This window comes from Cervus elaphus, chromosome 18 (genome assembly GCF_910594005.1).
Source record: "Cervus elaphus chromosome 18, mCerEla1.1, whole genome shotgun sequence".
NCBI lineage: Eukaryota > Metazoa > Chordata > Mammalia > Artiodactyla > Cervidae > Cervus > Cervus elaphus.
The window spans coordinates 112,320,064-112,389,975 of NC_057832.1; the positions used below are offsets into that span (position 1 = coordinate 112,320,064).

At 49.5% G+C, this 69,912-nt stretch overlaps 2 protein-coding genes across 4 annotated transcripts; one reads left to right on the top strand and one right to left on the bottom strand.

The window, feature by feature from the left end:
• Positions 1 to 17,615: 17,615 nt before the first annotated feature.
• On the top strand, positions 17,616 to 27,265 carry ZYX (zyxin). Of its 3 annotated transcripts, none has more exons than XM_043872055.1 (10): positions 17,616 to 17,658; positions 18,549 to 18,762; positions 19,245 to 19,444; positions 19,601 to 19,693; positions 19,805 to 20,287; positions 24,466 to 24,586; positions 24,748 to 24,917; positions 25,029 to 25,207; positions 26,022 to 26,142; positions 26,666 to 27,265. In XM_043872055.1, the coding sequence occupies exons 2-10, from the start codon at positions 18,561 to 18,563 to the stop codon at positions 26,762 to 26,764; spliced, it is 1,668 nt and encodes a 555-aa protein (XP_043727990.1). In that variant the 5' UTR covers positions 17,616 to 17,658; positions 18,549 to 18,560; the 3' UTR covers positions 26,765 to 27,265. The 3 variants fall into 3 exon arrangements, with proteins under 3 accessions (XP_043727990.1, XP_043727991.1, XP_043727989.1); XM_043872056.1 differs by lacking the exon at positions 17,616 to 17,658 and adding an exon at positions 17,959 to 17,975; XM_043872054.1 differs by lacking the exon at positions 17,616 to 17,658 and adding an exon at positions 18,167 to 18,398.
• Positions 27,266 to 27,742: 477 nt separating this feature from the next.
• EPHA1 (EPH receptor A1) lies at positions 27,743 to 43,263 on the bottom strand. The gene is made up of 18 exons (XM_043873104.1): positions 43,103 to 43,263; positions 42,042 to 42,109; positions 37,332 to 37,613; positions 35,958 to 36,363; positions 35,565 to 35,720; positions 34,898 to 35,242; positions 34,639 to 34,766; positions 34,241 to 34,391; positions 33,717 to 33,813; positions 33,430 to 33,497; positions 32,517 to 32,642; positions 31,465 to 31,650; positions 31,235 to 31,296; positions 30,904 to 31,110; positions 30,601 to 30,750; positions 30,151 to 30,344; positions 28,165 to 28,320; positions 27,743 to 28,081 (listed from the first exon to the last, which is right to left on the bottom strand). Exons 1-18 carry the CDS (start codon positions 43,188 to 43,190, stop codon positions 28,003 to 28,005), a joined length of 2,949 nt encoding a protein of 982 aa, XP_043729039.1. The 5' UTR covers positions 43,191 to 43,263; the 3' UTR covers positions 27,743 to 28,002.
• Between the last annotated feature and the right edge of the window lie 26,649 nt (positions 43,264 to 69,912).

The window sequence follows — 69,912 nt, forward strand, 5'->3', positions numbered from 1 at the left end:
TGGAAACATTTATCTTTTTTCTCTATCTTATCTGTCCAGAGATTGGAAACTGTTAGGTTTCCAGTAGCTTTAAGTTAGGATATCTATAAGTTAGGAAGGCCATCTCACTAACAGGTACAGAAATCTCAAGGAATTTTGGAGAACTTGAGAAGGGAGGAGTTCACCTAGATCTGTTAGACAAAAGCCCTTGGCATTACTTTCCTAGCTCTGAGAGTTTTGTTTTAAAGTTTAGTCTGACCTTCTTTATAAAAGTTTCAGCAAAGCAAAAAAAAAAAAAAAAAGCCTATGATCAATTATGGTTATGTAAATCATCAGGTTGAGTTTATTGAAACCAGACATTTAGCAAGCAAACTAGTCTTAATTTGGTTATATTTGGTAAAAACAAAGGTAATTTTAGGGAGAAAAGATGTTTCAAAGAACGTTGAATCCCAGTTTGTTAATGGAGGTGTGTATCTACTAAGACTCATTTCCTGGATAGTTCTTTGCTCTTATGGTATGTGTGTGCTCAGTCACATTAGTCATATCCGACTCTGTGACCCTAGGAACTGTAGACAGCCAGCCTCCTCTGTCCATGGGATTCTTCAGACAAGAATACTGAAGTGGGTTGCCATGCCCTACTCCAAAGGATCTTCCCGACCCAGGGATCAACCTGGGTCTCCTGCATTGTAGGCAGATTTTTAAACTGCTGAGCCACTGTGGAAGCCCTGTTATTGTATATTAATGTAAATTTTTGATTGAGTTATTAAAGGACACTCTAAGTTTGTTTCTGAACTTTATCTCAGTAATCTTTGGATGAAGATCAGATGCCTCACAACCTGCAACCAAGACTCCAACCAGGATGGAAAGACCTTTTTATCAGATACTCTTAACTAGCTCATGCGCAGTGAAATTGAAGGGAATTTGACTGTTGGATTAATTCTCACTTCTAACGGCCCCTGCACTGGACTGGTCTGTAGAGTGGACTGCTGACCTCAAACTCGCCTTAAAATGACACTCAAACAGAAGAAACTGCACTATATTTGGAAGAGAAGAAGATGACATCAGAAGTAGGACAGTTTAGCCAAGATGCTAGACTTGATTTTTATGATCATTTATAATGCTTTCTTGACTTTTTTGACCTTTGCGTACAAATAAAGTGTTTTCTATCATGGACAGGATCCTATGTTAGTTTTAAAAATCAACCCAATTGTTGGGTTTGTGGCCAATTACCCGTGTCTAGTACTTCTGGGTTGCCTTGATGGCTTTTTTCCTCTCAGCCTCTTATTGGATAGCCCATAGGAAATTTATTTTAGAAGAAAGACTGTTTGGTCTTGTTTTGTCTATTCATGATATCATTAAATGGGATCCTCCCACCTGGCCAATTAATAATACTTGCTCTGACCCTGGCCATAGATTTATATTTTCTTTTAGGGTCACTCAAACTCAATCAGAACAATGACCTAAGTCTCAATCAAAGACTGTAACCTTTCATCTATTTAAAGGAAAACTCTCATACTAATGGGATGGATTTATATGGTTTACACCAGGCTGTGGTTGTTTAAATTTTAGGACCCTCCCTTTATCTTGGGAACAGTTAAATTATACTAAGGATAATCAGCCTAATAACACTAGGAAATTAAACTGAGTGTCTTATGAACAATGCCAATGTATAATTTTCCTAAAAACAATAAAGATTGGTACAGAATATAGTAAGTAAAATGGGTGTACTGGGTATACCTGGGTATGCTTGAAGTAAGCAACCCCGAAGTAAAATGGTATACTGGGCTACACCTAATGGAAGTTCTTGGCTAAATTCTCACTTATGACTTTAATAATACTGTCAGTTATGTTACCTTTTTTTTTTTTTTTTTGCCAGTTTTACAAGATTGTTGTTTATTTCAATTACCAAATATGTAATGGAGACTCCAGTGAAAATAATGATGACTAGGTGACTTGCAGCAGTTGATGAAATATATCGTTCTGTATACAATCAATGGCTGTAATAGTGTAACTCTAGATATGGGAAGATGCAATGATAGAGAATGTTTTCCTGACCCATAACTAGAAGATAGATGCCCAGAGATCTTTGGTTATTAAAACATAGTCCAGTAATAGCACATTGAATGACCTATCAGCAAAATCTTCTCCAGAACTAGGAAGGAGCCTTCCTAGCAGTGTGGGACAAAATGGTCATGAAATGCCTTCCAGCGTATGGTCAAATTTATAACCCTGAGGGGGCCCTGTCCACTACAAATTGGCACTTGCCAATGGCATTTGGGGCTTCCCTGGTGGCTCAGTGGTAAAGAATCCACCTGCAGTGCAGGAGATGCAGGTTCAGTTCTGGGTGGGGAAGATCCCACCCAATCCAGTATTCTTGCCAGAAATATCCCATGGACAGTGGAGCCTGGCGGTGTGCAGTCCATGGGGTCACACAGAGTCAGACAATGACTGAAGCCACTGAGCAGGCAAGCCTGCAAGGGCATTTGAGTCTGCCTCTGCGGAGATGGAGCCCTGTGCTGCTGCAGCTGTTGACCTTCGACCTGCTCTGAAGGGAGTTCAGGGTGGAGAATGAGGCACTTTGTGCTCCAGGGAAACTGGTGGAACAGGTCCTTAGTTCAGTCAGTCGGTTCAGTCGCTCAGTCGTGTCCAACTCTTTGCGACCCCATGAATCACAGCACACCAGGCTTCCTGTCCATCACCAACTCCCGGAGTTTACTCAAACTCATATCCATCGAGTTGGTGATGCCATCCAGCCATCTCATCCTCTGTCGTCCCCTTCTCCTCCTGCCCCCAATCCCTCCTAGCATCAGGGTCTTTTCAAACGAGTCAGCTCTTCGCATCAGGTGGCCAAAGTATTGGAGTTTCAGCTTCAGCATCTGTCCTTCCAATGAACACCCAGGACTTATGTCCTTCAGGATGGACTGGTTGGGTCTCCTTGCAGTCCAAGGGACTCTCAAGAGTCTTCTCCAACACCACAGTTCAAAAGCATCAATTTTTCGACGCTCAGCTTTCTTCATAGTCCAACTCTCACATCCATACATGACCACTGGAAAAACCAGAGCCTTGACCAGATGGACCTTTGTTGGCAAAGTAATGTCTCTGCTTTTTAATATGCTATCTAGGTTGGTCATAACTTTCCTTCCAAGGAGTAAGCGTCTTTTAATTTCATGGCTGCAGTCACCATCTGCAGTGATTTTGGAGCCCAAAAAAATAAAGTCTGACACTGTTTCTACTGTCTCCCCATCTATTTCCCATGAGGTGATGGGACTAGATGCCATGGTCTTAGTTTTCTGAATGTTGAGCTTTAAGTCAACTTTTTCACTCTCCTCTTTCACTTTCATCAAGAGGCTTTTTAGTTCCTCTTCACTTTCTGCCACAAGGGTGGTGTCATCTGCATATCTGAGGTTATTGATATTTCTCCTGGCAATCTTGATTCCAGCTTGTGCTTCTTCCAGCCCAGCGTTTCTCATGATGTACTCTGCATATAAGTGAAATAAGCAGGGTGACAGTATACAGCCTTGATGTACTCCTTTTGCTATTTGGAACGAGTCTGTTGTTCCATGTCCAGTTCTAACTGTTGCTTCCTGACCTGCATACAGGTTTCTCAAGAGGCAGGTCAGGTGGTCTGGTATTCCCATCTCCTTCAGAATTTTCCACAGTTTATTGTGATCCACACAGTCGAAGGCTTTGGCGTAGTCAATAAAGCAGAAATAGATGTTTTTCTGGAACTCTCTTGCTTTTTTGATGATCCAGCGGATATTGGCAATTTGATCTCTGGTTCCTCTGCCTTTTCTAAAACCAGCTAGAACATCTGGAAGTTCTCGGTTCACATATTGCTGAAGCCTGGCTTGGAGAATTTTGAGCATTACTTTACTACCGTGTGAGATGAGTGCAATTGTGTGGTAGTTTGAGCATTCTTTGGGATTGCCTTTCTTAGGGATTGCAATGAGAACTGACCTTTTCCAGTCCTCTGGCCACTGCTGAGTTTTCCAAATTTGCTGGCATATTGAGTGCAGCACTTTCACAGCATCACCTTTCAGGATTTGAAATAGCTCAACTGGAATTCCATCACCTCCAGTAGCTTTGTTCGTAGTGATGCTTTCTAAGGCCCACTTGACTTCACATTCCAGGATGTCTGGCTCTAGGTGAGTGATCACACCATCGTGATTATCTGGGTCATGAAGGTCTTTTTTGTACAGTTCTTCTGTGTATTCTTGCCACCTCTTCTTAATATCTTCTGCTTCTGTTAGGTCCATACCATTTCTGTCCTTTATTGAGCCCATTTTTGCATGAAATGTTCCCTTGGTATCTCTAATTTTCTTGAAGAGATCTCTAGTTAGATATTTTAAGAACTGATTTCATGATCCCAATCCTTGCATCTCCTCATATCTAGAAAAGCACTAAATCCCTTCATGGTGACATCAGCTCCTCATGATTAGCAGAAAACCTTCTGTAAGATATATACTTGATTATGGGAACTCCCCCTTCCTCAAAATCAAATACATTGATTTTGAAATATATTTTGAGACCATTATACCTACCGGGTATAATTACCTTTTGAAACAGTTTCTCAGAGCAATCTGAGGTGGTCTCCTGGGCTGCAGTCCTCATTTTGCCCCAAATAAACTTAACTTGAAACTCTCACATTGTGCATCTTTTTTAGTTGACACTATAATACAATGGTTGTTGCAGATTTTTTTTTCAATATCCTTTACATTCATCACTACTTTGAAATTATAGTAGTATTGAACCTGCCTCTATGTTTTTTTATTTAATACTTTTATAAATAAGAAGATACACTATATCACAATTTTATCATAACTATGTTTTATATAACTGGTTCCCTTAGTAATCTATATTTTGTTTTATGCATTTAATATTATTCTGAGACTGAAACCATGTCTTTTCCAGATTTCCAAGGGATCCAGGGCACAAAAATGTTTAAGAACTCCTGGCCTCTAAATACATGGTTGGTGGTGATGAAAGTGAAAGTCACTTAGTCATGTCCAGCTCTTTGCAACCCTATGGGCAGTAGCCTACCAGGCTCCTCTGTCCATGGAATTCTCCAGGCAAGAATACTGGAGTGGGTGGCCATTCCCTTTTCCAGGGGATATTCCCAACCCAGGGATCCAGCTCAGGTCTCCTGCACTGCAAGAAGATTCTTTTATAATTTTATTTATTTATTTAGTTTTGGCTGTGCTGGGTCTTTGTTGCTGTGCGGACTCTTCTCTAGTTTTGGCCAGCCGAGGCTGCTCTCTAGATGTGGAATGTGGGCTTCTCATTGTGGCAGCTACTCTTTTTGCAGAGCACAGGCTCTAGGGCACTCGGGCTTCAGTAGTCGTGGCAGGTGGATTCAGTGGTTGTGGTTCCCGAGCTCTAGAGGACAGACTCAGTAGTTGTTGCACAAAGGCTTAGTTCTCCAAGGCATGTGGGATCTTCTTGGACCAGGAATCTAACCAGAGTCTCCTGCATTGGCAGGTGGATTCTTTACCACTGAGCCTCCAGGGAAGTCCACAAGCAGATTCTTTAGAGACTGGACCTCAGACAAGTGGTGGTGATAGTGGTGGTGAAAGTAACAGTGAAAGTGTTAGTCACTCAGTTGTGTCCTGCTCTTTGTGACCTCATGGGCTGTAGCCCACCAGGCTCTTCTCTCCGTGGAATTCTCCAGGCAAGAATACTGGAGTGGGTAGCCATCCTCTTCTCCGGGATCCTCCCAAGCCAGGGATCAAACCTGGGTCTCCTGCATTGCAGGCGGACTCTTTACCATCTGAGCCACCAGGGAAGCCCAATAGTGGTGGTGGGGGTCTCTAATCCTACAGAGCTAAACAGTCCTGTTAATAGTAAAAAACTAAAACTTAAAGGACCAAGCAAGACACTTAAAGATCCCATTTTGAAGACCATGTCCTCAAGACAAAGATATGTCCCTTTTATCTGCAGGACTGAGACACATCAAAGACATGCTTGCCCCCAACAAATGCAGAGAAAGGCAGCTCTAAAACTCGACAGCTTAATAAAGTGCTGCTTTTGTTTTAATGGGAGACATTAGATCGTAATTAAGGGTCTGAAGAGGTCTGAGCAAGAGGAAGAGGGTCAGCGTATCAGAGAGGAAGATCAGTTGATACTGAGCACAAATTCCTAAGGCAGCCACAGGGATATGAGCAAAGTTCAGGGAGAAAGATTAGGCTTAGATGGAGGTGTCCTGCCCTTCTTTTCTGGAAAGAAGGTTGGAGCAGATGCTGGTAGGTTGTGTGTTTGATGTTGGGAAATGAGGGGTCTCTGTCTGATGGCGTCTGTTTACTCTGAGAAATAGAGAGTAGGACCTAGGGATGGAGGAGACACAGAATAAAATAATAATCAATAATATACAAATATCACTTTACAGTTGACAAGGAGTTTTCAGTTTCTTATGACAACAGTCTAACAAGGAAGCCACTATCTTTGCCTTGCAGTTCAGAAAACTGGGGTTAGAGACCAATTCACTTTCTTTCCCCCGGGATTACCCAGCTGGAAAGAGAAGGATCTAGAACTTAAACTCAGCCCCTTGAATGGAAAATTCATCTTGGAGGCCATAGGAAAAAGGTTTATTTATGTGTTTACTCATTTTTTAAAAAATAGATAGTGTGACTTGATTCTGGAAATTTTATTTGATATACATTTTTTTCACTCATCTTTCTTTTTTAAGGTGGGGCCATTAGCTAAAGAGAGGGATACATTTATCTACATTCCTAAGGTGCAAAATGCAATGAGTGTTCCTCAGGGTGACTTGCAGCCCTTGTTACAGGTCTTGGTACTGTCACAAAGTACTGGTGACAGGAGCAACTTGGTTCCTATTACCACTGTGTATCACATCTGAGTCTGTATCTGGAGGCAACAAGGTGGTGATTCAAACTGCCATCGAATTTACTCAACTTGAGGGCAGCCCTTCGTGTCTCACAGGAGGCCCTATTTGCTTAAGGGACCAGATGTAGGCATGCTGGTACTGGGAAAGCTCTGTCAAAGGCCTGGGGTGGATTGTTTGGCAGAGCTTACCTGTAATAGCAAGGGGTATGGGTGGAAATCTAAAGACTCTGAAGCAGGTGATGGAAGTCTCCGTCAGTTCAGTTGCTCAGTTGTATCCGACTCTTTGCCACCCCATGGACTGCAGCACGCCAGGCCTCCCTGTCCATCACCAGCTCCCAGAGCTTGCTCAAACTCATGTCCATCGAGTTGGTGATGCCATCCAACCATCTCATCCTCTGTTGTCCCCTTCTCCTCCTGCCTTCAGTCTTTCCCAGCATCAGGGTCTTTTCCAATGAGTCAGTTCTTCTCATCAGGTGGCCAAAGTATTGAAGTTTCAGCTTCAGCATCAGTCCTTCCAGTGAATATTCAGGACTGATTTCCTTTAGGCTGGACTGGTTGGATCTCCTCGAAGTCCAAGGGACTCTCAAGAGTCTTCTCCAACATCGCAGTTCAAAAGCATCAATTCTTCAGTGCTCAGTTTTCTTTATAGTCCAACTCTCACATCCATGGAAGTCTGGATTCATTTAAAAGGGGTTAATTTCCTCAAGACCCAGTGAACAGGAAGACACAGAATGGGACTTGGGGGTTGGGTTGCTGACACATGGAGGCAGACTCAGAGCTCAGTCTTGGATGTGTCTGTGGTGGGAGTGTTGGAAGTGTGTCAGTTGTGTTTCCACACAGTAGGAAGTGGCCACAGAATCTGTGCTGGTGGCCAGTGGCATTCTCTTTCCCATGCCCCTATCCCTGGACCGCTGGTATCATCAGTAGATGAGGTTCCTGGCTGTTGTGCTGGGGCAGGGTTTTCCTGGACAGAGTAAGTTTGCTGAGGAAGGAAGGACTTCTCAGGGCAGCTAGTTATATATAATGACATAGTCCATAGCAGAAATGCTGTACTTTCAAATGAGCCCAAAGACCTCATTTGACCAATCTCCACTTTGTTGGACACTGAGGAAGATAAAACCTTTAACACCAGCACAGGCCATTGTGAGTTTTACTTCTAGGTGAGGTTTGAAACCTTTGCAAAGTATTAGGGATTTAAGGTGAGCTCATTCCGGCATGGAGGATGATAAAGAAGCTTAGTAGCATGGGCGATGATGGCAAGCTCCCCACTCACTCCTGCCCACCTTGGTGCTGTCCCCAGACACATACCTCCGTGCATGAGCCAAAGTTTCCACGGGCAGGTCAGCATGACTGCATCCACGTTACACAGGAAGGATCCTGTGGTTCCCATTCAGCAGAAAAGAATGCTTGAACAAATGTTTCCCTGGTGACTCTCATAGTCTACTTTTTAGATTATCAAGGGAATGCGTTTGCCTTGTCTTTCCTTGGAGAAACAGGACTGTGGGAAAGTCTCTGAAGTGAACAGAATCACTTCAGATTCGGGGTACTATCCAAACATCTTGATGAGAAAAGCCAGGCCAGGGTTCTGTACTGATGCGCCCAAGGGCATCAGGCTGAGCAGATAAGCTGGAGTCGAGCAAAGAGACTGAGATATATGGACCAAGGAGATTGAGGAAAAAGTATATGACATGCAGAAAGTCAGGCAGCAAATGTTTCACAAAGGAGAGAGCGAATCAAATATAGCTGATATGTCAAGAAAAGTGAGAACTGAGAGTTTTCCACTGAGTTTAGCAATATGGAGGTCATTGCTGACCTTGAGAAGAGTAATTCTGGTAAAGTAGTAGGGGTAAAAGATGACCACAGCAAGTTAAGAGAAAATAGAAGATAAATTAGAGATAGCAAGTATAGAACACTCAAGAAGTTTTGCTGCAAAATTGAGCAGAGAAATGGAGTGGTAGCTGGAGAGGAAGATTTTTTTTTTTTATGGTGGGGCAAACAATAGTATTAAATTAAAAGAAACTTTTAAAATAAAAGAATATTAAAAGACAAAATTAAAAGATGCTTGCTCCTTGGAAGGAAAGCTATGACAAACCTAGACAGTGTATTAAAAAGCAGAGACATCACTTTGCCAACAAAAGTCTGTACAGTCAAAACTGTGGTTTTTCTACTAGTCATGTGCGGATGTGAGAGCTGGACCATAAAGAAGGCTGAGTGCTGAAGAATTGATGTTTTCAAAGTGTGGTGCTGGAGAAGACTCTTGAGAGTCCCAGGGACTGCAAGGAGATCCAACCAGTCCATCCTAAAGGAAATCAATCCTGAATATTCATTGGAAAGACTGACGCTGAAGCTGAAGCTGCAATACTTTGGCCACCTGATATGAAGAGCTGACTCTTTGGAAAAGACCCTGATGCTGGGAAAGATTGAAGGCAGGAGAAGGGGATGACAGAAGATGAGATGGTTGGATGGTATCACTGACTCAATGGACATGAGTTTGAGACAATTCCGGGAGATAGTGAAGGACAGGGAGGCCTGGTGTGCTTCAGTTCCTTGGGTCGCAAAGAGTTGGACACAACTTAGCGACTGAACAACAACAAAATGATAGCTCATCAGTATACTGATGAGAAGGATCCAGTAAAGAGGGAAGACTGAAATTCAAAGCAGTGCACTAATTGCTGGAGCAACCTTCTAAAATAGATGAGAAGGAACAGAATCTAATACAAGGGTGGCAGGGAAGGCTTTAAATAAGAATATAGGTAGTTCCTTATACTGCAATAAGAGGAAGAAAGACAAAGGGCAGGTGGGAGGGGGGATGTCAGGGGAGCCCAGGCCGTCTTTTCAATTCCTTCAGTTTTTCCAGTGTGACAGGAGGCAAGATCGGTGGCTGTGTGTGAGGATGAGGAAGGAGAAGTTGAAAAGAGAGAAGTCTTTCAAAAGAGTGCGAAATGAGTGGACAGGAGAAATTGGTATGTTTACCGGAAGTAGATTTTCTGGGTGGCACCTGAAACTCATCATGAATTTCAAATGAGACTGGTTGGGAGGTCTGTGTGTTTTCCTTCAGCTCCACTGAGCTGCCTGGGTGCAGGTGTGGGATTGGTAGACTGGAGTTGAACCCAGGTTTGGCTTTGGTCCAGTAAGTACCAAAGAGTGAGAGAGAGGCACCAAGGAGCTTAGAAGAGATGCAAGGGAGGCGGGGGTAGGGGGGTGAGTCTCCTGACTGCCGAAGGAATTTCAACTGGGGAAGGAGGACATGATGGGGAAGGGAGAGAGAGAGAAGGTCATGTGAAGTGTCGGTCTCACTGGATCCAAAGGATATTAGGGTTAAGGTAAAGGAAGGGAGTGAACTGGAAAGAGAAGGAGTTGGTTGGGGAGAAGGTTACTTAAAGTTTAGATTGTGAAGGAGTGGTGCAAGATCTGTCTAAAACTGGGACCAGTGCGGTACCCACTAGCAATATGTGACTTATCCAAACTGAGATGCACTTATGGTAAAGTTCATACCGAATTCCCAAGACTTAGTGCCAAAAACAGTGACGTATTTTATAATTTAAGGATACTGATTATATATTAAAATGATAATATTTTGGATATATTGAGTTCAGTTCAGTTCAGTCACTCAGTTGTGTCCGACTCTTTGCGATCCCATGGGCTGCAGCATGCCAGGCTTCCCTGTCCATCACCAACTCCCCAAGCTTGCTCAAACTCATATCCATCAAGTCGGTGATGCCATCCAACCATCTCATCCTCTGTCATCCCCTTCTCCTCCCGCCTTCAATCTTTCCCAGCATCAGGGTCTTTTCCAAAGAGTCGGCTCTTCGCATCAGGTGGTCAAAGTATTGGAGTTTCAGCTTCAGCATCAGTCCTTCCAGTGAATGTTCTGTGTTGATTTCCTTTAGAATTGACTGGTTTGATCTCCTTGCAGTCCAAGGGACTCTCAAGAGTCTTCTCCAACACCACAGTTCAAAAGCATCAATTCTTCGCGCTCAGCTTTTTTTATAGTCCAACTCTCACATCCATACATTGACTTAAACTATTCTATTAAAATTCATAGTTTCTTTTAAAATTACATATGGAGCTTCCTCGTAAAGAATCTGCCTACAATGCAGGAGACCCAGGTTCAATCCCTGGGTCAGGAAGATCCCCTGGAAGAGGGCATGGCAACCCACTCCAGTATTCTGGCCTGGAGAATTCCACGGATAGAGGAGCCTGGCAGGCTACAGTCCATGGGGTGGCAAAGAGTCAGACACGACTGAGTGCCTTTCATTTCACTTCACATGGGGCTCACACCATATTTCTACTGGTCATCGTTGGTTGAGGTGATGATTTCATGTCCTAAATAGCCCTCCAATCTATCCACCTTGTCCATCTCCACAAACCTTCCCACTGCACCTGGAGCTCTACCGTAGCCGCCGAACTGGCCTGTCCACATCTGCACTGGACCTTCCTGTTATTTTCCACACTGTCCCAAGATATCCAGCCTTGGGAGGTTTTCAAAGCTCTCAAACCTTTTCATGCCGTTCTTTTTAACCTGAAGCTCTGCAGCAGCGCCTCACTCTTCTCAGAACAAAGACAAAATCCTTCAGCATGACCTGTTTCTCTGCAGAGCCAGCCACCCCTCCGGCTCTGTGTCAGCCCGTGCTTGTACATCATTCTCAGACACCCAGGTCACACTTGCCTCCCTCGGTGTAAGCACGGGGCAGGCTGTGCTCACAGCCATCACAGGGCTCTCAAATGCTGCCCCTCCCCCTCTGTCTGGTCAGCTCCTCCTTATCTTTCAGATCTCAGCTTGGACATCCCTTCCTTGAGCTCCCCAACCATGACACATCTCCCAGTTATGTGCTCTATCACTTGCATCATCTATCTTTCCCCTGAGGGCCTTGGCAGTTTTACATTTTGCTTGTGATTATTTGGTTCATATCTCCCCTGGTCAGCTCCCCAAGGGCATGGACCCTTCATGAGAGCTTACGATCATATTCTGGTTTTGCTCAGTATTCTATCTCCAGCACCTAACAAAGTGTCCCGCACATAGTAGATCCTCAATAAATACTTTTGAGTAAACAAGTGAACGATCCAAGATGTTCTAAAAAGCCTTTAAAGAAAGTGAAGTCACTCAGTCATGTCTGACTCTTTGCGACACCATGGACTGTAGCCTACGAGGTTCCTCTGTCCATGGGATATTCCAGGCAAGGGTACTGGAGTGGGTTGGCATTTCCTTCTCCAAAAAAGCCTTTAAACTTTACCAAATGCAGGGTCTCCCTTGATCTAATATGAGATTTCAATGGTTCTGGAACTCTGTTTCAGTCAGAAAATGTATATGAGGTCCTGGCTTGGTGGTAGGCACTCTGCCAGACCTCCTAAGCTGCTGGGACTGAGTAGGCTGCTCCGTGTCATGAATGCCTTCTGGAAGCATCTCACACTTGGGTGACAAAGGCCTGTGTCCAGCTTTCTCAAGCATGTTGGGGAGCTTTGGTAGGAAGCCATCTCCTGCTCTAGGTGGATCCCCCCCCCCCCTTTTTTTTTTTTCTGAAACTGAGGGTTCATTTGGCACACTCACCACATGCCTGGATGACAAGGGCAGTAACAGCTAAATGGATGGCAAAAAGGTGCCCGAGGAAGCTCTCGCAAGCTCTGAGGGTTGACTCAAGGGCACTCACGTCCTGTGTCAGGCCGGCCTGGTGGGTTTCTTTCCATTAGGACCACCGTGTTAAAGGGAGTGTGGCCAGGTGGCGGAGCCACTGGAGAAAGCTAAGGACGTCTCATCTCAAGCCGCTAGGTTGTCTGTCTATATTTAACCTTCCCACTGGCTGACATGTTTACTTCCTGTAGTGGCTTTGTTGGCTATTTTCAGTGATGAACAATCGAGCTTCTCGCCCTGGCTCTCTCTCTGAATGTTGTCTCTCCCTGGGTTCTTGGTGCCAGCAACCTACCTGTGCTGCTGTGGGTGCCCTGGGTCTCTTTTCCTGTCCGCCCTTCCCAGCTCCCTCAGCTGCTGACTCTTCGCCATCTGACCATCTGCTTTGCTCTGCCCCCCACAACCAGCACATATTTCTGGCTGGCTGATGCTTGCAGAGTCTCTGGGTGCCCATCTGGCTCAGACCTGGCGATGTATGGAGACTTCCGTGCCTCCTCTGACCTCTGTTCCCTCAATACCCTATGCAGGCTTGGCTCCCCTGGTCCTAGAATCCTCCCTGCTGCTCAGACCTGGTGGGATAATAGTAACAGTGAGGTTTAAACAGTGAGGAGGCCTTGCAGCTTTTGCAATTGGTTTAGCCACGTGAAGCCTGCGTGAATGGGTGGGTGAAAACTTTGTAATCTAATCTTAACACTTTATTATGCTAAAATATCTACTTAAGTGTTTCTACTCTAAATGAAGAATGCCTTAAAGGAAGGGACTGGGCTTATTTATCTTTATACCCTGTGTCCTAGAAAGTGAAGTCCGTCGTGTCCAACTCTTTGTGACCCCATGGACTGGGCCTACCAGGTTCCTCCATCCATGGGATTTTCCAGGCAAGAATACTGGAGTGGGTTGCCATTTCCTTCTCCAGTAATAAAGATGTTATTGGTAAATGTTGGTTGAACTGAGGTTGAGGAATGGAAGAGAAAAGTGCATAGAGGCTGATGTTCTGATGTCCAGAAGAAAGGAGGAAAAGTGGGGTATTTGTGGTTTTAAGTTCATCCCCTCCATGGCGGAGGTGGGGGTAGGGTAGGGGATGTGGGGTGTGGGTGCCCCTGGGCTCAGCAGGAAGCTGCTCTTCCTTGACTTTGCCACAAAGATCCTGGGGTGTTTCTGGGGGCTTCACCCTCCCCCATCCTCACTCCCACCCTACCCTCCAACATGCCTGAAGCCCCACTGATGATGGATTCTTTTGTCCTGACAAGCAAATGCGAGTGGGACCAAGAGAGGAGTAAGTTTGGGAGGAAGTGGGAAAGCTGCTGACCACAGTACCCAGTATTCAGTGGGAGGAAACGCTATGACATAAGCAAAAAGAGACGATGACTCTGTCATTTCTCTTCTTTCTTTTCCTTTTTTAAAATGATGAAAGTAATACTTGTTCATGGAAAAAAGGACAGTTATAAAAGCCTTCGTTGTTGTTGTTTAGTCACTCAGTTGTGTCCAACTCTTTTGAGATCCCATGGACTGTAGCCCACCACTTCCTCTGTCCATGGGATTCTCCAGGCAAGAGTGCTGGAGTGGGTTGCCACTTCCTTCTCCAGGGGATCTTCCCGACCCAGGGATTGAACCCTAGTCTCCTGCTTGGCAGGGGCTTCCCTGGTGGCTCAGGTGGTAAAGAATCTGCCTGCAATGCAGGAGACCTGGGTTTAATCCCTGTGTCGGGAAGATCCCCTGGAGAAGGGAATGGCAACCCACTCCAATATCTTGCCTGGAGAATCCCATGGACAGAGGGGCCTTGCAGGCTACAGTCTGTGGGGTTGCAAAGAGTTGGACAGGGCTGAGTAACTAACACTTTCACTTTCACCTGGGAAGCCCAAAACCTTCTGCCTTCCTCCACTTCTATATCCTAACACCAACTACTGTTAACAACTCTTTGAGAAGGAGCTGGAAATGTTCTATTATACAAATATATATTTGTATGATATATAAATATAAATATATCATACAAATATATATGTATATATATCATACAAATATATACATATCTCACATATACATAACATGTGTGTGTAAACACATGCAGATGGACAGATTGACAGACAGATACAATTTCATGGAAGAAGAAAATGGTGGCTCAGGGAACTGAAATGGAGGATGGAGTTGGAGGTTGACCTGAAGAGGCTACCCACGTACCAGGCTGGTGGGCTCCCCAGGGAGCAACTGATGCACCGCAAGGGTATAAGTAGGGTGCAGGGGTGTATTCAAATAATTATATACTTGCATTGCAAAAAAAATGTTTGCAGTTTAGGAGGTGGGAAATCTAACATCCAGCTGGCCTCAGTTTCCTTAACTAAAAAATGGGATAATAAGGTACTCCCTCACAGGTTTATTGTGAAGATTAGGTGGGGTAACAGGTATTGTGCCCAGCACCCCTCCTCAACTTAATCTCAGAGTGTGCCATTGTTGCTGTTACGATGGTTGCTGTACCTGCAGGCCTAGCACAGTGCTCGGCACACGCTTGATCCTCTGTCCATCTGTGGTCCATATACAGTAAGAACCTTGTGATTGCATTCCTCTTTTCTTTTTTTTTGCATTCCTCTTTTCATTTAGGAATTTCTTTTGTTTTTTTCCCCCATTGTCTTTATTCCTTTTTTTTTTTTTTCTTTACTGCTTATAAACTTCTTACTTTATGTTGTGAGACCTTGAAGAAAACTTTCTGGCACCTGATGGATATAAATCCTTGGAGGTATGTGGAGATATTTTAGATAGCAAAGGTACCTGCCCATTTTCTTACTTCCTCTCTCTTGCCTGGCTCCAAGCTGTTAGAAATGATTAGGTGGGAACATCTACTTACTTGCCAAAGGAAGGACTGTTGTTGAAGCTGAAGCTCCAATACTTTGGCCATCTGATGCAAAGACCCGACTCTGGAAAAGACTCTGATGCTGGGAAGGATTGAGGGCAGGAGGAGGAGGGGATGGCAGAGGATGAGATGGTTGGATAGCATCACCGACTCAATGGACATGAATTTGAGCAAACTCCAGGAGACAGTGAAGGGCAGAGGAGCCTGGCGTCTTGCAGTCCATGGGGCTGCCAAGAGTTGATACAACTTAAGACTGGATAACAACAACATCTACTCACTACACTTTTACACATGCTACCAGAGATCAATTAGAATTGCTTAAGAAAAATACCTAAAACACATTAGTGCTGCTCCTACTCATTGTGTACATTTTATTTATTTAGGTTGTACATATTTTAAAAGCATTGACCTTGCAGCTCCATTTGAGACATCCTGACCTAGTGAGTCTGTCCTCCTGAGAAACTCTGTGTACTCCTTGTTTTAGAATGCCTGGCTTAAAACTCTTAGCTTTAATATTCTGCATCCCGAATGCTCTTAGTTGTCAGTAAAACTGAGCCTGCCTACGCACTCTTCTATTCTTGATTTATAAATAGGTTCAGCTGCCTAACAATTAAATAGACTATATTTTGCAACATGCACATTCCTTAAGGAGATAGAGGGCAGATGGCTTTTACTCTTATGATGCTATCTGGAAACCATCCTCCTAACTTTCCTAAGTGCATATGTTTTGAAGGATTGGCAAGGAGACTTTTGTCTCACAGGAAGTCTAGTATCAAATTTCTAGCAAATCTTCACAGGGACAGGCCAGGACCAGCTTATGCTGGTCAGAGAAGGTCTGCGCTGCATGCTTATATTATACATGGCTGCACATGCCTGTGGCTGTGAGGAATACCAGTGACAAAGGCTATAATACCCCAGAGAAAAGAACGATCGGTGGGATCCGAGGAGACAAAGATGTAGTCCTTAGGTAGAATCAAATATTTGATAAGACTGAAGGAAGGTGAAGGCATGCACATACCAAGGCCCATGAGAGATGTACCTGGCAACCTGGAAGGGGACCTAGGGGGGAAATGGTGTTAAAGTAACTTGTCAGAACTGGGACTTGCATAAAAATACTGGGTATTATACAGCACTTTCAGATATGATATTTATTTTCCCATATAACGGGCTCCCCCGGTTGGTTAAGACAGTAAAGAATCTGCCTGCAGTGCAGGAGACCCCGGTTTGATCCCTGGGTCAGGTAGATCCCCTGGAGAAGGGAATGGCTACCCACTCCAGTATTCTTGCCTGGAGAATTCCATGGACAGAGACTGGCGGCCCACACTACATAGGGTCTCAGTGGGACATGACAGAGCAACTAACACCTTCGCTTTCACTTCCGTATAATACAATGCATGCTGTGCTGTGCTAAATTGCTTCAGTGGGGTAATGCAATGAGTGCTGGGATTAAGTATCACCACTATTATTATTTTTTTTGTGTGTGGAGAAAATTATGTGAAGAGAAGGAAAAGACTTGTCCCTTAGTTGGGGCCCTCCAGCTGGGTCTCAGCCCCACGGCCTCATTCTGCTCTCCTGTATCCAGGGTTACCCCACCTGGATATAGTGGGTGAGGAATAAGATCAGACATCAGAGCCCTCAAAGAAACCCAGTTCTAGTCTAGCTCCTGCAGCCTACTGGACATGACCCTGGGCCGAAGTCTTAAGTTCCCAGCCTGTTTTCTCACAGTAAATGTAAGGGGTGAGTCTGGACAATCTCTAGAGTGTAGCCCAGAGGCTGGCTGACAGTAGGGAGGGCCAGGGACTGTCCATACTGAGCGGCGTGTGCAGACGGGGACTGCCTTAGATGGCAGTAAAGGCTGGGAACACAGCGTCCAGGGTGAGGCACTGGACCCGCAAGCCAAAGCGCCTCCCGAATCCCGTTTGCAGGTAGTGAGGGTGGTAGAATTCAGTTGGCGATGGTTAAGTTTCTACGTTCAGTTGGAAAGATAAAAAGAATGAACCGAGGTCTGTCCCTTTCCCAGGACCTGGAGCACAAGAAGGCTGAGAAATCCCGTCGGACCAATGGGGGGCTCCACCGAGCGCAGTCTGTGAATCCCCCGAGGGCCGCCCCACCAAGCACAGCTTCCTAGAGGGTCGGTCCTGGTGGGCGCTGAAAAACGGGCGAAGAAGAGTCGCCCGCGTCCACGCCGGTCCTCCCAGCCCCAAGTGTGCGGGGGCGGCCCGCGCCTCCGACCCGCTCCCCCCACCTCCACGGCCAGGCCTCGCCCGCCTCGACTCCGATCCGCTGGTGGGGGCGCGGGTGATGCGAATTCCTAGAAGCTTTAAGTAGCTGCCCGGGCTCTGAAGTTAGGATCCCCCAAAGGGTCGCTGAGGTGCGCACTCACCTCCCCCCCCACCCCAAGTCACAGAGGGCCTGGGGTTGGCGGGTGGACGAAGGCAGGGAGAACGCCTCTCCCCGTTCACCTAAAAGGCCAGTCCCATCCCAGTCCTGCCAGTCTGGGCTGTGTCGGAGGGGATTTGGGGCGCGGGGCTGACGGCTGGGTGGGAAGGCGGAGGAACAGCTGGAGGTGGCAGGTAACGGCAGGCCGGGCGAGGAGGGGGCCGGGCCAGGGCGGAGGCGCCCCCGGGCCGCTTGAGCACCTCTGGGGCACCCGCCCGACCTCCGCCGGCTTAGCCCGGAGTAGGGACGGTGAGTCAGATCTCGGGCACCCGCGGGTCGGGCAAGTCAGGAAATGACATCAGACGCCTGTGTTTGGGGAGGGGGTGGTCTGCGCCCAGCCGGGGCGGCGGGGCCGGAGGGGCCCGCCTGGAGGGGAGGGGGCCGGGTCGGGGGCTGGGAGCGGGGGCGGGAGGACCTCGGCGAAGCCCGCGGCCCCGGGGCCGGAGCTGGGCCTCTTCCTGGGGGAGTTTCCCGCCGCGGCCGCCTCCCCGCCTCTCCCCGCCCCCTCTCCGGGCCGCTCCTTGTATGGTCTGCGCGCCGCGCTCTCCCCGCCCTCTCCCTCCCTCCGTCTTCCCTGCGTCCCTCCCCGCCCGGCTGGACCGGGACGCAGAGTCCGCGGACTCGGCTGCGAGGCGGCCCTCGGCAGACGCGGCGCGCACGCTCCGGCCCGCGGTGAGGCGCGGGGAGCCGCCCGGCGGCCGCCCACGGGGTCGGGGAGCGGGGGCGCCGAGGGGAGCCGGGCCGCGGCGCCGGGGGTGGGGGTCGGTCCTCAGCCCGGCTCGGCGCGGCGTAACCCCGGCTCCCCGCCTCCACCCCCCGCAGCCCGGCCTGGCCATGGCGGCCCCCCGCCCGCCTCGCGCGATCTCCGTCTCGGCTCCGGTGTTTTACGCCCCGCAGAAGAAGTTCGCCCCGGTGGTGGCCCCGAAGCCCAAAGTGAACCCTTTCCGGCCCGGCGACAGCGAGCCGCCTCCGGCCGCTGGGGCCCAGCGCGCACAGATGGGCCGGGTGGGCGAGATCCCCCCGCCGCCCCCAGAAGGTAGGTGGCCGGGCTTGGGGGCTGGACTTCGGCGGGCGCCGGCCTAAGCGGGAGTGGTTTCGGGAATTCGGGGGATGTCTGGAAAGGTTGCGGCGGAGGGGGCTGGGCTCCGACACCCAGTCCCGAGCAGATGTTCTTAGCTCATCGCGGAGCTCGTGGCTGGGAGCCAGGGCTCCTGGGACAGTTCCAAGTCCCCCCGCCTGGGGGTGGGAGGCGGGAATGTGGGGCGCGAACGTTCCCCTCTGGGTCCGTTTTCCGAAGTGAAATGGGAGATGCACCCCTTCTTTCCTGACCCGAGGCTCTCAGGGCGCCCTGCGAGCACTCCCTCCCCCCGCCTTTACTTTCTTTCTTGTGTGCTCCGGGACCCTCGAGAGACTTCTTGGGTTAGAGGTTAGGGGTTAGAACAGCTTCTTCAAGGAGGGGAACTTGACGAAGGGTCGGCGGGCCCCTGCTGACCGCCCTCCATCTCCTTCCAACCCCAGACTTTCCCTTACCACCTCCTCCGGTGGTCGGGGAGGCAGATGACGCCGAGGGCGCCCTGGGAGGTGCCTTCCCACCTCCGCCGCCCCCCATCGACGAACCGTTTCCCCCCGCGCCTTTGGAGGAGGAGATCTTCCCTTCCCCACCGCCCCCGCTAGTGGAGGAGGGAGGTCCTGAGGCCCCCACCCAGCTCCCATCGCAGGTACGGAGGACCTGGAGGGGCAGCTACAGCGGTCACATCCCCAGGGAAGGAGAAGGAGGGTCCTTTTCCGCCGATGTTGGCGGCATCTCAGCCCTCCGGGAGGACGGGGTGGAGGTGGGGAACTGGGATGGGGCGCTCTGACCCCTGCCCCTTTAGCCCAGGGAGAAGGTGAGCAGTATTGATCTGGAGATTGACTCCCTGTCTTCGCTGCTGGATGACATGACCAAGAACGATCCCTTCAAAGCCCGGGTAAGGAGCAGGAGAGCAGGGAAGGCAGGGCAGTGAGAGCCGGGCTGGAACTCACGCCAAGGGCCACAGCCTCCTCTAAGGCACTTCTCTCTCCTCTGCCTTCCCTCGCAGGTGTCATCTGGATATGTACCCCCACCAGTCACCACTCCATTCATTTCCAAGTCCAATACTAAGCCTGCAACTGGGGGCACAGCACCCCTGCCTCCCTGGAAATCCCCTTCTAGCTCCCAGCCTGTGTCCCAGGCTCAGCCTCAGAGCCCGACACAATTCCATGTCCAGTCCCAGCCCCAGACACCCCCCCAGCCTGTGCCTTTGGCCACCACGCAGCCTCGGGGGCCCCCAGCCCCATCTCCAGCCCCTAAGTTTTCTCCGGTGACTCCCAAGTTTACCCCTGTGGCTTCCAAGTTCAGCCCTGGAGCCCCAGGTGGACTTGGGTCCCAGCCCCATCAGAAGTTGGGGCCCCCTGAAGCTCCCTCTTCCACTGGCACAGGCTCCCCTCAGCCCCCCAGCTTTACCTATGCTCAACAGAAGGAGAAGCCCCAAGTGCAGGAGAAGCAGCATCCAGTGCCGCCACCGACTCAAAACCAAAACCAGGTGAGGGTTGCAGGGAGACTGGGCTGATTCCCTGGGGGCTGGAGGCCAGGGAGGCAGGAAGACCGGGCTGAGCCCTGGGGGCTGGAGGCAGGGCTAAGTCCAGGATCCTGAGCCTGAGTGGGGTGTGGGGTGGTGGGATCGTTTTCAGCCTCTAGGGTTGGATGGTGGAGAAAGCGCTTCTGGGGGAGAGCCTGGCAGGGTCTGAGGCTGGGTGGGGCCTGACTGGGAGTAAGGTGACTCTGAGTTAGGGGGAGGATTTGGTGTACCTTCCCCTTTGCCCTGCCCCAGAAAATTAAAGAGAAGGATGAGATCATCAGCAGTCCAACTTCAGATCTTCCCTTTTCTTGGATTCTTGAGTTAATCTCTGCTCTTCTACGTGCTTTCGCTGCCGGAGGGCCCATCTGGTGATAAGAGCCACTGGCAATAAACACTGATAAACACTGGCTGAGGCAGCCAGCTACTGCTCCGTGCCAGGCACTGTGCTCTGTACTCGGGAGGGAAGAGACCTCAGAGAGCTTGAGCCTAAGGAAGTCAGCGGACCTGTTACAGAATTCCTCGCTCACAAGACCCCAGGAAAGTTAGGTGAACTTTGAGCCTCGGTTCGTCATCTACCTTCACAATGGTTGTGAGGATTACATGAGCCAGAGCTGATCCTAGGGGTCTGCATTGAGCGCATGAATACTCAAGGTAGAAAAGTTATCACTCCTGTCTGACTATTCCCGCCTTCCAGTTCAGGAGACTAATCGTCTGGGTTGAAGGGATCTTGCCAGATATTTGGTTCAAACAACCATGGAGTTGACTGACAGCATGGATTTCTGTGTGTGTGTGTGTGTGTGTGTGTGTGTGCAAGACACTGTAGGAAGAGATGCCAAGTGCCAATGAGTTTTGCAGAATTCCGTTGTTACAGGAACTCCAAACAGGGAGCCAGTGTGGAGGCTGGCACATTAGGAAAAGGCATCAGGGTGCTGGTGTGCCTTTAATGATGGCGGGATTTAAGAATCCAGAGAGGAGAGGGAAGGGCATTCCAGTGGGACCAGCACGAGCAAAACTCAAGGGCACAGATACACCAGGGGTGTCTGGAGGACAGAAAGTAGAAGGCCCCTGGGGGGAAATTGTAGAGCTACACTTAGAGAGGTGGGTGGGGACTTGGGGAGGCAGCGGGGATGAAATAGTGCACCTAGGGAGCCTGCGGGTCCTGGAGAGGCAGGAATGTTGTCTGAGTAGAGGTGTGGCTGCATCAGGAGGTTTTGGGGAAAGTTTTTCCAGCAGAGGTGTGGACTAGACGTGGGAGGTCAGTGACGCGTGGGGGTGCACTCCTGGGTGACGGTAACATTGCCAGAAATGAAAAACAAGGCCCAGATCAGAGAGCTCTTACAAAGGAAGCACCTCCAGGCTCATTAGCTGATAAGCAGTTGGAAGAGGATGGGAGAGGAATTAAAAAAAAAAAAAAATGCCCGGATGTGTTGGGGAATGACAGAGTTGCTGACAAAATAGAGAAGTCCAGAAGGGGAAATGGTGTGGACGGGAAGGGGAGGGTCCGGCTGTCAGCATGTTGAGCAACAGGTTCCAGGAGGATCTCCTTTCGGCTGGAACTGTCATTCAGTCAGAAATGGGGGGGGCAGGTGGCAGGAGGGGGCCAGGTGAGAGGTGTGTGCACGCAAGGTGGTGAGAACCACAGCCCAGGGGCTGCTCACACCGGGGGCTGGGAAGAAACCTGGGGGATGCTCCTCTGCACCTGGGAGGAGCGGGAAGGATGGCAGAAGGAGGAGGAGAGTCACGAGTCAGGGTGGCATCTCCAAAAGAGAATGGTGGCTGAGGGGCCCCTTCAGCGTGGCTCTGAGGGGGATGAGGGCTAACGTAAGGCCAGGGATTGGGCGATTCAGGATTCAGAAGCTGTGTCCTTTTGAGGGGCAGTGAAGGAGGGAGTGGGTGGTGAGAAACTTGGGAGTTGCCCAAGTAGCCTGTTATCAGAGGTTGGCAGGGGAACACGGAGGGAAGACGTGTGTGTGTGCGTGCATGCGTGCGTGTGTGTGTATGTGTGTGTGTGGTCTGTGTGTATAGGGTTGACGTTAGGGGAGGAAGGCTCAGGTGTGTGTGTGAACCAGGAGGAAGAAGTCCGTGGAAGAGAGGGCTTGGGGTCCCTGAGAGCTGGGCGCACTGTTGGTGCCAACTCCACCCTCGGGGCATTTCCAGCCCAGAGACCTTGGACAGGGTGGCTGCAAGCAGGCTTTTGTGATGAGGGAGCTTGGGATGGCGGGCTTCCAGCTCCTGGGTCACGTAGGAGGTGAGGTCATCTGAGAGCGAGGGGGCAAAGCCACGGGGGGCTGGAGGCGATGGAAAGGTTTGGAACAGCTGCTCTGGGGCAGGCGAGACTGGGAACCCGCAGCAGCCAAATGCCAGCCAGCTGCGCCTGGATGGAGGGTGCGGAGGGCCCCTGCAGTGTTTGGTGAAGTCCCTCTGCAATCGTCTCCCCATCTACTTTCTGCAGCTGGGAGGCAGAAACAGGAAGCGGGCGGTGGCGTGGGCCCAGGGTTGGTTGAGATCGGACTAGATAAGGGACGGTAGTCTACTGGTGGCCAGGGTGGCTCTGAGAGCCTTGTGGAAATCAGTGGTCAAGGGAACCGGGCCTGCAGGGAGGCCAGACGGAAGGGAGCGGATGCAGAAGGCATGTGGGAGAGGGTTGGGAGTCAGAGGTGCCAAGGCTTTTCTGAGCAGGTTCCTTCAGGGAGTGAGAATGGGAAACGGGGAGGAGGTGATGGTCGGGAGGTTGAGCCCAGGATCTTGGGGGTGGCAACTGGTAAATCTCAGGTCCGAGTGGTCCCACCGTGGAAGGTGACTGAGCCGGAGGGACGTTTGGAGCTGTTGGAGTTGAAGAGGCGTGAGTGCCACGCATGTTGAACCTGGAATGTTGGTGCTGGCAGGCAGGGGGGGGGGCGGAAACAGCAGCTGGATTGTGTGGTGGAGTGTGGATACCCAAGGGGAGCCGATATCGGAATAGTTCATACTTCCAAAGAACGGAAGAGGTGTTTAAGTGGCACCAGAGAGCGAGGGCTGGCTGTGTCCTCTTCCTCTGTCCCCGAGATGCCAGAAGGGAAAGACTGGGAGCAGAAAAGGTGAAGCTTATGTAGAAGAAGGGGCTCGCAGGAGACTCCCACGGTCAGTTAAAGACAGGAGGAGGCCGGGGAAGATGACTGAGAGCTGGAACGTCTATAGTGGATGCAGCTCTTGATGCAGACAGGTGTGAGGGTGGTGGAGCCAGGGCTGGGGGCAAGGTGACCGCGGGAAGAGGGTGGCTTTGAGATTCCCCGTGTCAGGGACTGAAGGCGTTGGCAGGTAGAGCGTTCAGTAGTGGGGCCACAGTCCTGGGTAGACTTAGCAATGGAGACCAACTCAGCATTCCTGGGGGACCATGTCATGGAGATGGTCCTACAAGTCAAACGGCCCCCATGGGGCTTCCTCCCGGGATGTCTCAGGGTTACTGGCACTGCCGACCCCCCAACTTCACCCCACCCCCAATCTGCAGCTGTCTCAGGACCCCCCTGAACAGGAGGGGTGGGCTGGCCGGAGAGGGGCCACTGGAGAGTGGCCCTTCTCTGAAGCCTCCTGGGGAGGGCCTGGGGTCAGCCAGGTGGTCCAGGACCCCCCTCTATGACGGGACCCTGGGACCTCTGCATGGGAGCTGGGCGCTGGGGTTTAACCTGACTCCCGCTGTGTTGTACCCTCACGCTGACAGGGGCTGCCGGGCAGCCGGCGGGACGGGTAGGTGTGTGTGTGCGGGGCTGCCCCCGCCACCGCGCGCCGGGCTCTCCGTGGGGGCCGTGGCCCAGCATGCTCTGTGGGGTTGACGCGTGGCCTGGGTGCTTGGCGCTTCCGTGACCCAAGTTGCTGTGTGCGTGGCCTCCGTCCGCTCAGTCGTTCCGGCCTGTCTGTGTGTGCGGGCAAAGCGGGTGGCAGGGTCATCCTCGTCCCCTGATTTGTGTGGTGCTGGGGGTCGGGGAGGGAGACTGAGGAGCTTTTGGGGGTCCCACCAACCTGAGTATCTGGAAAACAGGAGACGGGGTGGGGGGCGGGATTCGTCCTTTTCGGGGAGGAAGCAGAGAAGCCAGCTGGGGTGGGTTCTTGGAGGGCGGTGACCCTTGAGAGAGAGAGAGGGCATAAAGAAAGTGTTGGGATTTCAGGTGCGCCCCGCTGGGGCCCCAGGGCCTCTGACACTGAAAGAGGTGGAGGAGCTGGAGCAGCTGACGCAGAAGCTGATGCAGGACATGGAGCATCCTCAGAAGCAGAGCGTGCCCATCAACGGTGAGAGCCCACCGCCCCACCTGGAGGGACGGCCCCTCCATTTCCGGGCCGTTCCCAGGCCTGAGGCTCCCGGCCTCGTCTGTCTGATGCCAGCCGACCCCTCGCGAGCTCTTTTTTTGCCCTTTCTCCTGTGTGATCTCCATCGTCTCCCGCCTCTCCAGAGTCCTGTGGCCGGTGTCACCAGCCCCTGGCCCGTTCGCAGCCCGCGGTTCGCGCTCTGGGGCAGCTCTTCCACATCACCTGCTTCACCTGCCGCCAGTGTGAACAGCAGCTCCAAGGCCAGCAGTTCTACAGCCTGGAGGGGGCTCCGTACTGCGAGGGCTGCTACACCGTGAGTCCCGGGTCAGGGGGTCAGGGCGGGCGCGGGGCAGACAGCTGGTCCTCGGGTGCCAGTTCCCTGCCAACCTCCAGCTGCTACCACCCTCCCACCCCGCCTCCGCAGGACACCCTGGAGAAGTGCAACACCTGTGGGCAGCCGATCACTGACCGCATGCTGAGAGCCACGGGCAAGGCCTACCACCCGCAGTGCTTCACCTGTGTGGTCTGCGCCTGCCCCCTGGAGGGCACCTCCTTCATCGTGGACCAGGCCAACCGGCCCCACTGCGTCCCCGACTACCACAAGTGAGGACCCCCCACCCACCTCCGGGCCCTTCTCTGGGTGCCAGCGATGGTTCGTTTGTCTGGGAGCCAGGCTGCCCCCAGCCCCAAGACCGCTCTTCAGTCTCTGGGGCTTGCTTGCCATCCCCACCTCTGTCTGTGGATAGCAGGGACCGGTTCATCAGGACTTGGCTGTCCAGTGGCCTTTGGCCTGCTGGCTCGTCCCCTTCCCCAGCCCGGGTCTCGCTCTCTGAGGTTTCTTTCCGGTGTGGTCTTGTGTTCAGCACTGGACCTTAGCGACTTTATTTCACACGTAGGCTCCTTTCTCAGAGCGCCTTTGGAGATCAGCTGTTTGGAGCTCAGGGTTTCCCCTTAGAAACAGTGTTTAGAAGGTAGCTTCTTTCTGAGGCCAGTGGCAAGGTTCTGATGATGGAGCCAAAGGACCGGAAAGCTGCAAGCTCAGACCCCCACCTCTGAGTGTGAGTGGGGTGTAGGTTTCCAGGGCTCCGTATCCCTCTGTGTCCGACCCCCCAGCCCCAGGGACTGGGCCGAGGCGCCCGCATGACGGGGGGTTAGCGAGGGCTGGGGGTCCGGGTTGGGGTCCTCTGGGAGTGCTTTGGGCAGGGGCTGCAGTGCGCGTGTTGGGGGTGGGGAGAGGTGGGACGTTCCCGATGAGGACCAGGTACGGCAGCCAGCCTTCAGCCTTTCTTTCGAGCCTCCTCCACCGAGGCTTGTGGGGCAAGATGTACAAAGCAGTCTGCCTTCTCATTTCCTTGCGCTTGGGGTAGGTCAGCGCACGGCGCCCCATCCTGACGCTCACTGGCATTGCGCCCCGCAGGCAATACGCCCCCAGGTGCTCTGTCTGTGCAGAGCCCATCATGCCGGAGCCTGGGCGCGAGGAGACTGTGCGCGTGGTCGCTCTGGACAAGAACTTCCACATGAAGTGCTACAAGTGCGAGGTCGGCTGCACCCCCCGCCCCGAGCCCCTTGGGGATGGGAGGTTGGTGGGACGCTGCTCACGGGTTAGGCGGTGGACGGTGCTAGCTTGCAGGACCCGGGTGCTGCAATTTGAGGGTGGGCAGTGGTGGCGCCCACACCCGCCCCGCGAAGATGCGTCCTTGGCTTCAGGATGGCCGCGTGGGGTTCTCTGAGTGATACAGAAAGGAAAGGGGGCCGACCCCCAGGAGGGAAGGGTGTGGATTTGTTGTGGGAGGTTGAGGGTCTCCGCGAGGTTAAAGGAGTCGGAAGAGAGGTGAGGAGATGCCCCACTGGAAGCAACCACTGCCCATCCTGGGGGAGAGTCCTTGGGGACAAAAGTGTGGGTGAGAGGGGTGGGGATGGGAGCTGGGGGCAGCTGTGGCTGGGCCGATGCAGAGAGAACAGGGCTGAGCCGTGAAGCATCCGGCCTCCCGATTTAAAGATGGAGGTGGGGCGCATGGGTGGTGGCCCTCCCAGCCAACGCGCTCTCTCTGCTCCTCTCAGGACTGTGGGAAGCCCCTCTCCATTGAGGCGGATGACAACGGCTGCTTCCCCTTGGATGGCCACGTGCTCTGCCGGAAATGCCACACTGCCAGAGCCTAGACTGAGTGAGGACTGGCCCCTTTCTCAGACTGCAAGTCCATTCCCCCATCAGCGGACCGCCCACGATGAGACCACCTCCCCTTCACCCTCCCCACAGTTATTTTTTGACGTCCAGCCCCTCCCTCCATACCAAACCCCACCCCAGTCTCCTTCCTGCCCTGATCCAGGGCCCCCACGTGGCCTTGGGGCTGCAGAGTCCCATCCCTGGGGTCCAGTCCCCCCGAATCCTGCAGGGACCACCCACCATCGTCCAGGTAACCCCGCCTGAGGGTGCACCGGGCCGAGCACTGCTGCTTGCACTGCTGCACCGACGCCCTTGGCCTGCCTGCCCTTGAGCAGCCGCGTCCTCTGCTTGCTAAGGGCCAGGAGATGCCCGCACCCGGCCTTCTGGGAGGCTGGGCTGGGCTCACCAGCCTGGACATTCCCCCACCCCCCAGCCCCAGCCCCCGTGCTGCCAGGTTGTGGCTACAGCTACAAATAAAAGACAGTGTTTTCCAGAAAGCTTAGTAGTTGACTCTTTTGTACCTACAGCCCTAGAGGATGAGATGGAGGAGATGTTTAACCGCTCAGTCGTGTCGACTGACTCTTTGTGACCCCATGGACTGTGCTCGCCAGGCTCCTCTGTCCATGGAATTTCCCAGGCAAGAAGACTGGAGTGGGTAGCCATTTCCTTCTCCAGGGGATCTCCCTGATCCAGGGATCGAACCCAGGTCTCCCTCATTGCAGGCAGACTCTTTACCATCTGGGTTGCTAAGGTGTGTCTGACTCTTTGTGAGCCCATGGACTGCAGCCCGCCAGGCCCCTCTGTCCATGGGATTCTCCAGGCAAGAATACTGGAGTGGGTTGCCATGTCCTCCTCCAGGGGAATCTCCCAGATCCAGGGGTTGAACCCACGTTTCCTGCATTGGCAGGTGGATTCTTTACCACTGAGCCACCTGGGAAGCCCGAGATGGAGAAGAGGATTAAAAAAAACAAAAATCTGGGGAGAAGTTTCTGTTTATTTACAAAAATATATATGTATATGTATATAATATATATTAAGCCCTCCCCCAACTCCCACAATTCACTTTTTAACTTCTACCCCACCTCCCTTTTTAAAACAAAGAGACTTCAGAGAACTTCAGAGGCAGTTCCTCGGGAAGGGCAAGCAGGAGCAGCACCGACATCCTGGGTCTGGCAGGTCGAGGGACCCGGGTCCCATCCTTGTTCCCTGAGGACAGGGTCGGGGAGGGGAAGGCTCAGTCCTTGAAGCCCTGAATACTGTAAAGAATGCGCTTCTGGTGTCCCGGGAGCGTGATCCCCATCTGCGCCAGGTCCCTGTGGGCAAGGAGAGGGGCTCGGTGAGTCCCGGGGCTCGATCCCCAGCGGCCCTGCCCTGCCCAGGCCCCCAGGGTCCTCACTCGGCCGTCAGGTCCAGCACGCACTCCATGGTGTCCAGCCCAGCGGAGCGGAAGTGCAGGATGTAGCGCTTCATTCGGATGGACTCCAGCCACTCAGCCACGCTTCGGTAGGGGATCCCGTCGGAGCCACTCAAGCTGGGCAGGCGAAGGGTTACCCTGTGGGGTGTGGGGGGGACCCCTCAGTCGCACTCGATGGGAGATGCAGGGCTTTCCTGAAACTGGGGCTCGGCCTCCGTGCCTGTGCGGCTGGCCTGCAAGCCGGGCGTCTGGCACAGAGATTATCTGGACTTTGCGGGTTAGCCCGGCCATTGTCTCTGAACCCATTTCCTGGCCTGTTGCCTGGCAACAGCCACGGGGCAGGCGGACAGTCCTGCAGCACTGACAGACCTGGGGACAAGAGGCAGCCTTGGAGGTCTAGACAGAAGGGACCACCGGCCCGCCTGCACTGCAGTGGCCAGCTCTGGGCAACTGATGGGGGCCGGCTAAGACACGAGGATTAAGTATCCCAGCTGAGAGGAAGCAGGAGGAGGAGGAGAGAACAGAGGCCCCGGAAGGTGTATGTGGCTTCGCCTTTTCTCAGGATGGCCCCCGGGAGTTCTGGGAGCAGCCCCCTGCTTGCCACCTCCAACCTCAGCTGTTATTCTTGCACTCTGACCCCCCCCACAATACAATGAGTGTTCCTGTCCTGAAGCCAGCCGGGGCCAAAAACCATTAGCAAAGTAAATCTGCTGGGGGAAAAATATCCAACATTCCAGAAAGATTAGCACATGCGGTCTCCAGTGCACCAGGGAGTTGTGCTCCAAAAAGATAGTTTCAAAAGTTGGAACTGGGAGCATGTTTTCTCCCAGAAACAAGGTTATATATGGCGGTCTGATACAGAGGCCAGCACACCAGAGTTGCTTTACCCGATAAAGCATTTGAAGCCGTGCCCGTCTCTCCCATTTCACCCCCACAACCAGTTGATTCTCTGTATTCTGGCACTATTTTCAGTAAAAGGCAATACTGACCATGTCCCTCCCATGGACAGTTTGAAAGAAAAAAAAAAAAAAATGGTCAGAATCAAGTCCAAACTTCTCTGCACCCTGCATTATTTGCAACTGGCACACCCTCAGCTCCCCAAGCCTTGCTGGCTACATGAGCTGGGAGCCTTCCCAGACCCCACAAGGTTGCCCCTCTCAGGAAACACATCTCCCGGCTGGCTCTTGTCAGTTTCTCTGTCTTCCCTTCCCCATTCTCAGGGACCAAGCGCCCTGGAGCAGGTAGCAGGTTGGCAGCCGCTTGCATATACTTTCTATCTCCACGTGCTTGCTTTCTGTGCTGGGCTGAGTCGCTCAGTCGTGTCCGACTCTTTGCAACCCTGTGGACTGTAGCCCACCAGGCTCCTCTGCCCATGGGGATTCTCCAGGCAAGAATACTGGAGTGGGTTGCCATGCCCTCCTCCACGGGATACCCCCAACCCAGGGATTAAACCCAGGTCTCCTGCATTGGCAGGCAGATTCTTTTGCCACCTGAGCCACCAGGGAAGCCTCCATCAAACTAGAGCTATCAAGGCTGAGACATTGTACCTCCTCCATCAGAGCAGACTCTTCTCAAAGTGCAGACTGGAATCCTGTGTCTATGCCTGACTCTTGGGAGCTCCACGGGCCCGGCGCTTGGTGCATGTGGCGGCTGCCCGTTTCCATTCTCCCAGACCTGCCCACCCCACCCAGGGTGGTTGCTGCTGCTGCTAAGTCGCTTCAGTCGTGTCCGACTCTGTGTGACCCCATAAACGGCAGCCCACCAGGCTCCCTCGCTCCTGGGATTCTCCAGGCAAGAACACTGGAGTGGGTTGCCATTTCCTTCTCCAATGCATGAAAGTGAAAAGGGAAAGTGAAGTCACTCAGTCGTGTCTGACTCTTAGTGACCCCATGGACTGCAGCCTACCAGGCTCCTCCGTCCATGGGATTTTCTAGGCAAGAGTACTGGAGTGGGGTGCCATGTGGTTACCTGGGATCAAAGTTGGCAATGGTTCGCAGGGAATGGGGGTTGGCATGCAGATGCTCCAGCTGTGCCTTCAGGCGGTGGAAGGGGGGCCGGCGGGCACGGTCGTAGGCCCAGCAGTTCTTCATGAGTTCATAGAGGGGGGCGGGGCAGTCCACAGGAGGGGGCAGCCGGTACCCGTCCTCAATGCTCTTCATTACCTGTAGCGAGGAGCAGGGCAGGAAGCTAGCCCAGCAGCCCAGCAGGAATATCTCTGTGCACACAGATCATTGCCACGGAGCCTCTGAACCCCTGACCAGGGTGGGCATGGTCAAGACAACAGGGCATGAGGTGAAGGGGACCAGAGAGTTTAGGAATGCAGATAAAGGGGCAGAAAGAAGAAATCGGGGTATTTGCAAGAAAGGGCTGTGGAGGATTTGGGGAGGGGCCAGGAGGTGTGAGAAACACCAGGCTCACCTCCTGATTGCTCATCTCCCCATAGGGCTTGTCCCCGAAGCTGAGCACTTCCCACATCACGATCCCAAAGCTCCACACATCGCTGGCCGTGGTGAAGATCCGGTGGGCGATGGCTTCGGGGGCTGTCCAACGGATGGGGATCTTCCCTCCCTAACGGGGCACACGGGGCAGAAAGCTGAGGCGTCTCAGCACCAAAGGGCATGGGAAGCTACCGTGTCCCCATGAGCATGCCTGCTCTGTATGTACTGACGGCTGTATGTACAGTGTGTGGATGTGTATGTGATAGGTGTATAAGGCGCTCACCTGGGTTTCATAGGTGCCATCAAAGTTGTCCAGGAGGCGGGTCAGGCCAAAGTCAGACACTTTGCAGCACAGGTTCTGACTCACCAAGATGTTCCTGGCGGCCAGGTCCCGGTGGACGTAATTGTGGTCACTGAGGTAGTTCATGCCGGACGCTATGCCCTGCAGCATGGTCACCAGCTGCCCAGGCACTAGCTGGTCCTCCCGCTCCTGCAGCAGGGAGTGGGCAAAGTCAGGGGCCAGGCTGGGTCTCCTCTTCCCAGAGCCGGGGTCCATGCCCGGGCGGGGCTCTGTGGCCAGTCCCCCTTCCCAGCTGGTCCTATACCCTCCTCACCCTTAGGAAGGCATCCAAGGCTCCATTCTCCATAAACTCCGTGATGATCATGATGGGTTTTCCTGAGACATAAAGCACACATCACCCCAGCAGCCTCCACCCCGATTCCACCCAGAACCACACTTCCTGCCTCTGACGGCACAGCCTCCCTCCACTTCCGGTGGTCTCAGCCCTCTTCTCCCACCCCCTCCCCAGCCCCTGCACGCTCTCTTGGGTCCCACCCCTCATACTCTTTGTGACCACGCCTTCCAGGTGCAGAATGTGCGGGTGGTTGAACTGGCCCATGATAGTCGCCTCTCGAAGGAAGTTCCACCACTGGCCATCGGGAGATGTGTCTTTCAAGGTCTTAATAGCCACAATCTTGCAATCCTGGCTGGGGAGTCTCAGGGACCCCCGATACACTTCCCCGAACTCTCCTGGGTGGAAAGAAAACAGGGTCACGGCTGGATACACTGTCAGGCTCCCAAGGGGGACAGGCAGCGACCTCCCCAGTCCTCCAGTTCCCTTTTCTTCTCTGGCCCAGAGGAGCAGAAACATGGTGTACCCTCCTCCCTGAGAAAGGGCTTGGCTGTACTTCCCAGGACCGGGGGGCTGGGAGCTGGGATCAGGAGTACAGCTCTGCAAACTGCTTAGCACTGTCTGCCCACCTAGCACAGTTTCGGGGGTCAGGAGACAGTGGGCAAGGGGGTACTGTGCAGTGGGGCTGGACTGTGCTCACGGAGGGCAGGCTGGTCAGGGTCAGTACACAAGTGACTGGGGAGGCTGACCACTGCCACCTCTCTTCCGCAAGCTGCTCCAGTCACAACTCGGCCAGCTTGGCCACACAATCGGCCAAGACACTGCCGAGCTTTGTTCGCTGTTCAGATCCATTTCCCCTGGTGACCCAAGGGATCAGGGCAGCCCAAGGACACTGGGCCCCTGGTAGGGTGGAATGCGGGACGCCCTGAATCCCTTCCACGTTTGGGAACCCTCTGAGAAGAGCCTGAGCCCGGGCACAGTGACCCTGTCTCTTGATAAAGATGATGTGTCCACTGCTCTTTATCAGAAATTCCATCATCACAGAGACAGATGGTGCAGGAGGTGGGGGCTGCTCCAGGACACCTGATAAGGGGGTTACAACGTGAACACGGTGGTTTCAGGACACAGGGTACAACGGGGAGGAGACTCATCTGGGAGCTCCTGGGGCAGAGGAGAGGCCAGCTGGGCTCCACACAGAAGGGCCGGAAGGAAGGGGCCTGTTGGCAGCTCTGCGTGGCCACACAGAGGAGCCCACGGGGCTCACCTTCACCTATGACGGTGTCCACGACCAGCCAGGCCGGGTCGAGCTCCTGGGTGAAGTCCAGGGCTCCCTGGGCAGGGTCTTCATATGCCTGGAGGTCGACGTAAGGCTTCAGCCACAGCTTGTCCTCTGTGGGCAGAACAGGGTGGACTCGGCCCAACTCTGGGGGCTCAGGGGTACCAGGAGGAGGGGCCAGCAGACCCCAGAGTCCTGGCTCTTCTGACCCCTGAGAAGCCCTGTCCTGGCTGAAGTGAAAGATAGTCTCCTCCCTCAGCAATGAAGCCTCCAGAACCCAGTCACTCCTCCTGTGTCTACATGCAAAGCTCGTGTGTCCTCGCCTCCCGGGGCCCAGAGCAGGAGGCAGGAAGCCAGACCCGAACCGTGTTCATGGCCTCGAGTGACCCAATCTTCCGAAGGCTCCTCGACCCTACGTCCTCGCCTCCCTCCTCCCCGCTGCTCAACACCCTGCCCCGGTCACTCACAGCTCATTCACATTCCCAGACAAGCCTGCCTCCCGCCCCGTGACTTGGATGGACCCCAGACTCCCCCTTTTGTGGGGCACCTAATGAGGTGACCAGCGGGCAGCCCCCATGTCTGGAAGGAGCCTTTTCCTCCCTTCCAGCCTCAGCCCACAGACCCGGCCAGGCAGGGCAAGGAAGGCGGCGCAGAGCCCGGGCATATCCGTACAGTGGCTCCGACAGCTCACAGGTAATTGCACAGAGCCTCTGGGGGACTATTAGTATGGAGTTAATTAACCAAAGTTAATTAAGGAGTGAAACACCACAGCCCCGGAGACAGGAGAGCCCACTCGTGCCCCCAGAACTGCACTAGCAAACCTGGGTCCCTGGGTCTCGTCCTAGGGGCACCTCCCAACACGCATGTGCACCACGTGTGCACATAGGCACTCCCGGCTCACCTCGGTCCCTATCGGCGACGCGATCTCGCTGCCTCTGCTGCCTCTGGTGCCGTCGCCGCTGAGCTCTCCTGGAGGGGTGGGGACCAGGGTCTTCAGGGGCCCAGGACCATCTCAGGGGCCCAAATGCTCTTCAGCTGAGCTCTCCCCAGAAACAAAAGGGGGTGGGGGGGGACACAGGAGCTTTGGGACTAGGGCGTGGGAGGGCTGTTGGGACTGCATTCAGGAGCTTCTGCCTGGGCACGGGGGACCCAGGGTGGGGAGGGCGGTTGGGGGCACAGGAGAAACACCTGGAACGGAAGACCAGCATCCCGAGCAGCAGAGCTACACCCAGAAGCAGTCCGAAGATGATGGCCACAATCTCACCTCCACTCAGGACCCTGGAAACTGCAGGCACACGGGGTGAAGAAGTCTGGGGGTGCTCAGGGCCTCCAGGGATGATGGAGGCTAAAAGGGCACATGCAGGGGGTATGTGTTCCCCAACCAGGGAGATGGGTATGGGTGTGGGTGAGAAAGCCCGTGGGAAGGGCCCATCCAGGGGACCATCAGCTTGGGCTGCCAGCCAGTGGATGCTGACTTGAGAGGTTAGGAGACTGGACAGAATGCTGGCTGGCAGTATACGGCATCAGGATGAGTGTCTGAGAAGGAGGTGCGGTGTGAGCTGCATGGAGCTGTCCACCCAGGAAGCTTGTGTGTGTGCGTGTCTGCATGTGTGTCTACAGGAAGGAGCTCACTAACCAGAACAAGGTCTGAGAAACCTCAGGGGGATGACAGGTGTGTGTGTGTTTGGGACAGAACAGAGTAAGCCACTGACCGGGTGGGCTGGTCCGAAACTCATGGTCAGCGGAGAAGGGGCCGGGGCCCAGAGGGGTCACCATGCGGACTCTGACGATGTATGTGGTGTCAGGCTGCAGTTCCGTCAGCAGGACCCTGGGCTCTAGAACCATCTGGTACCGCTCTTCGTCCTGCGGATGGGGGGAGCTCATGTTATCTGGGCCATGCCGTGCCAGACCTGGTGGAGGAGATGGGCAGTCCTGGGAACATGCGGGAGGGGAGGCTGGGGAATGGTCAGGACAGGGCTGCTGACGGGGTTCTGCCCTGAGACAGCCACACAGGTCACTGCGGGCAGTCTTCTCCTATCCCGCACCCCAGGCGAGGAAATATCGGGTGCGTCCAGGCACAGACACCAGAGATGTTCAGTCGCATTCTTACCTGGTTCAGCACGTGTAGCTCGTAGCTGAGGTTCCCCCCGGGGCTGCGGGGCCGGGACCCTGCCCAGGTCAGCTCCAGCTGCCGTGGTGCCTTCTTCACCAGTCTCAGGGACAAGCCTGACAGGGACTCTGCGAGTTCAGAGGGAGGAAATCACTTAAGTAGCTTCTACTGGCTTTCCACCCATCGACTTGTCCCCATGGTCCTATGCCCCCCCCACCCCCCATCTTCTCCAGGCCCTGCTGGCCCCCAGGCCCCTCACCTGCAGACCCCATGTTGATGCTGAGTGAGGCGCTGGCAGGCTTGGAGGCACCCAACCCCGACACTCCATTCTGGGCTTCCACGTTGAAGGTGTAGTTGGCGTGGGTTTCGAGGCCGTCCACACGCACCGAGGGTGCGGTGAGCCCGCTAGGGCCTGCAGAGAAGTGCACACCTGCCCCGCAGGGCTGGCAGGGCCCCCCGTCCAGTGCTGCTCCCTGACACTGAGAACACTCCACGTTGTATCTGACATCTTCACGTTCCCCCAGGTCTGCTGGGGGTTCCCAGCGCAGGGAGAGCTGAGTCCCTGAAATGGAGAAGCTCAGATTTCGGGGGATTGAGGGGGGACCTGTGGGAAAAGAGAGGCCATCAGCAGGGGCCAGCGTTGCTCTCTCCCCAAGCTGCTGGCTCCCAGCCTCCTCCCAACACCCTGATTCTCGAAGTCCTCTGAAGGTCCCGCCAGGAGATTTGATTCCTAGTGAGGGAAAGGTGGCTTAACCGTATCTCTGTGCTCTTCTAGGAGAGAAGGGGTGCAGGCTGAGGGCATTATGTGGCTGGCACCCTGGATGGTCCCCAGTATCTTATAGGCTCTGGAAAGTTCTGACTCCAACACAGGCTTAGCCACAGTCCTGCACCCCCTCACAGACAGCCAGGCCCTGGCCCCGACTCACGTGTGCACGCAGCATGGGGGCCCTCCCCAGGAGCGCGGTAGTGCCCACTCTCACAGGCACACTCCGTGGCCCCTTCAGCCTCGGCTGTGCTATGTTGGGGGCACTTGAGACACTGGGGTGCGTCCACGTCACTCCGGTAGGAGCCACTCGGGCAGGCTGGAGAGAGAATGCCACAGAGCCAAGGTCGTCCAGCGTTTTACAGGCAGAATCATATCCCTTCTCCCAATCCTTTGTGCTAGAAACACCCCGGTACATGTCTCCCTACGGCCTTTGGACACTCAGTGTAAAAGTCAACTGAGATGGAGCGTGGGCTTCCTTCCAGCCCTTGGCACCTGGAAGTCCCTCCCACAAGGGGCCCCTGCAGATTCTCCCCATCTCCTCAAGTCTTCTTACCGAGGCATTCCTCAGCATCGCTGCCGCCCTCCTCATACCCAGGCTCACAGTAGCACCGCCCCACCGGTACCAACCACTCGCCGTCGGGGCTGCAGTGCATGCGGGGTGCACCTGAGGGGCCAGGGCTGACGTGTGCATGGGGCACACAGGTCCCTGCCACTTCGGCCAACCCCCCAGGTCCGGGCAGAGTGTCGGGGAATTGGGCCAAGCCGTGCACAGTTTCAGGGCAGCGCTGGTAGAAGACCCGGACGGACACCAGGGCCACACAGGCACCCGGGTTGTGGAACGCGAGGTAGAGGCCTCGGCGGGTCAGGCGGCCCAAGGAGCAGCGCTCCACGTTCAGCTTCACGGCTCTGGATGCAAGGTCTCGGACGGTGAAGCTCTGGTCGGCGGCCACTGTGGTTACCTGGGAAGGAGGTAGGGGAAGAGGGAACAAGGCAAAGTCGTGCTTCATTCCCACACCACAGAAGCGATTGCCTGCTTGACACTTCACAATTTATACAGCCATCAACAGAGGACCGATTACGTGGGAGCTACTGAACCAAGCATTTTTATGTGCATTAATCCTGCAAGGTAGAATGGATCACCTTCCCCATGTGACAGATGAAGAAATTAAGGCCAAGAGAAGTAGAAGAAACTTGGATGAAATCACACAGCCACCACCTGGTGGGGCTGGGATGGGAACCCAGGCTTTAGGAAGCTACAGCTCTGATACTTCCCACTATTCACAGGTGTTCCCAACCTCGGTGGCAATGAGGTGATCAGTTATAAAGGGTGTCATCGTTCACTTATTACTAGTAACCAACTTTACAGCAGCTGCTCTTTGGAAAAAAATGAGATTACATCCTCTAATAATATGCTCCCTTTTCTTTCGCATTCCAGTATATTTTCTTGGGTAGGAAAGAAAGAGAAAAGATTAGAAAGTAGCTTGCAGAGAACTGTCTTCTTACACAACTCTAGGTATACTCATGGGCATGTGTCACACACAGTTGTGGTGAGCATTGATGTAAAAAGTCCAAATACCTCTCCCTTGCCCCCACCATGCCATGCTCTTATCTAAATAGATGCTCATAAAGGCCTCTAAAATAGATAAGGCTGGCACTCATTAATAATAAAAAAATATTTTTATCACCATTTCAAGACAAGGAAGAGCTCAGAGAGGTTAAGCGACACTCCCTGTGTTGGGACACAGCTGAAGAGGTACTTGAATCCAGCCCTTCTGATTTCTAGTCCCATATTCTTTTTGTTATTCCACACCTACACCCTCTTCCTGTTTCTGCCACCTTCTCTTTTCTCTGAGCAGAGCAGGGTCATGGAAGGGAGTGGGGCAGGGATGAGTGTCAGGGCTGAAATGGCCACGAGGGGCAGGAGCACCTTCTGGAACATGGCCCGCCGAAGCTGAATGCCCACGTCCTGGTCACTCTCCATGTATAGGAGGTTGAAGGTCTCCTTGCAGCCCAGAGGCCCTGCTTCCCCGGGGAAACTCTTGCAGTCCCGCACGGTAAACTGCAACTCCACGTGGACGCGTGAGGCCTCCTCTCCCCGGTAGATCCAATTGGTGCGAAGCCAGTGCTCGGTGTCTCTGCCTTCTTGCACGGGGCAGTCCTGGTACATGTACAGGGGTGTCCCATTCAGTATCTGCTGCACCTCACTCCACTGTGAGAGGAAAGTCAGAGTCAGCCTCCAAGTCATCATCACCGACTCCCCAGATACTCACTTTGTAGAGTGGAGGCGAGGAAGCTGGTGTCAGAGCTTCACAGGTTCACACTTCTTGTCCTGCTTTCTCTCAACACCCCATGCAACAGGATAGTAGGTTAAGTGTTCAGGGTTGGGGATTTACTTGGATATAGCATAAGCAAGACAATGGGCTTTCCAGGTGGTGCCAGTGGTAAAGAACTCGCCTGCCAATAGATTCCTGGGTCAGGAAGATCCCCTGGAGGAGGGCATAACAACCACTCCAGTATTCTTGCTTGGAAAATCCCATGGACAGAAGAGCCTGGCGGACTATGGTCCAAAGGGTTGAAAAGAGTCGGACATGACTGAAGCAGCTTAGTACATGTACAAGACAACACCTCCTTAACAATCCTGGCCAGCCAGCCCTGGACCCTTCAGTGAGCCCATCCTAACTCTAAGCATGTGAGCACCATTTTCACCTATTTTATCAGCAAAGCTGTCAGATACCCCAAAGGCAGATTTTGGGTAGCTCATTCACAGAATCTTTCTGCCTATTTGTTCAGAGGAGGGGAGACTATGTATGACGTGAAGGCTCCTGACTTTTGGAGGGCAAAAGCAAATATAGAACTCTTCTAAATGAGGGAATCTAATCTCATCCTCTCCAATGTTCCCTCCAGTTATGGCCACTATCAAAATCAACATGGAAAGAGCTGGTTGGACTCCTAGACATCATCCAGTTCACCTTCCTTAACTCTTTTTTAACATTAAAAAAATGTTTAACATTAAAAAAATGTTTAATCTTAGCAATAATAATGGCCAGCACTAATATAGTGCTTATCATGGGCCAATCACTATTCTAAGCATTTTGGATGAAGAAGCTGAGTAACAGTTAGGTTAAAGGACTTACTTGCTCAAGGCATCAGCTATTAAGAGGAGGAGCTGGGAGCTGCACCCAGGGATTCTAGGCTCCAGAGTTTATGCTCTTAATCATCATGTTTCTATGTGCTTATTACAAAAAGCCAACGAATAAAAACCTACATAAAATAAAAAGTGAAATTCTTCTCGTCTATCCACCCATTCCTAACGACTTGGAATAAAACCTCCCAGATCATTTTCAGGGCTTCCGGAGAAATACTTGAATGTTTTCTGGTGTGCCTGTTTTTAAGGTAAGTTTTTTTAAACATATACATTTCATTTTGTAACCTACTTTTTGTTTTTAACAAATTGTCTTTGAAAGATGTCCACAACAGTGTATAGATCTACCTAATTATTTTCAGCAATTCACGAAATAGTATCTCATTGTATGGATGCACCATAATTTATATAATTATTTACCTATTGTTGGATATTTAGGTAACTTCTAGCTTTTTTTAAAAAAAATTTAAGTAAGTATGTTTAGATTTTTATGATTTCTGTAGAACTACTGTACCAAAGGGCAAGGACATTATAAATTTTATAAGAAGATATTGCCAAATTGTCCTTCACAGAGGCTTTATCAACTTACATGTCCACAGTGCAGGAGGTACATTTTCTCAAAACTTCATTAACACTGGACATTAATGAGCTTTTTATTTTTGGTCAATCTTATGGACAAAACAGCTTCTGGCCATTTTAATTTACCTTTCTTTGGGGAGGAGGTTGTGGCATTTTTCTTTTGTTCACTGTCTATGTGTATTTTTAAGCAGTTATGTTTTATAACTTTGCCCAATATTCTACTGTCATCTTTTGAATCTTTTGAGTATCCATTTGGATAAGCTTTTTTTTCTTTAACATTACAGATATTAATCATTTGTTTGAAATGTATATTTCATATATTTCCTCCATCATACCATTTAATTTTGCTAATGATGTCTTTTAAAATTTTTACATAATAACATTTTTTCTTCTTTCCTTTTTCTGTGTTATGTAAATATTTTGCTTGGGAAGCTCTCCCATCCAAGATTATAAAGATATTCTATATTTCTCCTAACATTCTTATAGGTTTGGTTTTTAGGTTTAGATTTAAGCTTCCTAGAATTAATTTTTTTGTGTGTATAGTGAGCTTCTCAGGCAATGCTTAGTGGTAAAGAACCCGCCTGCCGATGCAGGAGATGCAGGAGACCCGGGTTTGACCCCTGGGATGGGAAGATCCCCTGGAGAAGGGAATGGCAACCCACTCCAGTATTCTTGCCTGGAAAATGCTATGGACAGAGGAGCTTGGCAGGCTACAGTCTATGAGGCAGCAAAGAGTTGGACCCAACTGATTGAGCACATAGTATGAAGATGTAACTTTACTTTCTTCCTTTAAAAAAAAATTATGGACACTGAATTGTCAATTTATCAACTAGGCTCTACCTTACACATTGATTTGCCATTCCAATGTTATCACAGACTAAAATCTCAAGTATGCAGGTTTGTTTGGGGACTTTCTATTCTGTTGCATTGACCTGAATATTCTTGTGCAATACCAAGTGTTTTAATTATAACTGGTGTATAGTATGTTCTGATATCTGGTAGGACGAGTTTCCTATTTCATTATTCTTCTTTTTCAAAAGAATTCTCAGCCATTCTTAAGTATATTCTCTGCTAGATGAATTTTTAAGAAGCGCTCAAATTCTATAAAATATTCCAGCGATATTTTGGCTGCAACCCCTTTATTGTATAAAGAAGAGACTCAGGCCCATAGCAAGTTCACTTCCCCGAGGGTTTTTATCACTACATGCAGTGTCAGAAAAGGCGAGGAAAAGTGCCATGAACTTAAAGTTTGGGGTGGTGTGGGGCAGGCGCAGAAGTATATGTTGCTGTGAGGCACGTATTTTTGTATTAGGGTAGGGGGTTCAAAGATGGAACAAGGGGTGTCCTGGCTACAGCGACGGAAGGCAGCAAGGGCCTGTACTTAGGGAGCTGTGATGGGGAAGCTGGAGTGGAAGGCTTGGGGTGGAGGTCAGGTGGAAAGGTGGTGGGTGGTTAACGCGCAGCTCATTAGCTAGACTGCCAGGGCTGCAGCTGGAGCCAGGAGCAGCAGATGTTCCCAGCTGTAACATGCTTCCCCTGGTTCCAGCAGTGACAGATGTGGGAGAAGCAGCTGCCCGGGATCCACAGCAAGGATCCTTTCACTTATCACTCTGGTTGCTGGCTGCTACATAGGTCTGTTCTGGGGAGGCTGAATCTGGATGTGTGTGTGTGTGTGTGTTTTGAAAAGATGGAGAGGGGTGGAAGGGACGCGGCAGTCAGTGGAAATGTGCCTGCTGCTGTCTTCTTGCCTTCCTAGTACAAAGCTGTTTAGCCTGAGCTGCAAAAGGGGCCTTGTTTCCACTCCAGCCCAGTTAGGGGAGACTTATTTGAGTGGGGGGTGGCAGGGGTAGCCCGTGGGAGCCTGCAGACGGACCTACAGCCCCCACTGTGGAGCGATGAGCTGGTTTATGAGATGCGGCACCTATTAGAGCTGGCCTACTCCAGGATTTTCCGAGCAGCCTCTCCTGTAGGATACATTATGATTTTGTCTATTAATTCTAATTACAGGCCACTCCACCGGAGAGCCCAGAGTGGAGCCAGGACCCTGCGACCCAGAGGGAAAGAAAGCAAGTAACCCCAGAAATGGAGGCTGGATTCCTACTGCCGTAGGAAAGAAAAGAGGACGCCCAGAGAACAGAGTCCAGGACCAGAGGGAAGAGGCCTGAGGCCAGAGTCCTGGAGGCTATGGTGCTTGTGGAAGCTCCTGTGGTCCCAGGCCCAGCTCCGCTAAGCTGAGTGGCAGCTCCGCTCTGGGACTCACAGGATCCTCCCCCTGCTCACTGGGACTTTGGAATATCCAACAGGGAAGGGGCTTAGAATGCATGCTGTGCCTGGGCTGGGGAGAACGGAAGGGCCAAGGGCTCTCTGATGGGGCAGCTTTTAACTTGGGGAGAGTCAAAGATGCTTTGAAGAAGGTGATGAAAACTCTGTCTCTCCTCTCCAGAAAAAAACAAAAAAAAGTCCACATACAGCTACCTAATTCTAAATACTTTTTGATGAGGGCCCCTGACCCCCTGAAACCTATCTGCACAACTCCACTGGGATGGATGGACCCCAGACTGAAGACACTCTTCTGTGTTCGGGTCTCAGCCCTCAGCCATCTCAGGGATGGTCCATTCTCTTCCCAGGGGCTGTCACTCTCATCTTCTTCCAAGTCCTCGCAAGTACTGAGCCCTTCCTCGCTGGGGCAGGGAGAGGAGGAGCCGGGCATTGAAGCTTTCCCCATGGGGTGAAGCTTGACCCCCCCCCCCCCAAGTCCCATTCAGGAGGCTCTGACTCACCTCCCCTCCCCTCCCCCTCCCGGAGGAGACACTTCCAGTTTTTCCAGCTCTTTTCTCCGCTCCTCCACCCACCTCACCATCCCATTTCCCAGTGGCCTTCAGCCTTGAGCCACCCCAGATGCCCCCTGACACTCACCCCGTCCTCTGGGGGATCCAGGAGCCAGCCCAGCTCTTCCTGTGCCTTGCTAGTATCCATCAGAGTGACTGAAGGTGGAGAGAAAGGGGGCTGTCATCTCTGGGGGAGGCCCCACACGTGCAACTCACATTCCTCCTTCCGGGCCCCCAGCCCCAAGGCTCAGCATCCTGTACCCTCACTGCTGCGAGTTTCTGAGGTTTGGGGGAGGAAAACCTCCCTGGAAGGAGGATTGAAGAAGAGCTCCAGGGCTTAGTCTGTCTTTCTCCCGAGTGTGAAGGGAGAAAGGCAGAGTGGGGCAAGGGTTGGAGGGCTGAACCTTTGGCCAAAGTCAACGGCAGGAAGAGCAGTCCCAGAGAGGCTGGACGGCCTCACACTCGGCAGGGACCGTCAGGTGTAGAAATGGAGGGGCAGATGGACCAGAGATGAGCTTGGCTGCTGGGGGCCGCTGAGTGGGTAGGATGTGGACAGGGGACTCTGGAGGGGCATCCTGGGTGGGGAGGCTGCCTCCCCCTGGCAAAGGGCCTGGCCTGCACGAGGTGGTGGAGTGGGGGTACAGGCACAGCCAAGAGTCCGGGAAGCAGGGATAGTAGGATCACAGAGCATGCAAGTGTCCACAGGAAAGGCTTGACCTCTGCAGCCAGGAGCACCTGCACCTAACCCACCCCCAGCGGCAGGTCCCTCTGTCCCCGGGCTTAAGATGGCATAAGGGGACTTCCACCTCCGACTTCCGAAGGGTCAGATCTCTGAATTGGGAGCCTAAGGTTGGGACTGCCTGGGAATGGAGAGTCCCCAAGATCGCTGGGGTGGGAGGCTGCTTCCAGCAGAAACTCACTCTCCACCCCCACCCCACCCAGGAGCAAACTGCTGGCCAGCAGGGAAAGGGGTGAGTGACCCGGGAAAGCAGCTGTTTGGGGTTAAAGGCCAAAGACTGGCCTGGCCAGTCGACTGCCTGGCAGCCGGGCAAAACAAGAGCGCTGGAGAGGGGCTCCGAGGAGAGGGCCTCTGGAATGCCGGCTCCCGGAGGAGGAGGGGGTGGGGCGGGGCGGGGCGGGGGTCGGTACCTTCCACGGCGCGCGCCCCCGGGGGCAGCGGGGCGCAGAGCAGCAGCAGCAGCAGCAGCCCGAGCCCCAGGGGCCAGCGCCGCTCCATGGCGCTGGGCCGGGACCTGGGACCGCGGCCCGGACGGCGGGGCCAGGTCGCGAGAACTGGGCTAGCCGGGCCGGCTGGGCGGGGGCGGGGAGGGGGTGGGGCCAGCGCCCGGGGCGGAGTCCCGGCCTCACCTGGATCACCTTCTTAAAGGGACAGGAGGGCAGGAAGGAAACTTGTAAAACAGGCCATAAACTTCAAAAAAACCGGAGGCGCCTTGACCGGAACGAGCCTGCGGGCGCCGCCTAGTGGGTGGGATTGGGAATCGACTTGGCTCCGTGCTCCTTTGGACCCTAAACCCATCCCTGTCTCCAACCGGTCTTTGGCCTAACTACACCCAGGTGTCCCCTCCCTTCTCCCTTTCTTCAGGGCCCAGCGCTGTAACAGACACCGGGAGGGGGAAAGCAGGGTAAAGAGACACGTTTCTGTCGGGGAGGCTTAGGTGACCATCATGCAAGGCGAGGTTGGTTGGAAGCAAGTCCAGGCGGGGGCTCGGTAGGTGAGTCTTGAGGGAGGAGACTTGGGTGAGCTGGGTTTTCTGGGTGGCAGAGATTGGGCAAGGCGTGAGCGAGGGCCCGAGGGCAGGGAGCCTCAAGGTGCCTCTGGGAGTGGTGAAGGGACCAGTCTGACTGCTGGGCTCAGGATTGTCGTCCTGGGAATCAGGCAGGAAAGGCAGGTGTGGGCCTGGGCAGGGAAGGTCTTGGTACACGCGTGAAGGAGTTTGCACTATACCGTGCACTTTATAGATCAATGGGAGAAACTGGTGAGGGCTTCTGAATGCAAGTGCTAAGAGGAGCTACGTGGTGTAGACCTACGGCCTCCCTCCTGTTGAAGACTTTTTTGTGTTATTTGCTCAGCTGTATCCGACTCTTTGCGACCCCATGGACTGTAGTTCTCCAGGCTCCTCTGTCCATGGGATTTCCCAGGCAAGAATACTGGAGCGGGTTGTCATTGCCTTCTCCAGGGGATCTTCCCGGCCCAGGGATCGAACCCTCATCTCCTGCATTGGCAGGTGAATTCTTTACCCCTGAGCCACCTGGGAAGCCCCTGTTGGAGAGTGCCTTCCAGTATATTCAATACACGTTTGTTCAGTTTCTACTCTGCTTGCAGCAAGCTCTGAAAGTGTCAAAGAAGAATCCTTGCTCTAAACAAACTACTGGCTGAGGAGTGTTTGCAGGGGCTGGAGCATAAAGCAAGAGCAGAGATGGCTAAAGTGACAGGCAGGAGGCACACATTAGGGGTGACAGTGGCTCCAAAGGGAGCGATCGCCCACTGAGGGCCGGTGGTCAGTCCCATGCCTGGGGCCGCGCCTTCCTGCAGCCCTCTCTGGCTCCATCTCCTCTGGCTGACTCATCCATAGTTTTTCTATCATTTGAATTGTTGCATGTTTTGGTCACCGTGGGGGAAGGGAGGTGGTGCATTTTAGGTGCTTATTTTGTTTCAAAAAACTAATCCTTCTCATGTTTCTTTTTTTTTTACATACAGATAAGGACAGGAGGAAAATGGCTCATAATTTCCTGGCCCAGACTAGCCTCATTGGCATAAATAAATAAATGGAATCCAAGCACGTTGGTTGGAAAATTCACATGGAACAGAAAAGAAACAAAACGGAAAGTAGAATCCTCTCTCCTCCCACCCTCCAGTTCCTGACCCCAGAGTTACCCACCATCAATTGTTTCTTGGTCATCCAAGGTGTTTTCTCTATGGTTTTGTTGTTGTCGTTCAGTCACTAAGTTGTAGCCCTGACTCTTTGTGACTGCGGCACGCCAGGCTCCTCTGTCCTCCACTGTCTCCCAGAGTTTGCTCAAATTCATGTCTTTCCCCTGTGGACACACCATCATATACCTCTTTCTAGTCTCCGTCTGCCCCCTCGGCCACCCTATCCCTCACCCAGCACATACACATGCTTTTAGAATGTATATACAGAGGGGGCCATAGGATACATAGGCTCTGCACCAGGGGCCTCTTTCTAAAGTAAAGGACTGTGGGAAGGAGGGGGAGGCTCCTGCAGGCTCCAAAGGCTCAGAGCTTTGTGATTTCAGCGGGGAGGAATGGGCGAAGGGTGCACAGCCAACAGAGGGGGGAAATGGAGCAAACTTTGGACAATCGTGCTAGGAAATAAGCCAGACTGCGGTGAGGTCATGCATGTGCTCCGTGGTGTGGTTCATTAAAGTTACAAGACCCTTGGGACTCAAGGCGGGTGGGGTAGGGGCTGCCCATGCAGAGAGAGGTGGAGTCCAGAGGAACCTGGCTTTTGTGGTCAGACTGTTTCTCTGTCCTGAGTCTGGAAGTGTTGAAGAGGGGGAAGGAAAGCCCACGTCCAGCTGCATTCAGGATGAACCCCAACTTGACAGTCCCCCATTCCCTTTGTTGTGGGAGGAGGCACGCCTTCAGTTTTGGCCTCTGTCCTTCACTAACAGTGCAGCTTTTTGGAGTTATTTCCACTCTCTGGACCTTAGTTTTCTTAGACCCAGATGATCTCTGAGACCATTTCCAGGAAAGACAATGGGATATAGGGTCAGAAGATGAAGGCCAGCTCATTCAGCCTTGTGTGTCTCTGTTTCCTTAGCTACAAAATGCAATTAAGCATGCCCACCTCCTAGGGTGGGTGTGATGATCCCAAGGGGAGAAAGTACTTTTCTAACTGGAAGATACTGAGCAAACATTACTGGGCTTGGAGAGTGATAGAGGCCAGGACTTTCCTGACCTTCTCTTACCGGCCTCCCAGGTTACTCCCAGAGTGGAACAACCACAATGACTAAGGCATCAATTTTTCTTTTCTTTTAAAAGCAAATTTATTGCAGGATGCTTTGCATAAATCACACCCAACCCAAGAGTACAGGTCAATGGGTTCTGACACATGCATATACCCTGGTAAGCACTGGCTCAGCCAAGTTACAGAACACTTTCTTCACCTGAAAACACCCATGCCCTTTGCAGTCAGTCCCACCTCTGGCTCCAGGCTTTCTCTTTTGCCTGATTCAAAATTTCACTTAGTCTCCGGAGTCTGGTTTTCTCCCTTCAGTGTGACACGTATGTTATGTGCATCAGCGGTATGCTTGTCCTGTATGGGTACCCTATGACGTCAGCTGACAATACAGTATGCAGACCGAATGGTCTTCCCCTGCTCTGTTCTCTCGGGAGCTGTAGGCCTTCTATTCAGGCCTTCCCAGAGGGATTCCCGTCCCTTCTCTCAGGCGGAGGGAGCCCAAGTTGTCTGGCTGTGTTCTCACTCTGCAATCAGGAAGGGAAGTCTGCATGTCCCTTCAACCTTGGACTTGTGTGCCCTGGCTCTGTCTTACGGCCCAACCTTAACACCATCCTGTTGAAGTTGTTCCCTGCATACCAGCCCATCTGGCTCCTTGGGGATATTGGCATAAGGTGAGATCCACCCAGCCTGGGTCAAGGCCTTGGACGTCCATAATGCTCTAGATAACATGCAGCTTAACCACAAGGGGAACCCAGTAAGCTGCCCCCGACCGCTGTGAGAGCATCAGTACAAATTGGTTTATCAGATTAGGATCAGGTCCCTAGCAAGGGCCAGCGTGGAAGGGACCAAAGCAGCTTTTGTTTTGGCTACATGGGGCTGGCCTGTGCTTGTCAGCAGCCGGATCCGCAGACTGTGTGGGCAGTAGGAAAGGGAACAAACAGTCCTCTCTGTGTGGCATTCGGGCAGATTCTGCGCATCTTTGATCACCAGGCTAGTTCGGCCCTTCCCTTTGCTTGTGTCTGGGCTCTTCCCCATCTGTTCTCTGATCCTGCTTTACCATCAGGCAACAGGGGCAGGATAATCATCATTACCATTTATTACAGCACCTACGCATGCTACCAGGGCATTTCACATACATTATTTCATTTACTTCTCACACCAACCCTTTGAGGAAGGTATTATTAGTCCCATTTTATAGATGCAAAAACCCGAGGCGCTGAGATTTAAGTTACTTGTTTAAAATCACTCAGTTGCAGAGCTAGGATTTGAACCTAGGTCTGCCTGACTCTGGGGCCCGTGGCCTCTACTCAGTGTTTCCAGAAGCAAAGAAAGTAGAAATTGTTTTACTTTCCTCCATCACCCATTCCACCCCTGAGAACACCACGGATTAGGGCTGCCTGTTGCCAACTTCATACAGTGGAACCATCTGATATGTATTCTTTGGTGTCTGAGCTCTTTCATTTCCTCTGCTGTTTGTGAGATTTCTTCATGTGGTTGTGTGCTGGTTGATTCCTCTTGTTGTGTGGTATTGCATGTATCAAGAACATCTTATTTTTGAAGATCTCTTGACTTGTGGTTAAAGTAGTACACTTGAACTGCTATACTGGGCAACTCCCACTGTTTATCCGGCTTGTCTGGGTGTCTCCGAGAGAGGCTTAATCTGCCTAGAAGGTACTTCCGCTTATGAAGGAGAAGTTTTGCTAGCCTCATGGCTCCTTAAGTGATTAAATACGTGCAGAGGTGGTCTGTGAGCAATACCACTGACCCCGTCACCCGCTCTGCCTCCCACCCACGCCCCACCCCTCCCTTCTTCCTTGTCATGTTGCCAAGAGGAAAACATCTGATGTTGTTTAAGTAGCTGCAGCTCTTTGTACCAGAGTAGGCCTGTTGTGAGATAAAGGCAGTTTGAAGTTTTCTCTGAGGCGTCAGGAGCACAGCTGTCTACTAGAAAGTTCTAACATTGTCACTTCAGTCATGTGCTGGGCTGCCCCGTCACTTCAGTCGTGTCCAACTCTTTCTGACCTTATGGATTGTAGCCCGCCAGCTCCTCTGTCCATGGGATTCTCCAGGCAAAAATACTGGAGTGGGTTGCCATGCCCTCCTCCAGGCTGTCTTCCTGACCCACAGGTCGAACCCCCCAGTCTTTTGTGTCTCTTGCATTGGCTGAGAAGCCCTCATAGTCCTGTGATCTTGGGCAAATCATCTAGCTTTCCTGAGCCTCAACTTCCTCATCTACAAAATGGAAGAGATGGTGATCATGATGTTGGTTATAAACAGCTACCTCATGGTAAATGAGAGTATAAATATGATATAGCATGCAGAAGGTTATTCCTGGCACCATGTAACTTAAGGACACTTCCTTTCCATTTTGGTGTCCTCCTATACAGGGTTCTTGGTAGCTCAGTGGTAAAGAATCCACCTGCCAGCGCAGGAGATACAGGTTCGATCCCTGGGTTGGGAAGATCCCCTGGTTCAGAAATGGCAACCTACTCCAGTATTCTTGCCTTGGAAACCCCATGGGTAGAGAAGCCTGGTGGGCTCCAGTCCATGGGGTCCCAAAAGAGTCAGACACGGCTTAGTGACTAAAACAACAACAAAATGTACAGGGTTATTTGCAAGACAGACTAGGGAGAATCAAAGGATAAGTCTGCTGGAGGATGGAAGAGTCTAAGTAGTGTCAGTCCCTGAATGAAAAAGGATGGTTGGCTGAAGTTCAGATCTCAAGAAAAGGCAAGAGAAGAATAAAGAAAGACCTGGGAGAAATTGCTCTTGAGCCATTTAGACTGTGAGGTGCTATGGGAATAAATACCACTCTGACACTTTCAGGCTATGTCGCAATTCTCCCTGCACTTAGAAAAAAAAAAAATCCCATCTCTGTTTGCAATGTTAACATCCTCCAAAGCATTGTGTTTGTTTTGGAGGAAAGAAGGTGGTGGAGAAGCTGTGAGCCTTCTATTGCATTGCAGCATGGGCCACAGTGAAGAGCAAACTTGAAGAATGGATAGTAGCAGCCACCAAGAAGGAAGTCAGATTGATTCTGGTGCCGATGGGAGAGACAAAGTGGGTGAAATGGGAATTCTCATGGGGTTATACATTCCATCAAAGTGCATACTTAGGTACAAGCTTGACCACACCTTCCTCCTTCCCATTCTTAGTTGATCTCACTCCAAAGTAAAAAGCAATTCACAATCATTCTATTATTTCCTTTGGCTTCTGGAGCAATGACAGGAAATCGTGGAGGGGTCAGTCATATGAAGGGGCCCTGACTCAGAATTCCTTGTATACTCATATGTACGTGTGTCTCATGAGAAACGGTGGTGCTTCTACCTTACCTTGTTGGCTGGACTGCCTGAGAAACTGGTGTTGCTGACCTCAGAAGTTAATACTCTGCATGAATGCTTGGGCAGGTAGGAGGGAGGGAGCGAAGGAAGAGAACAAATGAGTCTCAGTGAACTGGGGCATGTCAGAAATTTAATAAGAACAAGTCTAGACAAGTGTTAAACCAGAATCCCCTGAGAGAAAAGAGATAGGTTGGTTGTAAAAAAAATGTCTGCAGGTTAGACCGCAGGAAGGGAAGAGAAAGAGGTAAACTGTGTAGCTAGTAGGAGGGAGAAGGTTGAAAGAAATTGTCAGATTTGGTTAACAGAGTTGATTTGCAAAGCTTCCAATTTTACTTTTAGTCTAGGCTGGGAGTTCTGGGGAACTAACCTCCAGAGAGGGCTATAGATAGTCAAAACCCACACTTTCGTGTTTCATTTACTGATCATGTGGCCTGGAGGCAATACTTACTGTTGTCTTATAAAAGAAATATTTGATAAGTATGGGCCCTGTTAATTGAATGCAAATTTGATTCTTTTAAAATTTTGCTTTGATGAAGTTCTTAACAGAAGGATTCTAATAGGACAATCTATAACATCTTCTAATAAGTTCTAGTTATGAAGTTACTGTTAGAAATGTATGCACACAGAAACATACATGTTTGAATGGTACAGTTACCAACCTCTGTTATAAAAAGTTAATGCACACTTCTCCAAATACATCGCGGTTTGGACGATACCCAGACCCCAGGCCATAAAATATGAGCGCCACCTGGTGAGGGAAATGGGTAACTGCCTCTGTATCTTCAAGTATGCGATGAACAGATAATTACTGTTTATAAAATCTTAGAACGTCCTGGGACTATTCATCAACAAGACATGAAAGTGACAGTGATGTTTTTAAAAGTTCTAATTATTATGATAATGATAATGGGTAGGCTTTAGGCTAGAAAGTAGCTTTCTTAGCTTGTCCGAATCATCCCAGTAATGATGGCCTCTGAGAGGAGGGAAGGTAAGACCCAGCTGGGAAAGAAAGAAAGGGAGGGGCTCGCAGTGGTGTGATGAGGGGCTTGTCTTACTTTCAGGCTTAGGTTCAAGACAGGCACAAAAGAGCAGAAACCAAATTGTCTAGGAAGTGCTGGCTGGAAAGAAGAAAGACCATTATTTGCAAGTGTCTGTTGATAAAAGCTGGGGAGAGAGGCTTCACCCTGCTTTCACCTTCTTACTGTGAAGCTGCTGTCTCTGGATCGAGCCTCTGAAGCAAGACTGAGGACCTACTAAGCAAAAGTGGCAGCATGGTTTCTTTTCCTTTTCTTTCTTTCTGCCCCTCCTCCCTCCTTCCCTTCTTTCTTTCTTTTTAAATAATTCTTGGAAGGTGCTATTTGTGAGACCAAAGTTAAGAGCTGTGCTCATTATCCTGGGTGTTTAAATAAAAAAATTAAAAATTCCTGTATGTTTTTGACAGGCACTGAGGGTTACTGGAAGGGATGTTTAGATCCAGACTGACCTAGTTAGTAGACTTTAGGTCCAGAAATTAGACTCTTGCTCCTTGGAAGAAAAGCTATGACCAACCTAGACAGCATATTAAAAAGCAGAGACATTACTTTGCCAACAAAGGTCTGTCCAGTCAAAGTTATGGTTTTTCCAGTGGACATGTATGGATGTAAGAGTTGGACTATAAGGAAAGCTGAGCGCTGAAGAATTGATGCTTTTGAACTGTGGTGTTGGAGAAGACTCTTGAGAGTTCTGTGGACAGCAAGGAGATCCAACCACTCAATTCTAAGTCCTGAGTGTTCATTGGAAGGACTAATGTTGAAGCTGAAACTCCAATACTTTGGCCACCTGATGCAAAGAACTGACTCATTTGAAAAGACCCTGATGCTGGGAAAGATTGAGGGCAGGAGGAGAAGGGGATGACAGAGGATGAGATGGTTGGATGGCATCACCAACTCGATGGACGTGAGTTTGGGTAAACTCCGGGAGTTGGTGATGGACAGGGAGACCTGGCATGCTGCGGTTCATGGGGTCACAAAGAGTCAGACACAACTGAGTGACTGAACTGGACTGAGGTCCAGATTGACCTAGAGTAGAATTTTGGCATTCTGCCTCCCAGGTGTAAGGCAAGGAGGGGTGTGTGTTTGCATTTTTCTTAACCTCTCTAAGACTCAGTTTCCTTACAGGCATGTGGTTCCTTTACCTTCTAGGAGAACTTCTCTGTGTGTTTTTAATTTTTTCGGGTGGTGCCCCCAAGTGGAAGGCAGCTCCCTTAAGCCCTAAGGTGGTGACAGAAGCAAACAGCCATAGAATACAGGGTGTTGATGTTGACAGGAATAACATGGGGAAAGGGTGGCCTTTGCATTGGGCCTGGCAGCGTGACTTCAATAGGCCACTTTGGTCATTCACCCAATAACAATTTATGGAGCTCCTATAATGAGCAAGACATCGTTTTAGGTGCTGGGGATATGCCTGTAAACAAGGAAACAGAAACAACCAACTCTGCCCTGCCCTCACTGAGCTCACATTCTAGGGGGAGAAGCCATATCGCACACAGATAATGAACTATATATGTTTTTTTAGATAGTAAGAAACTCTGGGAGAAAAAATAAAACAAGGTAAGGGGATGGGTGTTATACCAGAAAGTCTTGATTTCATATTGATAAGTGAAGAAAAGGCAACTCACACAAAATAGTGTTGCTGCAAATGGCAATATTTAGCTCTTTTTCACGACTGAATAATACTCCATTGTATCCATGTGCCACATTTTCTTAATCCATTCCTCTGTTGATGGACATTTAGGTTGTTTCTGTGAAGAGTGCCACTACGAACATGCATGCGTGCTCAGTCACTTCAGCCATGTCCGACCCTACGGACTGTAGCCCTCCAGGCTTCTCTGTCCATAGAATTCTCTAGGCAAGAATACTGGAGTGGTTTGCCATCCCCTCTTCCAGGGGATCTTCCCAACCCAGGGATTGAGCTCACATCTCTCACGTCTCCTTTATTGACAGGTGGGTTCTTTACCACTAGCGCCATCTGGGAAGCCCACTATGAACATAGGGCTGCATGTATCTTTTTGTGTCTTTTTTTTTTTTTTTTTAAAGGTAGGCAAGATTTCTTTTCTTTTTTTAATTTATCTGGCTGTGTCAGGTTTTAGCTTCGGCATGCGGCAACGACTTTAGCTGTGGTGAGTGGGATCTAGTTCCAGGACCAGGAATCAAGCCCGGCCCCCCCAGCGCTGGGAGCACAGAGTCTTAGCCACTGGACCACCAGGGAAGTCCTGCATATAAATTTTTGAATTATAGTTTTTTCTGGATAGATGTCTAGGAGTGGGATTGCTGGATCATATAGTGTTGTGCTAAGTCACTTCAGTCATATCCAACTCTTCGAGCCCCCGTGGACTGTAGCCCACCAGGCTCCTCTGTCCATGGGATTCTCCAGGCAAGAGTACTGGAGTGGGTTGCCATTTCCTTCTCCAGGGGATCTTTCCGACCCAGATTCAAGCCTGTGTCTCTTACACCTCCTCCGTTGGCAGGCAAGTTCTTTACCATTAGCGCCACTTGGAATATAAAGAAGGCTGAGCAACGAAGAGTTGATGCTTTTGAACTGTGCTGTTGGAGAAGACTCTTGAGAGGCCCTTGCACTGCAAGGAGATCCAACCAGTCCATCCTAAAGGAGATCAGTCTTGGGTGTTCATTGGAAGGACTGATGCTGAAGCTGTCGTTCCAATACTTTGACCACCTGATGCAAAGAACTGACTCATTGAAAAAGACCCTGATGCTGGGAAAGATTGAAGGCAGGAGGAGAAGGGGATGACAGGGGATGAGATGGTTGGATGGCATCACTGATTCAGTGGACATGAATTTGAACAAGTTCTGGGAGATGGTGAAGGACAGGGAAGCCTGGTGCTGCAGTCCATAGGGTCACAAAGAGCTGGACACAACTGAGTGACGGAACAACAAGTGCAACCTGGGAAGACTGAGTACGTCATGAAGCCTCCATAAAAACCCGGAAGGATGGAGTCTGGAGAGCTTCTGAGCTTGTGAACCCTCAGAGGTTCTGGGAGAGTGGTGCCTGGAGAGGTAATGGAAATGCTGATTTCTGTCCTTAAATTGTATCTGTTTATAATAAACCAGGAATCTAATTAATAAATTCTTTCCCTGAGTCTCTGAGCCATTCCAGCAAATTAATTCAACCTGAGGAGGGGATTGTGGAAGCCTCTGAGCTCTAGACTTGCTACAGGTGTTTGAAGGGTGGGGTGGGGTGGAGTCTGGAGGGAATGAGCCCTTATGCTGTGGAATCTGATGCTCGGCCCGGCTAGAGAGTGTCAGCATTCAGATGAATTGTAGGAGAGGAGTCACTTGGTGGTGTGGGAAAAAACACATAGGAATTGGGTGCAGAACCATAGCTGGACCCAGAGTCATTAACTGGGATTTTGTTTGGCTGAGTGGGGGATGCTAGCGGGAGAAACCAAAAAACGGGACTGGCGGTGGCAAGGGGAACCAGGGAAGCCTTGGGCAAAGGTGGCTTGAGAGAGAACGAGAGAGCAGGCAGAGATGTGGCAGGCGCCTTCTGGTACCCTTCTGAGTCAGTCCCAACAAGGTTTCTCTTCTCTGTTGTCTCTTGAGCTGATATAATGAGGCCAAATTTGGTTCCGAAGCAAAAGAAAGTTTCGTTTCTGATCAAAAATGGAAAGATGTGAGTTCTGCTTTAGAGTAATGCTCCCCTTACAGGCTGGTGGGTGGGGCTGCTTTATAGGGGTCTTCTCAGTGGGGAAGGGAAGGGAGGGAAGTGGGCAGAGTTCTCCTCCTTCCATATGTAGTGATGCTGCTCAGGACTCCAGATGTCAGTGCTCTGAGCAGCCTCTCTGCACACGGCCCCCAGCCGCCATCTTGGATTGGAGTTCCGTGAGCAGCCTCTCTGCACACGGCCCCCAGCCGCCATCTTGGATTGGAGTTCCGTGAGCAGCCTCTCTGCACATGGCCCCCAGCCGCCATCTTGGATTGGAGTTCTGTGAGCAGCCTCTCTGCACACGGCCCCCAGCCGCCATCTTAGATTGCAGTGCTGTGACTTGTCTCTGCACACGGCCCTCAGCCTCCGTCTTGGATTGGAGTTCCGTGAGCAGACTCTGTACACGGCCCCCAGCCGTCATTTTAGATTGCAGTGCTGTGACTTGTCTCTCTGCACACGGCCCCCAGCCTCCGTCTTGGATTGGAGTTCCGTGAGCAGACTCTGTACACGGCCCCCAGCCGCCATCTTGGAGTTTGAAACCACCTAGCTGAGGTGTTGGCAAAGCCATTCTACAGGAGGAACTCTGGTCTGAAGAGCTGGGTGCAAGGCCTCTGCACTTGGCCCCCTGTGAGCATGTGAAACCAGACTAAGCACAAAGGGGAAAAAAAAGGTTAGGTTTTATCTTGTTACCCAGATTCTATTTTTTTTTCCTTGGGGAATTGTTAATAGGCTGCGCCAGTGAACCTTCTGGGGCAGAACGCTGGTTAAAAATGGCCCAGATACTTAAAGGGGGCATTTGTGAGGCTGTGCAGTGAGCTGTGGTGGGGATTGCAGCCGCCGCCTCTGTCTCCCCAGAGACGCTCTGTGGAAGTAAAGTTGTCTTCTGGGGCTTTGGATTCAGATCTCAGTTTTCTTAGAGGAGAGGGTGCCAAGGGCAGGTGCCCAGGAGCAGACCTGCCTTTTTGCTCTGCTGCCATGATCCTGGTAGGAGAATGAAGTGAGTGGATATTGCAGCCACATGCTGGTATTTTCTCTAATGTATCCTGTTCCTGCTTCTGCTGTGCTTTGAGGCCTTGGCTCTATGTCCCCCAGCCATCCAGCTGGGCCGAAAACAAAAGTTAGCCTTCCTGCTCCTTTCTCCTCCAGCCTGCTCCCTCAGGTAGGTTCTCCGCAGTCTCCCTGTAGGTCTGGCCTTCTACCTAAGGCAGGGATTTGTCCTGAGAGGCACCAGTTTAGTCAGTCCTTTACTTGTCTTTTGCTTCCTGGTGAGGATTTGTTTTTGCTCCCTCTTCCTTCGTCACCTTTCCAGATTGAAATACATGCCTTACTGTCATTTTGCGATTCTCAGAATTAGAAAGTCAATAGGAAAATGGCATTAACCTGTTATTATTGTAATTATCATTCCCTTGAAGAAGCGTCTAATTAACTGGCCTGTGGTGACAACAGTGAACAGGCATAGTTTTCGTACAGAAATGCCCTTGGTTCTTGGGCTTGCCCGGTGGCTCAGATGGTAGAGAATCTGCCAGCAATGAGGGAGATCCAGATTCGATCCCTGGCTTGGGAGGAGCCCGTGGAGAAGGGAATGGCTACCCAATCCAGGATTCTTGCCTAGAGAATTCCATGGACAGAGGAGACTGATGGGCTGTAGTCCATGGGGTTGCAGACTGTCGGACATGACTGAGTGACTTCACTTTTTTCTTAGAGCATTAAGGGTTTGATACCAAGAACCATGGATACTCATATACAATGAAAGTAACCAAATGTCCTAATTTGGGGGGGTTGATCCTGACTTCTTTCTGTCTTTGATCCCACATCTTTGAGACTCTAGGCCTGTCTCTTGAGCTCTCTTGGCTTCAATAAGGATAATGAGATCTTATCTGAAGTCAGAGGCTTCCTATTTGGCGCTAGTGGTAAAGAACCCACCTGCCAATGCAGGAGACAGACCGATATTTAATCCCCGGGCCAGGAAGCTCCCCTGGAGGAGGGCATGCCAACCCACTCCAGTACTCTTTACCTGGAGAATCCCATGGACAGAGGAGACTGGCAGGCTGTAGTCCTTGGGGTCATAAAAAGTCAGACACAACTGAAGTGACTTAGCGTGCATGCACCTGATGTCAGTAGCAGGACCACATGATCTGTGAAGGCCCCTCAGTACTAAAATCCACAATTCTGTGAATACTCTTTATACAAAGGTCGCCAAAACAAAGTCCAGCAGAATTTCATAATTCCCACTCTCCAAGGAAGCCTTATGAGGTAAGAAAACAATGTTAAAGAAATGAGATAATGTATCCGAATGTTATTGTTGTGTAGTCGCTCAGTTGTGTCTGACTCTTTGCAACCCCACGAACTGTAGCCCACCATGCATCTCTGTCCATGGGATTTCCCAGGCAAGAATACTGGAGACGGTTGTCAATTCCTCTTCCAGGGGACCTTTCCAACCCAGGGATTCAACCTTTATCTCCTGCATTGCCAGGTGGGTTCTTTACCACTTAGCCACCAGAGAAGCCCATACAACAGAATACAGGTCTCTAAAATGTGCATCACTGCGTTGGACAGTTGCGATGGGGGCTTCATAACTCTTTTCCAGGTGACCCTGGGACAGAAGTCTTATATGAACCAGGACTGTGCTAAGCACTTCATATATGTTGCCATTTAATGTTTAGATGAAACTTGCGTGGTGTGCACATTTAGAAATGAGGAAGCTGAAATCCAGGAAATTAACTAACTCAAGCTAATGGTAAAGATGACCTTCAAACTCAGTTGATCTGACAGCAGCGCTCACACTCTAAATCACATTTAATGCTTGTCTCTCTGTGTGGACACCAGGAATCTTATTTATGGGAAGAGTCTGTTAGTGATGGCTAGGTTCTGGGAATGCGGGCATAAAAATTAAGAATCTGTAAAGAATGTCACCTAACTGGATGCTTGGAAGGCCGAGGGGTTTGGAGAGAGTGGAGGTGTGTGAGCTCTCATAGCACTCTGGTCTTGCCATCAGGAAAGCTTTTTCAGGTGTTGTGGTCCGGAGCAATCTGTTTAGAGCATGTCTAAGGTTGAAGGTTGAAGTTAAAAGCATGCTCCTTGGAGGCAGGACCGTTCCTCTGGGAACCGCAGGGTGTGGTTGTGAGGTGAGGACACGGGCAGGCAGAGCAGCGGCCGGATGGACAGCAGCAGTGGGGAGCCTGACGGCTGTGGGGGCAGAGCCCTGCACAGCTGTCTGGGGACGTGGAGGCCCGTGGGGCCGGGTGAGGAGAGCCACAGAGCAGGCTGGCTGGGCACGCAGAGCCTAGTGCCATTGCAATGTGTCATCTGTGCTCCAGGCTGCTAGGACTCGGGGAAATGACTGTTGCTCTGCGTGCAGATGGATCTGGTCTGTTTAGAACATCTTCCTCCCAACGGGCTGTCTAAATGTACCCTTCTACTGCTGTTGCGCCTTTCCACAAGGTGAGTTCCGAGTTTTCCGTTGTGTTTAGGATGGACAGTGAGCCCTGTGAGCTTCAGAGAGGGAGCCGTTTGTGCTGACCATAACCATCGAGCATTATGACTTAGTCACGTGGCACTGGAGGGACTGATGTTGAGGCTGAAACTCGAATACTTTGGCCACTTGATGTGAAGAACTGACTCATCTGAAAAGACCCTGATGTTGGGAAAGATTGAAAGCAGAAGAAGAAGGGGATGACAGAGGATGAGGTGGGTGGACGGCATCACTGACTCAGTGGACATGAGTTTGAGTAGACTCCAGGAGATGGTGATGGACAGGGCGGCCTGGCGTGCTGCAGTCCATGGGGTTGCAGAGTCAGACGTGACTGAGTGATGGAACTGTGGGATCAGGTACGCACTTTCTTTCTTAGAGGACATTGAGTCCTCGACCCTATAGTGATGGCAGAAGGCCCATGGCCCCGTCTCTGATGCTCTTGTCCCCTTCCTGTCGTGCGACTGGTCTCCTGATGCTACACTGAGTCTTGGTCTGCAACAGAGGGAGGGAACCCAGATTGGCTCAGTTCTTTCTTGATGACTGCATGAAGTTGGCCTTACTCTCTGGTGTGGAAAGCCATGAAGCCAGAGGGCCTATGTCAGGGCCTCCTTTGTGGCTGATGTGATCATGCAGTGATGCTCCCTGGAGGGGAAGCCTTTCGATTGAAACACGTTTCCCACTGGTGCTGGGCTCAGTGGAGGGCTTCTCCTGGGCTATGGGTGGGACCCAGGACAAATGCCTTCTCTTCCAGTCTTCCGTGCAAGATGCAGGTGTCTAGATGTGGCCAACTGTTGCCAAGGGACCCACAGAGCCTTCAGATTTCCTGGCACAGGTGAAGTTCCTCCACATGAGAGGTTGGCTCCTGGGGTGATGGCTCAGCTGTGCTGAGGCTCCTCCTGCCATTGGCCTCCCTGAGGCTCAGGTCAAGCACACGGGGCTGACAACACTGGGAGCTCAAGCATGGCTTTTTTCCCAGCAATTCCTTACAAAATTTTAATTTTAGCAGTTTTAAATTATGTAATGGACTCTGCATACACTCTCTGTACACTTTTAAGCTTTACAAAGTGGAAATCCACCTTGACTGCCATTCCTGATTCCATCTTCTCATTATCAGTTGATTTTATAGACTTTCAGATGTTTCCTCCATGCATTTTTTCTCTATATATACATATATCATCCCACACAGTGTGGTTGTGTAATTAGTATCAGCTGTACATGCTGTATAAACTTCTTTGAAACACTTTCTTCACTCAACTATCTTAGCTGTTTTTCCAGTCAGTGTATGTGGTTTAGTTGCTGAGTCGTGTCCAACTCTTTGCAACCCCATGGACTGCAGCATACCAGCCTTCCCTGTCCTTCACTGTCTCCCAGAGTTTGCTCAAATTCATGTCCACTGAGTCAGTATTGCTAACCATCTCATCCTCTGCCACTGTCTTCTTCTTTTGCCTTGAATCTTTCCCAGCATCAGAGTCTTTTCGATTGAGTTGGCTCTTTGCATCAAGTAACCAAAGTACTGGAGCTTCAGCTTCAGCATCAGTTGTTCCAATGAATATTCAGGGTTGATTTCCTTTTAAGATTGACTGGTTTGATCTCCTTGCTGTCGAAGGGACTCTCAAGAGTCTTCTCCAGCGCCACAGTTTGAAAGCATCAGTTATTTGGTGCTCAACCTTCTTTATTGTCCAGGAGGAGATGGTGAAGGACAGGGAAGCCTGGCATGCAGCAGTCCATGGGGTTGCAAAGAATCAGACACAACTGAGCAACTGAACTGAACAACTGAATAACAACAACACATTCATACATGACAACTGGAAAAACCATAGCTTCAACTATACAGACCTTTGTCGACAAAGTGATGTCTCTTCTTTTTAATACGCTGTCTAATTTTGTCATAGCTTTCCTTCCAAGGAGCAGTCGTCTTTTGATTTCATGGCTGCAATCACTGTCTGCAGTGACTTTGGAACCCAAGAAAAGAAAATCTGTCCTTGCCTCTACTTTTTCCCCTTCTATTTACCATGAAGTGATGAGACTAGATGCCTTGATCTTAGTTTTTTGCATGTTGAATTTCAAACCAGCCTTTTCACTCTCTTTTACCGTCATCAAGAGACTCTTTAGTTCCTCTTAACTCTCTGCCATGAGAGTGATAATTCTCTTAACTATTGCAGAGTATTCCATAATATATCATATTAAGGATACTCTGGACCAGTGCTCCCTTTTTATGAAATTATTGGAGAATACTCCCATACTGTCCTGAAATGAAATTCATAAATAATATGTTATATAATATATGATTAAAAATCAATATAATGTTCTAACTGTAATAAAAGGATAAAAAACCAATGTATAATAAATTAACATATACTTTGATATACAAATGGCTTGGGCACACTGAAGCAGATGACTTCATCAAGTAGACAGATGCTGTACCTCTTTATAGACTCAAGTGAGTGCTACAGTCCTCAGTGCAGACAGATTTGGGTGTGATTTGATGCTAAATTAAATACCCTGGATGACATTGCCAATGACTTCATGATTTTTCTGAGATGATGAACAACTCATGGTAAAGATTCAAACTAAACAAAGTTCCAATGTGTCTCAGTTTATTTGATGGTTCCATTCTTAGAAATCATCATATATTAAAATTGTGCAAAAATTGATTTGTGTTTATATGTAGTGGAGTTAAGTTTTTGGCTCAGATGTTTTTCAGCAACAAGACTGTGGCAGGACACCCAGAATCCTTGATGGATGGGGAAAATTCTTCATTGCATGAGATATGTTGTGGCCCCCAACCAATCCGTGCCAGTAGTAACCCCAAAGACTGTGACAGTCAACACCTGCATAAATTCCCTAAACATCTCCCGGGGGGGCTGGCCCTGAGAACCAGTGACTTAATGGAGACATTTATGCTTTTATTATTTCCTCTAGGTTTTTGCTATTATAAGCAAAGTAGTAAAGACCATCCTTATATCTTCAGTCTTGTGCACATGTCAGAACAGGTTTTCTCAGAAAGATACTTCCCCAAGTCACTTCAACTGAGGTGTCCTCACAGGTTGTCTGGGGTGGGAAGTGTGACTTCTCTGCAGGATGGCTCTTTGTGTTCCACTTTTTCTCCTTCCCAGGGAACTCCCAGTCCTGGGTCAGAGCTGATTCTCATTCACTGGGAAAATGCAGAGCCATGGCCTCCCCTCCATCTCCGGAAAGACAGCCCTGTACTGGATCAGCTGCTCCTAGCTGTCCTTCTTTTTTAAAAAAATAATTTAGCTTGTTTATTTTTGGCTGTGCTGGGTCCTTGCTGCTGCGTGCAGGTTTTCTCTAGTTGTGGCAAGAGGGGGTGCTCTTGGGTGCAGCGTGCAGCCTTCTCGTTGCGGTGGCTTCTCTTGTTGCAGGGCACAGGCTCTTGGATGCGTGCTTCAGTAGTTGCAGCACGCAGGCTCAGTAGTTATGGCTCTCAGGCTTAGTTGCTCCTGGGCATGTGGAATCTTCCCAGACCAGGGTTCAAACCCATGTACTCTGCATTGGCAGGTGGATTCCCATCTTCTGTAGCACCAGGGAAGTCCTCTTTCCTGTCCTTCTAACAAAGGTGGCACCTTCATGATTTCCAAAAGTTCGCCCCACTCTCCCCACATATCAGATTCAGAATATGAACAGAATTTGTTATTATCAGATTGATTTTTGGATTAATGAGGTACCTTCATTGTGTATATTGGTGCTGATGAGTCGCTGTAAGGCGTTTCTTGGAGAGAGGGCAAGGTTGAACATTTCCCCAGAGAGACTGATGGAAAAGAAAGAGGTAAAAAGTTCTCCCACAGTGACTGGGAAAGAGAGAGAAGAGACAGGAACAGGGACTCTCAGGCTGGCAGAGAACTTTGAAGACAGTTTGTCTGAGTCTTTGATGCCCATTCCACGAGAGAGACCCCTTAGGAAGCCTCGGGTGAAGCAGGTGCCGCTGAGTGTTCTGAGGGAAAGCAGCAGTTTCAGAACCTTACAAAGAAGATTGTGCAAGATTTGAGATTTCTTCTCTAGTAAGAAGCATAAAAGGCTTTTTATTTATTTATTAATTTTTAATGAAGAAAGGCATTGGAACTGCAAAGTTGTGAAAATAAGTTTCCCTTCAGAAAAGGACAACAGTAGAAAACTTGAATTTGCATTTTGTTTTTGTTGTTTTGTCTGTTTCCTCATTTGGGGTTTGCGCTTGTTTTCCTACATAACTAATATGCAGGCCTCAGCAATGGACAAAATATTTTTCTTTACATTGCCTGGTCAAACTAACACTCTCAAACTTGCTGAGTATTTATTGTTAAAATGTACACACTGAAGTTGAAAGCGAGGAGGAGATTTAATCCAATGTTAATGTTGAGAAAATGACAGAAGTAAATCAAGCCCAGGTCTTCTGAAACCTAATTATGTGCCCTTTACAGGAAACTGGCTCTATGTTAATTTAACTTGTAGAATGTTAAGATGAGCATTTATTTTCATAACTTTCTTTGGAATGTCATGATATTTTCTTAGATTCTCTCTAATGTTTGCCTGCTTGGGCATATTTATTCAGTGCCACCTGTTGGTAAATAAGAAATATTATGGGGAAGAGGAGAAACAGGGAGATGACAAAGCACTTGTTAGTCACTCCAAACAGCAATCTTGGTTCAGAAATTTGAGATTCAGTCACTGAAAAATGGCAAGTAGATAGAGCTGGTTTCTTTTGGCCCTACTGGGCAGTGGAAAACACTGTCAAGCAACGTGGCTTTCTGATTTTCCATCCAGGGTAAAGGCAGAGTTATAGGAGTGTCATAATATTTTCCTGAGGGGGGGAAAAAAAAACAACAAAGGCATAGACAGTGTATCTAATAATAAAGAGCAAAATCTGGAGCACATATGGCATCCTTAAATAATATTAAATGAGAAAACGCTGTATGCAAACGTGCTTAGCTTAATGCCACCACAAATTAGGTTTTCAATGAATGTTGGTTCAATCTGAGGTTATATTGCTTTCCTAGAACTCCCTACTTAATAATCTGTGATTTGGAAAAATATTTCTCTCCTTTTTTTTTTTTGGCCTCACAGCTTGCAGGATCTTAGTTCTGAAACCTCGCCCTTGGCAGTGAAAGCAGAGTCTAACTACTGGACCACTAAGGAATTCCCTCTCCTCTTACTTGTATTACTGGTCTGATGGGGAAAAACTATCTAATCCGGTAACCTACCTGCCTGGGAGGCCAGTGCCCATTCCCTACTGGTTCTGAACTCACCCAGTCTTCCTGCCGCCATTCTGCAATCCTTCCCTATGTTTACCGAGTTGGAAGCTATCACGGCTGCCAGCTGAAATCCCTTGTTTTCCTTCATTTCTGCAGATGCAGACAAAGTGATGGGAATTTTCTGTAGGGATTGTCAGGAGGAGCTGGAAAATTGGGAATGCCTTTTATCTTCCAGTTTTATTGTGATATAATTTGTGCACAGCGCTGTATTAATATTTGTTTAAGGAATACAGCATAATTTTTTGACATACAAACATCATGAAGTCGTTATCACATTAAGTTTAGTGACCATCTGTCATCTCATATGGATACAAAATTAAAGAAATAGAGAAACTTTTTTCCTTGTGGTGAGAACTCTTAGGATTTACTCTAATTTTCATATATAACATACTACAGTGTTAATTGTATTTATTATGTTGTACTTTATATCCCTAGCATTTATTTAGCTTATCACTGGAAGTCTGCACCTTTCAACCACTTCTGGTAACTACTTCTGATCTCTTCTTCTATGAATTTGTTTTTGAAGTATAATTGACTTACGACACTAGGTTAGCTCCTTGAACTGATACACAGCATAGTGATTCAATATTTCTGTACATTTCAAAATGATCACCATGATAAGTCCAGTTACCATGTGTCGCTACACAAAGATATTATATAATTATTGACTATATTCCCCACACTGTACTTTTCATAGCTGTGATTCATTTATTTTGTAATTGAAGTTTGTACCTATTAACCTCCCTCACCTATTTCCCTATCTCCACCAATAATCAGGTTTGTTCTCTGTACTTATGACTTTTGTTTCCACTTTGCTATGTTTTTTTGTTTCAGTTTTTTAGATTCTATACACAAGTGAAATCATACAATATTTGTCTTTTTCTGAGTTAGTTCACTTAGCATATTACTGTCTAGGCCCATCCATGTTGTTGCAATTGGCGGCATTCTTTTTTATTTTTGGCTACACTGGATCTTTGTTGTTGTGCTTTAGCTTTCTCTAGTTGTCGCAAGGTGGGGATAGTCTTCATTGTGGTATTTGGGCTTCTCACTGTGTTGGCTTCTCTTGTAGACCATGGGCTCTAGAGCTCACAGGCTTAGCTGCCCCATGGCATATGGAATCTTTCCCAACCAGGGATTGAACCCGTGTCCCCTGCATTGGCAGATGGATTCTTAACCACTGAACTACCAGGGAAGTCTGCAACATTATTTTTAATGACTAAATAATATTCCACTAGATATATCACATTTTCTTTATCTGTTCATCCTTTGATGGGCACTTTGGTTGCTTCCATATCTTGACTGTGTTTTTAAAAAAAATTCTTTCTCTTCTCCATTGAATTTAAGAGGAAATATGTGAGCTTCCATATCATGTAGGAACACATTGGAAGAACACAGTGTGTTCTTGCCTCTTTATTTTATCCCCAAATTCCTACTAATGGTGGTTTATAGGTCAGCACATTTTGGCCTCATCCCAGGAAGTGTTTCACGGTCCCTGTCACCAACACTGCCTTCACCCTACACCTCTAGGAATTTGAATGGTGCTGAATGGTGGAGGTGGGGGTGTTCAAGGATATGAGGAGGCACAAGATGGAAGGGGGTTGGAAAGAAAAAAATCAGGAGAAAAATTACCATTTGAAAAATGGAAATCTTAGATTACTATTTTTTTTGAAGCAAAACGATTAAGCCATTTTAGAAACATGACTCATATTGACTTCTACCCTTTCTGCCTCCAAAAGATTATGAAAAACACATACTTGGAAGATTTTAATAAAATTATGAGTAATATTAGATCATTTTAATTCCTGTTTATGGAGGACAGCAGTCCAATACTTAATTGCAAAAGGAAAATGAATCTGTGCTTCTAAGAGGCACTGCTATTTACAAAAACCAAGGAAGAATCACTGGCTGTTTTAGATTATAGCCTTATACTTATTGCCTTTCTCACTTTTCCTTAAAATTTCATCAAAATAGTGTGTCTCATTTAAAGAGCCAGATTTCTACCTATTTGTTTTGAAAAATAGTGGTTATTGCTCCCATCTTCTTCCCTTCCCCCTTTCCCAAGGCAACTACTTTCACTTCCTTTCACATGTGTGCGTATATGTGTTTATGTGTGTGTTTCTGTCCTTGTTTCTAAACTAAATGTTTGCATTGCCACTTTTGATTTTTCAGTCTCAAGCATTCATACCACTATGGAATGCCTTCTGTTCTTCATTTCCCTGGTAGACCCTTTCATCCCACTTTTCAATATAATTTGTGATGTTGCCTAGATCAGTTTTCAGTGTTTGAAATATTATGACTGTGACATGATAAGAAATACATATTTGGTCCCTGCCTGCAGTTCCTGACACAGGATTCCTCAACCCTGTACAAGGTTCTTAAACCTTGTAAGTTCCTGAGTGTTAGGGGTGCTAGGAGCATCTTTTGTTCTCATATATGCTCTTTGATCCCAATTCCTGACAAAGGAGTTTCTAAGATCCTTGGCATCTCTGGAGTGATAAGAGTAACTCTGTATGGTAATGAGAATGACCAGGTGCACCAGCTTCAGGATGGGAGTGGTCACCAGAAAGACCCAGGCTTGATTAGAAGACTGGACTTTTCAGCTCCATCTTCAACATCGGGGAGGGGAGAGGGGCTGAAGATTGAGTTAAACACCAGTGGTCAAGGATTTAATCCATCATACCCACATAAAGAGACTCTCAGGTGACACAAGGAAGGGTAAAGAATCCATCTGCCAGTGCAGGAGATGCAAGAGATGAGGGTTTGATCCCTGAGTCGGGAAGATCCTCTGGAGAAGGAAATGGCAACCCATTCCAGTGTTCTTGCCTGGAAAATGCTATGGACAGAGGAGCCTGGTGGGCTACAGTCCATGAGGTTGCAAAGAGTCGGACATGACTGAGCACGCACAAACCCACATAACAGAACCTCCATAAAACCCCTAAATGGGGATTCGGAGGTTACCTGGTTGGTGAACACATCCGTGTGCTGGAACAATGGGGAACTACACTCAGAAGCTGTCTGCATCTCGCCTTGTTAAGAAGAAACAGGTCTCGAATGGAGTCATTGTGTTAAGGCCCTATATCAGCAAACCAAGATTTAAATACCTAACCTAACCACAGTTACAACCTCTCCCAGAAATGTAACCTCTAACCAATCAACCTGGAATCACCTGGTCAACAATAATGACATATTCCACTGGATGGGACCCTTGTGTTTCCTTTAGGAGGGCAACTTTGCCTGAAACAATGCATTCTTTTTGTTAATAATTTTGCTTTTTTTCCTCCTCCTCTCCTCTTTTAGAAACCTTTACTTTTTTTTATAGCTGGGTGGAACTTTTTTCTACTGCTGGAATAGATGGCATGCTGTCTGATTCATTGTTCATTAAAAATTTTGATTTTTTGAGTTTTTTCAAAGAACTTTAAAATTATTCAATTTGATCTTAAGTTTTACTCTGATGAATTTTGTTTTTTTAACAGTCCTAGGTAGCTTTTCACCTAGCTGTTCATCTAAATCCTTTATAATGAACCCATAAATGTAAGTTAACTGTTCCCTTAAGTTCTGTGAGCTGTTAAAGCAAATTTCTTGGTGGCTCAGCTGTCTAGAATACACCTGCAGTGCAGGAGTCGTGGGTTTGATCCCTAGGTTGGAAAGATCCCCTGGAGGATGAAATGGCAACCTACTCCAGTATTCTTGCTGGGAAAATTCCATGAACAGAGGAGTCTAGTGGGCTACAGTCCATGGGGTTACAAAGAGTTGGACACGATTGAGTGACTGAGCATACATTAAACCTAAAGTGGTGGTGTGGGAGCCCCTAATTTATAGCTGGTTGGTCAGAAGTACAGACAAGTGAGGAGGAGCAGTCTTGTGCTAAACTCTTAACCTGTGGATCTGCACTGTCTTCAAGTAGTCCCTGTCAGAATTCAACTGTAAAATCTCCAGATGATGACTGGAGACTGGAAAACTGGTTGGTATGAGACCCTCTCTCACCACCCCACCACCTCAATTTGACGTCAGAAGTGTGGTGAGTGGAGAAACATGTTTTCTTTTAGTGTTTATGTAAATGTTATTCATGATGGAACCATGTATTAAACAATATTTTTTCCTCTGGCTTTCTGTTCAGCTAATTGCCTTGTTTTGCTTGCTTTTGCTCTCAAACTCTTTTTATCAGTGGTTTAAATCTTTCTCAACAATTTTGGACTCATCAGATATTCCAAGATTTTTTTTGTCTGAGAAAGTCTCTCCTGGAGCCTCATGTCCTGCTTCTAAATGGATGTGTCCCCATGCCTGGTGCGCCTCTATTCATTTTGAGATCTGTCTTCATTCATCCTAGTGACTCCCTTATGTCTCTCTTATTTCAGGTCTTGTATTGTCAGTATCCCGTGTCTTCTTTTACCATAGTGTGCTCACTCACTCTGGAAGAGGAGTTCCAAGAGAAAGTAAATTTTTATTGAGACTTGGCTTGTCAGAAAAGTCTTTATTTCGCCCTTTGCACTTGAATATCTAGATAGAGAACCTAGGTTAGAGACAATTCTTACATTGCTTTCTATCTGAAAAAATTCCTTTCAAGAAGACTAAAATCACTCAATTTCTAATATTCTGGATTTGGTGTTCTCCTCCCTCTCTAAAGCGTGTAGGATCGTCTCAGTGTTCTGAAATTTTACCATGATGTGCTAGATACTTGGTGGATCCTTTAATATGAAGATCCATATTCTTTAGTTCTGGGAATTTCTCTTCACTTATTTTGTTGATGGTTTTCTGCCCTCCATTTATTATTTCCCTCTATCTCTCTGTTTTGTTTTTTTAGAATTCCTATTACTTGGGCATTGGATATTGTGGACTGGTGTTATCTTGTTTTTCAGCTACATATTTTTTTGGCTGTTCTTTCTGAGATACTTCATAGGTTTTATTTTCCAACTCTTCTACTGAGTTATAAATTTCAGATGTGCTTTTAATTAAAAAGAGCTCTATTTCTGAAAATTTTGAGTGTTTCTTTTAAACAACATTGCATTATTTTATATGGTTTTGTCATTGTCTTTTAATTCTCTGGGAATATTGATATTGGGGAGTGGAGGGAGGGTTATCTTACTTTGTTTTTTTCCTCCAAGTAGCTGTTTTATTTCTTTGTTTTGGTTTTATCTTCTATCTTTTCCCAGATGTCCCAAACTCCTCATTGTCTGCTCTGTTGAATAAGGGATGGAGAGGTTGGTTGGGAACCAAGCTCATGAATGGGACTTGCTGATTTTCACTGTAAAGTGAGTAGTATTTGTCTACCAAATTTTCCAGCTTTTGATATACCTTTGCCTTGTATGTATTTGGTATAGACCCAGCCCAGAGCTCCTGTTTCACTCTCCCCAGAGAATACGCCTCTAGTGTTTTCCTGGGATAGGCAGGAGCGGTTGCTCAATTACACCAAAGGGGAGAAGTGATCTTAGAATCTGAATCTTAAATTGATTTTTTTTGCTAATTTTTGCCACTTGTCTTTGATCGTTCCTGGTACTAAACATCCTGAGTGAAAGATTATTTCTGGACTTTTCCCTCTGCCTACACAGAGTGCAGTCTCCTCAGCTCTGCCCTACGTCACCGCTCCTCCATCTACACTCTTTCCAGCCTCTCGAATGTCTGTGCTGTCATTATGCGTTGGTGCCTTGAAAATAATTGTTTTAACAATTCTCTTACAGTCAATTTAGAAGAGTTTTGGAAGGGAGTGAACGATGATGTGTTGACTCCATCTGCCTTTTTCCTTTCAGTAACTTCTGATCTAGAAGTGTAGTTTCCAATTTGTTTTTTCCAGTGGAGTTCTGTCTCCAAAATGAGAAACTTGTGCCTCTACTTTCTCACTTCTCCTTTCCCCTTTCACTGCTATCTGGAGCCCATGGAAGGCATGGCTTATAAACCACAGATTAGAAGCTGTTGAACATGATTTCTCTCTCCAGTAGACATTTGAGTGGTTTATGGCAGTATGGAAGGAGCATTGATTTATTCCTTAAGAGATTAGTTGTATTGATTCCAGTTTGTTCAAATGGCGGAAGACAGAAAGAAATATTCAAAAATTTTTGACTTGGAATAAAATTGGACTCTGCACCTCCTTGTGAGCTAAACTCATCATCATAAAAACAACTTTAAAATGTTATTTTTATTTTAAAGGAAACTGTGTAAATTTATCTAAATATTAAGCAATGTTTAATTTGCTTATGAATGTGAAAGTGAAAGTCACTCAGTTCATGTCCAACTCTTTGCGACCCCATGGACTATATATATATAGTCCATGGAATTCTCCAGGCCAGAATACTTGAGTGGGTAGCCTTTCCCTTTTCCAGGGGATCTTTCCAATCTAGGAATTGAACCCAGGTCTCCCGCATTGCAGGCAGATTCTTTACCAGCTGAGCCACCAGGGAAGGCCAAGAATACTGGAATGAGTAGCCTATCCCTTCTCCAGTGGATCTTCCTGACCCAGGAATCGAACCGGGGTCTTCTGCATTGCAGGTGGATTCTTTACCAACTGAGCTATCAGGAAAGCCCAATTTGTTTATACCTTTTGTTAACTGAGGATGTTGGAAATCCCCAAATTACAGTCAGAGAGCTAAAGTGCTGTTTCATGCTGGATTGCTATCAGATCCAATGTTTTATCCAAAATTATTTTCCTAAATAGAAGAGTAAAAGGAAGGCTGTAGGGTCAGAAAATTAGAGCTTATTGTGTATGAACAGCATTAAAACCATACATGATTTAGCTTCATATTTATGTGCATTCTCATCATCAAAAGCACTGCTATTTCCTTCCTTTTCCACCCTTCTGTGGCATAGACCATCAATTACCTGATGAAACTATGGAAGAATATGGGAGTTTTTGCACACTGAGTCATTCAAAGATCCAGTGGGGAAAGGACACCAAGATTTACAGAACTTGCCAAATAAAATGTGTATTTTCCCATGTCTCTAAGATGACTCAGTGACTGTTTGAATGTAATAAGAAAAAATAAAAATATATAAGCTAATGAGCAGAAATCAAGAAAACTCCTTTGCAAGTGTAGACCACCAAAATGAAAGAAGTGCAAATAGATCTTTACAGAATCACCCATTTGGAATTTGACCTCCCAATGTTACTGGTTTGACACTAACATCGTTTCACAGAAGACTCAGGCATCATCTTAAAAAAAGTATTGACAACTGTACTACAAGAAAGGATTTTTAAGTTTCATTTGCACACATGAGACACTTTCAGAAGGGAGAAACATGACCAAAACTTGTGAGAAGCACTTGG

Excerpts from the sequence above, each read along its gene's own strand:
- ZYX (XM_043872054.1), top strand. The coding sequence starts at position 18,252 with ATGGTCTGCGCGCCGCGCTCTCCCCGCCCTCTCCCTCCCTCCGTCTTC. Across the intron at positions 18,763-19,244 it reads CCCCCCGCCGCCCCCAGAAG|ACTTTCCCTTACCACCTCCT; the intron begins GTAGGTGGCCGG and ends TTCCAACCCCAG. Across the intron at positions 20,288-24,465 it reads CGACTCAAAACCAAAACCAG|GTGCGCCCCGCTGGGGCCCC; the intron begins GTGAGGGTTGCA and ends TTGGGATTTCAG.
- EPHA1 (XM_043873104.1), bottom strand. The coding sequence starts at position 43,190 with ATGGAGCGGCGCTGGCCCCTGGGGCTCGGGCTGCTGCTGCTGCTGCTG. Across the intron at positions 37,614-42,041 it reads TGGATCCCCCAGAGGACGGG|TGGAGTGAGGTGCAGCAGAT; the intron begins GTGAGTGTCAGG and ends TTCCTCTCACAG. Across the intron at positions 28,082-28,164 it reads GTGCTGGACCTGACGGCCGA|GGACCTGGCGCAGATGGGGA; the intron begins GTGAGGACCCTG and ends CCTTGCCCACAG.